Source organism: Scardinius erythrophthalmus (genome assembly GCF_964197995.2).
Source record: "Scardinius erythrophthalmus genome assembly, chromosome: 5".
NCBI classification, from domain to species: domain Eukaryota; kingdom Metazoa; phylum Chordata; class Actinopteri; order Cypriniformes; family Leuciscidae; genus Scardinius; species Scardinius erythrophthalmus.
The window spans coordinates 12,049,241-12,121,329 of NC_138225.1; the positions used below are offsets into that span (position 1 = coordinate 12,049,241).

Genomic DNA, 72,089 nt, shown 5'->3' on the forward strand with positions numbered 1-72,089 from the left:
TTAGCATTATCATTAATGTTATAGAAAAAGAGGCCATTCTGATCATGATACTCTCAATAAACTAAAAGCAGTTTAAGCTGTCGAGACACACGTAGCTTTCTCTATCTTTAATATAACAATGGATTTTGTTACTGTAAGTTTTGACAGTTCGGGGGGCAAAACAAAAATGTTTTAAAAATGTTTTTTTGGTTATGTGAACATTATGGGAACATTCTATTGAATCATTTTGCAAACATAATGTCAACGTTACTTTTGAATCTTCTCTAAACATTCTGAAACAAGTAGTAACATTTAAAAAAAGGTGAACATCCATCTAAACGTTTCACTAAAAAGTGTTCCATGAGTGTATAACATTACTGGAAGAATGTTGGATCATAACTTTGAGAGAAACTTGCCACAAAGTTAGTTAATGTTCTGAGAATGATCCCTGTTAGTTGGAATTGTAGGGAGAAAAAAAATCTGAGAATGACCTAATGGCAAATGTATTCATATATAAATAAAAATTTAAGAAAAAGCTCAACAGGTATGAAATATCACCCAAAGTGAATACAAACAATTTACATACAGTTGCACATAATGTATAGCATGGCCTACAACCATACATTTGTTTATGCTGCAATTTAGAGCAAATTCTCTGCAATCTAACCTCACATCAGCAGATCCTCATTGTAGTATAGATTGTGTAGCATTTACCTGCTTTACATCGTCGCTTAAAATTGCTCTGCACACACTCAAGCATGTACAGTATAAACACTCAAAACCTCACAACCAGCGTGAGTAGGCATAGAACATTATGAATGTTATCTTTCTAATCCAGACAGGGTTTAGAGAACTGCAACACCTCAGCAACGCTTCCAGTAACACACCTGCTGGCTGGCAAACAAAGGAAATCTCAATGCATGAGGATAAAACATTCAAACGCTACAGTTGATGTTGTGAACAGGCTCCAAAGTCACTGAGCTATGACATCCGCTGGGTTGGCACATGCTTCAAGTAGCATGTCATTTTTAGAAATGTGATGCTTCTTTGTTTCCGTTGGATGCATCTCAGAGAACAATAGACGAACATTTCAGTTTATGTCTATGAAACTAATCATTGATTTGTTAGTGTATATGACTTCATGACCAAAGGCAATTGTTGAGGTAATTCATGCTTATATCTATGGTTTTAGAGCTATGCTTCCCACATATATGCATTGTATTGTTATTAAATATACAGGTTTGTTATTACACCATTGCACAATTTCCTATTGAAAATTTCTGGAAAACTTGATTCTGATTGGTAACAGATAATTACATATATATAACAAGATTCCTAACATTTGCCGAATATCGTTAACTGAGACTGCCGCTCTTGTTTCATACAAATGCAACTGGTGCCATCTTGTATCTAAGTTACTTATAGTAGTGAAAATGACCTCTGAGAACAGTATAATACTGTTATGTTGTTGAAGTGTTTGTCTTTTTTCTTAATGGATAAGAAAATCAATATTTCATGTCCACATATTCATTTATTTACATTGTGAACGAATATACAGAGCCTCTAAGGAAACATGGTGATGGGAAAATATGGGAGGAAAAATTATATTTCACTGCTTTTGCTTGCAAAACTTCTCTTGAAGTGTTCCCTGCAATTCGCTTTCAAATACGCTCTCGCAAAATTATTGTGTTCTACCCGAAACATTGTGTTATAGTTATAGCATAGTTGTTCCTCCCACCCTATAATATTTAAGTCAGGAAAGGTTTGCGAACACAAAGCTTCCTAGGGGGAACGCAAAAGTTTTATGAGCGAACGCAAAGTTTCTCAGGGAACACAAAAGTTTTACAAGAGAACACAAAAGCAGTGATATATTTAAAAAAATAAAAAAATAATTCATCCCCCCATCATCCCTTTAGGGCTCCATACGAACATAACACTAAACAATACTCATATTGCATTCGTCTAGCTCAAACAGGTTCGATTCTCATGGGAATGCATGACCTGATAAAATGTGTAGCTCACCATGAATACAATGTTACATGAATACAAGTTGCTTAAATCCACAAATGTAATAAAAGTTAAACTACGGGAAAGTGTAGGTCAGCAAGGGGATTGTGGTTGTGTATAGTAGCCTACCCTATGTGCTCAGATATAGACCTACATACTGTACAGTTTCCCTTCCCTTCTCGGACAGGTGCGTATACAGTGAGGAAAATAAGTATTTGAACACCCTGCTATTTTGCAAGTTCTCCCACTTAGAAATCATGGAGGGGTCTGAAATTGTCATCGTAGGTGCATGTCCACTGTGAGAGACATAATCTAAAAAAAAAAATCCAGAAATCACAATGTATGATTTTTTAACTATTTATTTGTATGATACAGCTGCAAATAAGTATTTGAACACCTGAGAAAATCAATGTTAATATTTGGTACAGTAGCCTTTGTTTGCAATTACAGAGGTCAGACGTTTCCTGTAGTTTTTCACCAGGTTTGCACACACTGCAGGAGGGATTTTGGCCCAGATCTTCTCTAGATCAGTCAGGTTTCTGGGCTGTCGCTGAGAAACACGGAGTTTGAGCTCCCTCCAAAGATTCTATATTGGGTTTAGGTCTGGAGACTGGCTAGGTCACGCCAGAACCTTGATATGCTTCTTACAGAGCCACTCCTTGGTTATCCTGGCTGTGTGCTTCGGGTCATTGTCATGTTGGAAGACCCAGCCTCGACCCATCTTCAATGCTCTAACTGAGGGAAGGAGGTTGTTCCCCAAAATCTCGCAATACATGGCCCCGGTCATCCTCTCCTTAATACAGTGCAGTCGACCCTGTCCCATGTGCAGAAAAACACCCCCAAAACATGATGCTACCACCCCCATGCTTCACAGTAGGGATGGTGTTCTTGGGATGGTACTCATCATTCTTCTTCCTCCAAACACGTTTAGTGGAATTATGACCAAAAAGTTCTATTTTGGTCTCATCTGACCGCATGACTTTCTCCCATGACTCCTCTGGATCATCCAAATGGTCATTGGCAAACTTAAGACGGGCCTTGACATGTGCTGGTTTAAGCAGGGGAACCTTCCGTGCCATGCATGATTTCAAACCATGACGTCTTAGTGTATTACCAACAGTAACCTTGGAAACGGTGGTCCCAGCTCTTTTCAGGTCATTGACCAGCTCCTCCCGTGTAGTTCTGGGCTGATTTCTCACCTTTCTTAGGATCATTGAGACCCCACGAGGTGAGATCTTGCATGGAGCCCCAGTCCGAGGGAGATTGACAGTCATGTTTAGCTTCTTCCATTTTCTAATGATTGCTCCAACAGTACACCTTTTTTCACCAAGCTGCTTGGCAATTTCCCCGTAGCCCTTTCCAGCCTTGTGGAGGTGTACAATTTTGTCTCTAGTGTCTTTGGACAGCTCTTTGGTCTTGGCCATGTTAGTAGTTGGATTCTTACTGATTGTATGGGTCGGACAGGTGTCTTTATGCAGCTAACGACCTCAAACAGGTGCATCTAATTTAGGATAATAAATGGAGTGGAGGTGGACATTTTAAAGGCAGACTAACAGGTCTTTGAGGGTCAGAATTCCAGCTGATAGACAGGTGTTCAAATACTTATTTGCAGCTGTATCATACAAATAAATAGTTAAAAAATCATATGTTGTGATTTCTGGATTTTTTTTTTTTTTGATTATGTCTCTCACAGTGGACATGCACCTACGATGATAATTTCAGACCCCTCCATGATTTCCAAGTGGGAGAACTTGCAAAATAGCAGGGTGTTCAAATACTTATTTTCCTCACTGTATGTGTGTATGTTAATATCCAGAGGTTTGTGGCCTCAGCAGCTTTGAATCGAAAGCACCAGAGTCTGTCAGAGAGGATTACACTGCTGCCAACAACATCACCAATGCAAAGAGGATTTAGGAATGATTTCCTAACTCTACCAGCACACTGACTTAATTTATTTGAGCTTTTCCAACAAATCGAATATATATATATATATATATATATATATATATATATATATATATATATATATATACATATACATATATATATATATATATATATATATATATATATATATATAACATTAATCAAATGCCGAAAGTAAAAGACTTTTAATTTTGAAAATGGCAAAACAGTTGAAACCAAATATATGGTTACTAACAGACAACATGAAATCAGAAATTACATTATTTACTTTCTTAATGCATATTGCTGGTCTTCGTGAACTTGAATAATCAATACATGTAGTCAGGGTGCGATTTGTGAAAAAAACAGAGGGGGGGATGTTTTGAAACATTTTTATTCATAAAAATAAACCATGAGAACATGAACTTCATTCACTGCATTTGCTGCTCTGGGGCCGTATTCACAAAGCATTTTATCTTACCACTAGGAGTACTCCTAAATCGCACTAAAAGATTTTAGCTAGGAGTTTTCTCTTAAAAGTTATTCACAACGCCTTTCAGACCTACTCTTAGTAAAGAAAAATGACAACTCCTAAACTAAGAGTGAGTCTTCGTTGCTATGGATGACGTCATTACTCATGCACGAGCCTGACTGAAGTGACCACCTTGATTGGCTGATGATTGTAACGCGGGAATGATTCCAAACACCTCCCCTACGATGATGAGTGACAGGTGACAGGTCTGAGAATGCGTGCGCTACACAAGTAGTGCGAAGGACGGAAGATGATGAATAACTGAATAAATAGCCTAAATGAATAAAGAGTAAGGCAAAACAAATAGCCTAGTAGCCTAATGAAACATATGGATTGATGCAATATCTTTGCAACATTATTGAATTAATCTGTCACTATATGTCTCTGCCTACGTTTGCAAAGAGAAGAACATTTTAATTTGATTCACAATGAAACGTTACAATTAGTTTACATGCAATGAGTAGCCTAGTTTTGGTTGTTGTTGGTGGCGTTATTGCATCCCTAGTTATGCCTACAATGCAGAATTTTTCCCTCGTGATTGGACGCTCCTGTAGCCGCCGCTACGCATTTCAAAACATCGCAACGTGAAATGCCACAAAAAGCGGTTTGTGAATAGGTCTTAGTGAGTTAGGAGTCCTCTCGACTTCTTTTAAGCTGTCCCAGACTTAGGTGCTACTTTTAGGGCTAAAATGCTTCGTGAATTACTCTTAGTGAAAAAAATTAGGAGTCCTAAAGTTACGAGTGACACGCCCATTATTTTTAGGAGTTGCTCCTAAATTCGCCAGTTAGGAGCTACTTTTAGCCTTAAAATTCTTTGTGAATACGGCCCCTGGACCCTTTTCATTGTTCCCAGCTAGCTAGCTAGAGTTTTCGCGCTGAAAAATTAGGCTACATAAATATTTAGGCTACTTGGTGACATTCTGAAAAGCCGTACATGGATCAAAGCTAATGGACAGGATCAGATAAATCAGAGTTTAGATTCTCTGCCCGAGCTGAACTTGACCCGACCCGGGCCGGGCCCTTGATCCAGCACTTGTGTTACAAAATGCAACACGTCACGTGTCATGTTCAGCGTCTCCTCCACTCGCACGCATCACACCGGGCCCGGGATAATAAACTTTAAAAATATTTATTTTGTTTAAAAAATATTCTATATTCTAAAACCTTGTTGAATTAGAGTTGTAGCCTACTAGGCCTACTCCTCCTAGGCCATCCAAAGTTCATCCAAAGTTCATTCATGTTTATTTTCTGTGTTCATCATTGTCCACGTTTTTTTTTTTTTTTTTTTACATTTCTTCATTCGGATCCATTTGCGATCCATTTCATTCTGAATAAACAAACAAGACAGTTACCATGATTTGTCCTTGTTGCATTATTAATTAAGATAATAATTAATAAATGCACGCACAATTATCCGTGAACTTGATAAATGTTGCAGATATGTTTTACTATGCACAAACAAATGCCTTTCAACTTGTGTGTAAAATTCAGAAGCAGTAAATGAATGTGCAGAAATTTGTACAGAGATTCTGTAGGCCTACTATGTGTTGTAGCCTAGCCATTAAATAATAAATTTAATAAATAAATAACTAAATAAATTTAGTTGCATATTTGTTAAAATATTATGTTTTTTTTTTGTTTTTTTTTCATCTATGTTGATTATGAAAAGTGAACAGCACGAAGATAGGATGTGCAGTATATCGGGAGACTTGGAGTGGGTCAGACATGATTTTGACCACTTCATTAATTTTTGTTTTGTAGAAAGCCTTTCTTTAAAGTGAATTTCGTTTTGTATAAATTGTATCTTAATTTTAATACATTTTTCATCAACGAATTGCATGTATTTAAGAAGCAAATATAGCAGACATAGGCTATAGGCTAATCATGGAGGCGCCCGCGCGCCCCGGTCACTTGCACTGCGCATCTCATCATAAATTAACCGAAACTCAGTGTATGCCTCACACAGAGAATATTAAGAAATATATCTAAAGAAAGCTTGAAATGTCTTTAAACGAAACAATTTAAAACGAAAAGAAATAGGCAACACTCTGATGTAATTCATGCATTTCTCCATATATGTGCATTCACTACGGAGATGGCGATCGTCAACTTCATCTTTGCTTCATCTCAACTTCCCTGGCGCCACCTGGTTATAACGGCCCACGTATTAAAAAAAATGTGTGTAAAACTTCTCTCTCTGGACGGGTTTAAATCGGGCTCGGGCTCATGATTACAGTTAACGTGTCGGGCAGGGCCGACAAAGTCAATTCGCCTCATTCGGGCTTCGCGTCTACCGCGCCGCAGGACCTCTAGACGCGCGTAAACGCGTCTTTACATTGAAATCACTCGCGCCAGAAACTCAAGAGTGAGTGAGTAATCAAAAAACCTTTGCGTTTAGTCTCAATTGATTAAAACACCGTATGTGTAACTTCGGCCATTCTCAGTGGTGTGACTGGGACACTAACCCTGCTTGTCATCAAACAGATAATCAGATTGTGATTTTTATTCCCGCTTCAGTAATATGCTGAATATACGGCGTAAAAAAAGACCTGCAGCCGTCTCGCAAGTGTTGATAGGCTATTACTCGTGAGGTGTAACCAATCATATAGCGCCGTGGGCGCGAAATTGAGCAAGTCTTCAGAGTGGTGATAGAGGCTGCGCGGAGCCAGTCAAAGTAGCGCATTTTAAAATAAAATGGAGTGTAATCAAACCACGGATCCGTGATAAGTTTTGTGATCCGCCTCGCCACTAGTGTAGTAGCACTGATCACTTTGAGGGGGGGGATAAATTTATCCCCACTGGGGATAAAAATAATTAAGCAGAGGCAGGGATACATTGACCAGAAAGGGGGAAATCCCACGCATCCCCCCCGGCAAATCGCACCCTGCATGTAGTTACCTGTCACAGTTATGACTAGTTTCTTTGTGTTTTGGTTTGGTTCTGTTCGGTTTCTGTTTCCTATCATTGTATGTTGACCTGTGTGTGCCAGTTAATCACTAATTAAGTTCACCTGTTGTTCATTTAGTTCCCTCATTTACCTCTGACTTTTTATGCGTTTTGGATGTTCTTTTACATGACAACAGCGTTTTGGGTGCATGAATACGCAAGTTTTTGAAAACTGTCTCCGTGTAAACAAAACAAAAAACGTGAATCTGTGAAAACGATGACATCAAGCTCATGCGTACTGCGTGTTTAATCTATAGTATTTCATCGCCATCTACTGGCCTGGCAGCAGAATAGAGCGTTTTTAGTCGTTTTCGCGGATCCGTGTGAACGGGGATCGTTTTGACAATGTAGCCTACGTGGAAAACTCAAAGGAAAAACTTCACAGTTTTAAGCATATCGTTGACGTGTAAACGTACTATAAGTCCTCCGTTTGTTTTGTTCAGTTGTCCGTTCTCCGTCGCGTGAGTAGAGGTTGTTTTGTTTCATTGTGTTTTCAGCCTGTTATAGCCTACTGCTGCAATTTTATACTTTTTTCATCTTCATTGCTAAATTGTTTAATATGCTGTTAAACCGAATTCTAAAATGCTCTCGACAGTACAAATCAAAATACAAGAACTTGGAAAGGTATAAATACAACAGCATCATTTTAATCACATTTTCTCTACGCAGAGCATCTGCAGTGTTCTGTGACTGTGACCCTTTACTTTTACGCAAATCCTTTTCCATTCCTACATTTTGACTCATTCCATGAGTGCTCTTAAGTAAACTACTGACCAAAGACCAGGTGAGAGGGAGAAATATGAATGTCAGGCAGCTCTCGGTTGTTTTTTGAAAAGACTATTATGGCTACCACTGCATTTTGTGAGCAATTTAAATTATTCTTTTGAATGGTCCTCCATGCGCCCTATGTGGTGGTTTGACTTTTAAAATTACATTTATTTGAAATTAGCAATATGTTTTAACACCACTATGCGCATACATGTGATAAAGATGTTGCATGTTTACATGGAAGGATATTCCCCCTTCCATAAAGCGCTTTGAGTACCCAGAAAAGCGCTATTTAAATGTGACATTATTATTATTTGATTTTGAGCATGTCTTTGTAAGTGTGTGTGTGTGTGTGTGTGTGTGAGAGAGAGAGTACACTGAGGGTGGTTTAGGGCTGTTCTTTCGGCAGCAGCCACAAGCTTTTGTACAGTGAATGTAATGGAGTGGAAAATGCACTCGGCTGCTCTTTATTCGACACAACTACATCACCAGCGGGAACTCTCCACTTTCATCTGTTTCTCTGATACACACATGAACTTCACCACCTGCCCACAGATGAATGCACTGACAACCAATGCATTGATATGTCTGCAGCACATACATATCATCATCAAGATACATGAGCAAACTCACACAAAGAATACTGATCAGCACACTGACATTTGGCCTCATTATTCACCAGCTCAATATGTAAACCTAAACATATTATAGAACACTACTGTTCAAAAGTTTGGAGTTACGATTAGTTTTTGAAAGACTCATAAGGCTGCATTTATTTGATGAAAAATACAAGAAAAACAGTGAAATATTATAACAATTTAAAATAACCATTTTCTATGTCAATATATTTTAAAATAGAATTTATTCCTGTGATGGCAAAGCTTATTTTCAGCATCATAATTCATTATAATAAGCTGATATGGTGCACAAGGGAAAATATTAGTTAAAAACATGTGCTGCTTAATATTCTTGTGGAAATCTTTTTTTTTTTCAAGATGATGAATAGAAATTTCAGAAGAACAGAATTTATTTGAAAACTTTAGTAACATTATAAATGTCTTTAATGCACTTTTAATCAATTGAATGCATCTTTGCTGAGTGAAAGTATTAATTTCTTTAAAAGAAAAAAATATTTTTAATGATAGTGTACATCTTTTAGAATATGCTGATGTGATTTAATTAATTTTAATCAGTTTTGATGCATTTAAATAAAAATCCCATCCAAGTAACATCTTTAAATAAATGATGCCAGTAAACTTCGTTATTTTAGCCAGTACATGTACTGTATGTATGAACAAAGATAGAGTCTTGTTTGAGCCGAAATAATAATTAAAAGTAGGCTACTAATTAAGTACAGTAAATACAGTATTTATATAAACATTCTCTATATGTTTATTTGTCTTAACTGTGATTTGTCTTAACTTATCAGTGATATTTGTTTTGAGTAGCCTATTATTTGAGTAAAAAGGCTTAAATGAACGTAATAGATCTATATATTATATAGGCCTACATAGCCACAGATATATGGACAAACTCATTATCTGTGTGTGTGTGTGTGTGTGTATGTGTATTCATGCACATATTTTGTATTGTGTTTTTAATCAGAGGCTACATCACAAGGTTTTTCCACTATGCTGTGATTTATCATGATCAGAGATATCAAAAGATGACTTAACGGGAAGCAGGAACGTCCTTCATCACGCCGCTCCCCCTCTGTGTTTTTGTCAGACCCTGTCTCCTTTTTTCCCATCCGCTCCAAAATGAATACCCCCCTACCCTTCCATTTAAACACACTCACACTTAGATGTAAAACGCTCTCTGCGAGTGGCCAGTCGGCAGATTACATGTTGAGCAGGGGCAATTTGCTGACAGACAAGCCTGAACATTTCAATCATCTCTAGGAAGACGGGTGACAATACTTCACACGCACTCGCGCACCTGACCCTCTTACCATCCTCCTTCAATGAGCCTCAAAATTGAACCTGCACAAATTTGTCTCGTCTTTTCTTACTACAAATGATGGCATTCAAATGGGGATGGTGTTGTCTGATCTTTGAAACCTTTCATTTAAGTTCAGGCTGTCTCTCTCTTTCTCTCACAGATAGGATTTCATTTTGATCATCACATTGAAAACATCAGGGTGGAGAGTGAGATGAATCTGGTTTCAAATGAGGCGGCCACAGCGTCTCACTGCACCTTTTATTTTTGAGAGGTGTTCTGGGATCATGCTGTGCAGGCCGTCGAAACATTTACTCTTCGTTTTACTTTTACATTTTCATTTTAGTTTAAGAGGATAGCAATAAACCTTCAACCTGCTTCCAAAAGGGTACCAAAAAGATTTACCATTACATTTAAATACCTATTCTATTTACATTTGATCAAATTCATGTTTCATAATTCAACAACTGTAATGTTTTGTTTAAATGGATTATAAGGTTTGATCTAATTTGTTTACGGTCAGCAGGGAAAAAAAACATGTTAAATGCTAATAATAAAAAGCAAAAGTTCAAATATCCAAACAAATAGGCTATTATATATTATATATGATTATAATTATTTTATTGATGTCAAAAGCTGTGTATCTAAACAAACTTCCACCTGATCCAAAAGTTAGGCTGGTAAATGAAACTGCTGGTTTTGTTTGTGCCATAACAAGTTCGTTTGTTAATAATTGTGTATAATATATGTCATCTTAATACATATCAAATACACATTTATATTTTAATAATTGAAATAAATGAGACATGTTTACATAAAATGAATCCAATTTTCACTATTAACTAAATATCAACTACGACTTTTGCCTCAAACTTCTAATTACTGATTATTAATAGTTAGTAAGGTAGTTGTTAAGGTATTGGGTAGAGTTAAGAGATGTACAGAGTGGGCCATTTATATGGATACACCGTAATAACATGGGAATGGTTGGTGATATTAAAGTCCTGTTTGTGGCACATTAGTATATGTGAGGGGGCAAACTCCTCAAGATAGGTGGTGACCATGGTGGCCATTTAGAAGTCGGCCATCTTGGATACAACTTTTGTTTTTTCAATAGGAAGAGGGCCATGTGACACATCAAACTTATTGGTAATGTCACAAGAAAAACAATGGTGTGCTTGGTTTCAACGTAACTTTATTCGTGCATGAGTTATTTACAAGTTTCTGACCACTTATAAAATGTGTTCAATGTGCTGCCAATTGTGTTGGATTGTCAATGCAACCCTGTTCTCCCACTCTTCACACACTGATAGCAACACCGCAGGAGAAATGCCAGCACAGGCATCCAGTATCCGTAGTTTCAGGTGCTGCACATCTCGTAGGCTATCTTCACACCATAGTAGACAATTGCCTTCAGATGACCCCAAAGATAAAAGTCTAAGGGGGTCAGATCAGGAGACCTTGGGGGCCATTCAGTGTGTGAAGAGTGGGAGAACAGGGTTGCATTGACAATCCAACACAATGGGCAGCACATTGAACACATTTTATAAGTGGTCAGAAACTTGTAAATAACTCATGAACGAATAAAGTTACGTTGAAACCAAGCACACCATTGTTTTTCTTGTGACATTACCAATAAGTTTGATGTGTCACATGGCCCTCTTCCTATTGAAAAAAACAAAAGTTGTATCCAAGATGGCCGACTTCTAAATGGCCACCATGGTCACCACCCATCTTGAGGAGTTTGCCCCCTCACATATACTAATGTGCCACAAACAGGACTTTAATATCACCAACCATTCCTATGTTATTACGGTGTATCCATATAAATGGCCCACCCTGTAGAATATGGTCATGCAGAATAAGGCATTAATGTGTGCTTTATAAGTACTAATAAACAGTACAACAAAGCATTTATGCCCACAGAACTGCCACTCACTATTTTCTCTTTCAGACTATTCTCAGTAAACCCTAGATGTATACTGTATGTGTTCACTCACTCACTCACTCACTCCACCAAAGCAAGCATAAAAATAATACTGCATAAGCAAGCATAAAAATAATACTGCAAATCATGCAAGATGAATAAAACCACAGCAAGCCACAATAAATTCTAGTTGTTTAATTAGGACTACAGTAAGCATCTTTATACATGAAATGCATGTATGCTGCCAGTGGACATAACTGAAGCGGTCGGTCCATTGATATACAGTATATAGGCATAATATATTCATAACAAATATATTCTCAACTATATTAGTAATCATTATTCACATTCAGCAAGTACAGTAATATTATTTCAAAGCAGGAATATTACGTAAGCCACCCAGAAGAAAGCACCTTTCAATTACTAGTAGTACACCAAATACATTTATTGTAATACAATATCAAGAAAAATGATTTCCATGTATCAAAAAGGAAAATAAAACAACACTGTAATACAATGGAATACATTTCCATGGAATGTTCATGAACTTGCTGAGAGTAAGGACAAATTAAACGCTGGGGGACAAAAACGTTTGTGACAAGTGATAACGTACAGCAATATCCACAGTTGACTATCAATAAATAAGGATTTGGTAGCTTTCCTTATGCCAGGAAAGGTCTGTCAGCAAAACTGAGCAGATATGGGGCATATGGTGGCACAAGGGTGGGCATGAGGTGAAACAGACCCGTCCCTGCTTGTCTGAAGCGGAAATAAGGACTGATTTAATTCAAGCGATCTGCACAACTGCTTGCCATCTGCACCACTATACCAAATGATTTCAATTTGAAAGAAAATTAGCCTTTTAAAGGGCCAGTCCACCCTTTTGAGTTTCATTACGTCTAGCCTCACACTACAGCTATCTCGTATAAAAAGCATTGTTTAAGTCTGTAGTGCATAGTTTCTTTTAGGAAACCAAGTAAGGGGTCCTCACTGAGGTCAAATGGAACATGTAGCAAACCCAGATTACATTACCTGAACTAAATAGACCCATGTTTAAAAATCCACACAAATCAAAAAAACAAGATGCCTTGCAGCCCAAAAACTTGCCTGAAAGGAAAGAAAAAAGAAAAAGTACATCAATACCGCTCTCTGTTGTAAACAACTGCTGAAATAACATTACTAGCGCAAAATGATTTTAAAATGATTTAAAATGCAGCACATTTTCTGGCTTTTGTTGTGAGCGTTTGCAGCATATTCTCTCTCAATATCACCAAAAACGTATTTTCTGGATGGTGGCTTGTTCACAGCCTCTGTGAAATGTGTTGATAAATGTCTCTGTGATATGCTGCAAAGCAAGTATAAAGGCATCATCAGTACACGTCTAACAACTTGATTCTTATCCAAGATAAATCGATATTTAAAATTTTTTGTTGTTTTTCCTAGTTTACAACCCACACATATGGACTGCCCAGAATTCTTCCCTTTACTATTAATGCAAACATCATATAACCTTATGATCATATAACGTAATATTATGAGGTTATCCGGACATCATGTCTTGCTGACTTTCAAAACCTCAAACAACAAACAAACGCAGCTTTTTCATATGTACGCAGCATTCTGATGATACATTTATTGGGTTGGAACGTGATGGAGGAATCTCTCATGGGCAATGCCTACAGTGACAGTCCCTGGATGTGTTGATGGGAAATATGAAGAAATAGATTTGTTTGGGGATGACAAAGATAAAGCTATATACTGTACCAAAGAATAGCTCAGAGAAAGAAGATGAGCTTCAGTTGTTGATGAAAACTTTTCACAACTTGATATAAGGCATACTGTATGAAAGAGACCAAATAGAGTCGTTGTGAAGGCGGCATATAGTGTAGCACACAACATGCAGCTGCATATACAGAATCAAATATATACAGTAAATATGTAAAAATATACAGAACTCTTTCTGGCCAGAGCTACATAAGCTTAAATTCAAATTTACACTCAGTGGACAACAGTGTGTAGTAGTGGACAACAGAGTGTAGTTCTGGACAGTACTACATACTATACAAATACAGCAGATGTGATGAATCACTGTTTACTGATAGGATAACGTTCAAAAATACAAATATAGTCTAGTTTCCAGACAGGAAGTCAGGCTTTTGGGGGGAAAAAATAATAAAAAAGTTGAATTGTATATATATTACGCCAACATTTTGTAATTAAGGTACCAGCGTGGAAAATACTTTGCCTGATAAAGTTAGAGGTTCCAGCAAACAGTTGGTTTGACCCAAGAAGTTGGTATTCCTACAGGAGTAATGCTTTAACCTTAAATCCATAACATTCAGTAACATATCATTGTATATGACTCGAGCATAAACAGTGTCATTTTAAAGCCTCAAAACATACATGGCCAGATTTTCCTACACCTTCATTAAGGTTAAAGTGACATTGTATCAAAATACGAGAGGTAAAATATGGGACTGACATATCTGGTAAATTAAGATAACCGATTTGGGAATTGTTTGTGAGTTTGGTACATCTCTTGGGAATAACTTGGTGTTAACTTGCTTGGTGGACGCAATGACAGAAGCAGATAAAATGTCCCTTTAAGATCCAAGTTGGAATATCATAAAATGGCACTCTCAACATTCTACCCAAGAGGAACACAGTTAGACTTTTGAGGAAGTATAGTGTGTACAAACTCACTCCATCGGTTCCAGTGGGTAGCTGAGTTAGAGTAGGAGCCACAACGTGGAGAAAAGCTTTGATGTTTGAAAGCTCTATAACTTCCTTCAGATTTTCCAACAGTGTCCAGAGAATCTGAACCCTTCAAAGACAGAAGCGCTGGACATGCAGGAGTTGTTGTTCAGAAGTTTTGGAGTTCAGGCAGGTTCTTGTAGAGGTCCAAGGAGTCTGGGTTTGAGAAAGCCCCTCGCTGAGTGACGTCCTTACCCGCGACCACCTGCTTTACTGCAACTTCAACCTTCTTTCCGCTAATAGTGTACTACAGGCGAAGGAAATCGAAAGTCAATCAGATGGAAAAGGTCCGAAAATAAAGCAGAGAAAGGACAAGTGAGAGTGGCTACAAAAAGAAGAAAAGTGCAAGTGTGCTTACCGGGATGTCTTTGGTTTCCAGGATCAATGCTGGGACATGTCGGGCAGAGAGAGCTACTCTGATAGCGCTGCGGATCTTCCCAACCAGCTCTTGACTGAAGGTCTTATTGGGTCCCATCTTTAAGAACAGAATCACCCTCTCTTCTCCGTCACTGTTGTACTGAGGGACACAAAGACTGTCGGACACTTCCTCGAAGGCTTCCACTGGAAGAAGAGAGGCCATAACAAGGGTCTTAAACACCGTCTAACTATGATGTTAGCACATTATATATGCGATAATTATTTTCATGTTATGGCTGCTGATAATCGATAAAAGGCAGATTTTTAAATTCTTAGTTGTGAATTTGGAATTATGGCTTTATTAAAACTCTTGTGTTTTTAAATATTAACTTTAAGTGAGCATTAGATGACAGCAAAGGTAATGTAAAAATAATTGAAATAAGCATACAAAAATTAAATATTTAATATCGACCAATATCATCTGACACATTACAAACACATTAATATACACTACTGTTTAAAAGTTTTTAAAGAAATTGACACTTGCAGCAAGAACGCAATCAAAAGTGATCAAATGTGATCAAATTATTTCCATTTCAAATAAATCCTGTTCTTTTCATCAAAGAAAAATGTTTCTTGAATGCCAAATCAGCATATTATAATTATTGAAGGATCATGTGACACTGTAGACTGGAGTAACGGCTGCTGAAAAATCAGCTTTGCCATCACAGATATAAATGACATTTTAAAATATATCAAAATACAAAACAGGCAATTTGTAATAATACTTCTTAATATAAAATTTTGACTATTTTTTAATCAAATAAATGCAACCTTGATAAGAAAAAGACATCTTTCAAAAACATAAAAGTAAATACTAGAATCAAACTTTTGAACGGTAGCATATATGAACTTATAACCATTATTTTGAAAAAAGGACTTGATGGATGTCAACATACTTCACGTACAATAATCTACTGAAGTTAAAGTGACTTGTGAATTTAGTCTAGTCCAAACCAGCTCAAATTAGTCTACTCATTTCAGGAAAAAGTGTGATGTTTATTTCTCACCAATGTTATAAATTTCTGAGCTCCCAAACCGAACACCATTAGGATTTAAAGTTCCGTCACTGAAAATACAAACAAAACAATAACGCTTTTTAGTACATAATTTAGGAGCATAACCAATCTCAGAGTATCACCGTACAACAACACAGCAATATTAAAAGAATCTAAGCAGAAACTAGAGAAGATTATCAAAATATGCAAAACAAAGTGAAACTTACCTTCTCCCCAGCATGACGACTCCTCCCGTTTTTGGATTTATCTTACAGTAATCGCCATGGGCCCAGAATCCTGAATGAGGAGTTACAGAGACAAAAATAAACACATAGAGAAGGATGAACAAATAGCTAGAGAAAGAAGCATCTACTGTATAGTGCATCTAAGCAGAGATTTCTGAGAACGCGAATTAAGCTGAACTGCCCTGATTGGCCTTTTCCTACTTCTCCAAACTGACAGCAATAAGGCTTCAAGTAGATTTTTCTTGTGCTAACAAAAGCTGTCAGGTTCTTTTTTCTCCCTTTCGCCCTCAGAAATCATTTAATCAATACAGCGGAAAAGCTGCAGCCTCTTCTGAACAAGCTTACGTGTCACGTTTGTTTCCTAAATCAAAGGGAAGACTTGTTTGTTTTCTAAATCAGTAAATCAGTCAGAAAACGCACTTCCCTGTGACCACTTCTCAACTCAAGAGCTTTGAAGGAAGGTAGCGGAGTGCATCTGTGAGCCTCTGTAGGCAATGACTGCTTGAAGCAATGCATTCTGGACTGATGCCTAAAACTGCTGTCTATGGAGGCTGCTCACTAGGTTTTGAAACAGATATAGAGTCATGTCATGTGAAGGGTTACCTGGGAAGGTGGAAAAGTAGGCTTTGTGGTATTTGCTGCCATTCTCGTCGTTCCAGAAATGAGTGGGCTGGCACGGGATGGGCTTCAAACACACCAGTTCGCCACTCTCGCCCCAAACAGGCTTACCTGAAAAACACACCAAACATAACAGGGTTATTGAAGCAACAAAGGCAGTGTTTTTACCATGGTTAAGTGGTAACGTTAGGCAAAACACAAAGTACGGTAGCTAAACGGGGTTTACTGTCTTTTAAAATCACAAATACATCTTAAGAGGTTTGTTGATTCAAGACAACAGAGATTAATCACAATTATTCTCCCAGTTGATGTAGTTCATTGGCATTATTGTAGGTGACATTGTTAACCCTCAGGGGTCTGAGATCACGCCGGCGTGATCTGCTCGATTTTTTTCCTTATGAGTTGATTGAGACCCGAAATTCTCTTTTGACTTTGATTTTACAAAACAAGTTTCATACATCAATCGATTCTGTTAAATGTGTATTATTTTTGTGTATACTCACAATAAAAACAAAGTGTTGTGCTTTTTGCCAAATAAAGAAAAATAAACACGAAGCGAGTTCTGCCTTCTCTCTGTCTGTGTAGTCCATTCTGAAACGCGTCTGAAAATGAACTGTAGCTTAGCGAATACTCAGTCAAACAGGCATTCAGACACACAGGCATGAAGCTTGAATTCTCTTCTTTTTAATGAAGTAATTTATATAAAAAACAAATATTCTCATCTTGTGAAATCTGTATTAAAAGAGAGCGATTCCAGTCGACCTCATTAGAGCTAATTCAAATGTAATGTGACTCCGCCCACGGAGAGCGCGTGCTATTCAAACGCAAATGGCTGAGGTAATCCACGCAATCCTGTGAACGCCCCTATCATCAGCACAAGAAAACCAAAACACCAGTTTATTCAGAACATTACTTGTTTACAACACAGCGCTGTGAGGAATAATGACGAATACGAGGAATACGAGCTGAGGAATAATAGTAAGTTTTTCCTTCTCTGGTTTCTGTTTATGAATGAATGAAGGCATAGATGCGCGCTGTTTACCACAGCTGGCAAAAAACAATATTACGTGACAGTTGACTTTCAAACATTCACAGATACCTCAAAACAGAAAGTACAAATCCTTTCTTTAAAACGAATTTCGTTTTGTATCAATTGTATCTTAATTTTAATAATTTTTTCATTAACAAATTTCCTGGATTTAAAGTAAATATAGGCTAGCAATCACAACATAAGGTGCTTGAACTGGAGATCATCAACCAGACCGTAGCCTACTCGCCTCACATGTCTAAAAAATGTGAAATATATTTACATTTACAGCTGGTTCTAAACAAAACCATCCAAAACAAAAAAACTATGTAGCCTAATAAATGTGCGTTTCTCCGGTGGTTCACTAGCCTACTGCGAAGATCGCGAGTCAATAGCCTATCGTATATATTTTTTTTTAATTATTTATTTATTGCACAAGTCATACATAAATTCATTCATTCATTCATTCATTATTACATGCATGAACGAATAAAAGAATAGAAAAAAAGGAACATGAAGAAGAAAATCTTATGATACCTGTCGCTTATTTGTGCACATCAGAAAAAATAAATAAAAAACAGCTACTTTATAAATGGATCAACCCCAATCCTCACCCCAAACACCAAATATTTTCAGTAATACCTATCTTTACACTTAATTATCATCATTTTAAGCGTGTGTAAGCGTATTTCATGAAAACAACGTTACAGTCAGGTGAAATATGAAAGACAACATTTTGTTTAGTAGATTTGGGTACAGTTTTTACTGTAGAATATACTGCCTCGTCAAATAAGCTTTTGTTTAGCAATTTCTATATATAAAATAGCCTACTATTTTTGTCAAAAATAAAGTCATCAACTAAGATGTTAGCTGTTCCAATGTTGGCTATATTCAAAGTAATGAATACAGATAAAATGTAGGCCTATAATCTTTTTTTTACAAAGAAAGAGTACACTTGAAATATTGTTGAAATTGTAATTATTGTTGTAATTGTAACCTTTTTAATAAAATAGCAAAACATATTTACAAGATAGATGTAAGCAAAATCTTAAATGGTCCTTGCATTGTGGCTCAGTCAGTTGTCACACCTGAGTGAATGGCTCATCATTATGCAGAGTGGGTGGTAATTCAGGTGAAAACCACTCCTCGTTCACGCCCCCCTCGCATATTGGCTTTCCAAGCAAAACCTGTTTTACATCAATTTAAATCAATGTATGGTTTTATGTGAACGATAAAGCAAGACTATTTTCACATAATTTTGAAGAAAAAACTATAGGCGATGATATCCTTTAGTCAAAAGTCTTATTGCCACATATTTAGTATGTGTTTTGTGGCCTTATTTCTGCAACTTTCATTTTTATTTTTTCCAATAACCACGCATAAACATTATTCTCTTAAAAATTCAAACATATACATGCATGTTGATCAGATATTTTGGTAGCCCTGTTTGTGCTATATAGAGTGAATTTACACCTTTGCCATTAACATGTTTATAAATAACTGAAAAAAGCACAAATGTCAGAGCATGTCAGAACACCTCCAGGGCCCAGAAAACAGCTCAGACTCCAGAGGGTTAATATATATTTGCTTTATACAGTATAATTTTTTTTACAATATATATTATTTACAGTATATAATATATCTACATTATCAACCGATTTCTATTTTAATATTTTAAAATGTAATTTATTCCTGTGATGACAAAGCTAAATTTTCAGCTGCCGTTCCTCAAGTCTTCAGGTAACATGATCCTTCAGAAATCCTTCTAGCATGCTGATTTGGTCCCGTGATATACATACATAACCACTTCATATGTGATTTCAAAGAAACTGAAGTTGAAACTGAAGTTGCAACAGTCTTTTCTTCCCTATTGTGATGTAAATATCCAAGTGTTATCCATGGTTTCTCGCACAAGAAAAAATGTAGGGCGGGACTTGATTTTGTCCATCAGGAATTGATTGGATAGTTGGATCGTTGTGGTTTGCTATTGGTGTGATTTCATGTGAGTGACAGGTTGTTCTGCCCTCAAACAGTAAATATACGTCATCAGAGAAGAGATTTCATTGCATGAGGGAGAGGAAATTATTTTGATTCAAGAAATAAATACAGCAATATTACATTAAAAATTTACTATTTTATGGTGACTTTAAAATAAATAAATAAATAAATAAATATACACACACACACACACACACACACACATATACATATATATATATATATATATACACACACATACATATATACATATACAGTATATACATATATACATACATATATACACACATATACACACATATATATATATTTATACATATATACACACACACATATATACATACATACATACACTTTAATGACTGTCTGTCATTAATAATAAATCAAAGAACTAAAGACGAAGAGAAAAATCACGCACTGCTCTTGACTGAATAACTTTTGTAACTTTAATAAGGATTAATCTATATTTAAATGATAATTTATGCAGTAAAGACTGAAGTATTTGGTAACTTTTTGGAGCAGATATTTAAAATATACTGTCTTTATGTTGTTTCTACATTAATTTGGAGATTAACGGTGAAATTATTACAGAATAAAAATATATTAAAAACTTTAATGTTAGGAGCGATTAATTACATATATTTGCGATACATTTTTTGTCGATTGACAGCACTAATATAAATATGCTCAACACACATATATACACTCATACATATATATATATATATATATATATATATATATATATATATATATATATGTCTTGAGCATATAAATGTCTTGAGCATAAAATCAGAGATAAACATGAGCTTTATCTCACCTTCACAGCTCCAGGACTCCACAGCCATGCCCAGATTTCGGGCCTGAATTTCTCCTCTGTAAACAGGCACCGTCATGTTCTGACCCATGAAGCATGAAATTATGTCTGTGCCACCTGAGGAAACACTAAAGATGTTAATATACAGTTTTAAAGGTGGTCAACATGTTCAAGGCAAGAAAATCTCATAGGTTTGGGGAGAAATTCTCGCAAAGACAGAGACAGATCTTCCATTGTTCCATAATATAGGAAAGACACTTCTAATCTAAAGCAAAGGGAACTGATGGGATGTTTTCATTAATGCAAACTTGTTGGCATAATTTTCTGGTAGCTTTGTTCTCCTGCCTTCATTTAGATCGCAGTGCCTATACTGCAGCCCTTCCTTATTGATTTGTTTTTCAGACATAAACAAAAGGAACAAGTTAAACAAAGGTGCACAAATATCTGTTTGGTCCAACAACCTCAGGTCTTTCTTTAAGAATGAAACTGGTCCACATGATGCTAAAAAAAGCTTGTTGTTTTGGTAGCCAAAAAAAGTGCTTGGAAGTAACTAAATAAAAGTAGCGACATTACAAAATAAAAATGTCCAGTAGCAAGCAATTCCCCCCCAAAAAAATAGTAGCAGTTGTCATCACATTATTTTGTGAATCATATGCCCAGTTAAGTACCATTAATTGCACAGAAAATCACTCTGGATCCTCCCATGATAAGCTGAACTCAAAGTTGAACTTAAAAACACTATGGCCAGATGTGGTTTAATGGCAGCCTGCTATAAACATGTTGTTTTTAACTAGCTCTCTCAGCAAAATTCTCCTCAAACTGTTGCTCCCCCATGACAGTAGTTGACCTGAAAGAGAAAACTGACTGAAGACAATGACAGTTCACAGTCACACTAATGCACAGTATAGAACACCTTGTGGCAATGATGAGAAGTGCAACGGGTACTTGTGTTATGAATTGCATGGACGCATTTTGAAACTCAATAACACACAAACGTACGCTTGTGTAGCTAGAAGCGTTTGCATTCTCGTATTTCTGTAGAGTAAGTTTAGGCCTATGTTAATGAGTCAGCCAACATAAAACCAAAATGTGAGCTGCTCAGATGCTCAGTCATTATAATGCCAGCACAGAGAAAAATGGAGAGAGAAAGAGAGAAAAAGATATTTGCAAATTGATATTGCAAGCCAAAAGAAAAAGCGAGACAATCAATATTTCAAAATAATGAGTTTTCATGAAGGAAAATGGAGAGGAGATGTCAAACAGACACCTCTGTAGATAAAAATAGGTCTCAGTAATTGACAAATGTAATGATTGTAAAGTCAGATTATAAAAGAGACAGAAAATGGGAGAGAAGTAAAAAAAAAAAAAAAAAAAAAAGACAGAGAAAGGTTGCTGGGACAATTCATGTTTGTGTGTTTATGTGTGTATGTGACAGATGGTGGGTGATATTGGGGGGTCTATTGGATTCAGGTGATTCTGGGTGGCTGAAAGTGCTAAAGTTTCCTGCCAGCTGCCACTCTGCACTCAGGAGTCTGGCTGGCACTGTGACAGGAGCAGCGGGAAACAAGCCCTGTCACATATGCTCTGCCTGACATTGGGGTCAAGGTCAAATCTGCCTCGGGTTGGCAGAAGTCAAATATCTAGGGGGAGGAAGGAGAAGCCCTGAACCTGGACAAAGCGAATATCGTCTCAATATTTCAGAGGCTATCTGAGATCAGGACCGAAGATGAGCATTGTGTATCGGAGCTGCTGTTTTCAAGCAGGCATCTTATGTAGCCTGACATTTCAAAAACCTCAGGAGTCAAGAAACGTCAGTCAAAGCCCTTTTCTGAAATATTATGAGGCTCATGTGCTCTGCAAACATGTCAATTCAATGAGATTGCTGTCATGGTATCAAATATGAGCCAAATGGCAAATCAAAAAGCCTTCATGGCATACATCTTCTGAATGCATCAAAATCTCTCTGTCACTTATTTAAGATAATAAGATTACATTGTCTATTATTTCAGATTCACATATTGGTCATCTTTTAACAAAAAATGTAAAACTTTGACTAAAATCTTACCAACATTTACCATGGAAACCGCTTCAACTTCTGTTCATTGATGTACAGTCATGTTTTATCGTAAATGAAAAGCAGCTAATGACCGATCAGCATCAAGGACTGGAAAGCAAAGACTAAAAATATCATGGCTGCAACTTCATGTCTAATGATTCGTGCAGGAACAAGCACTGCATACAAGAAGTTAAACAACAAACAGCTCTGAAAGGTTCAATCTGAATAACATGACTGTAGCAGGCTGCCGCTGACCTGCCATGAGAGCAAAGCTCATCTGGTGAAACCGCAGGGAAAAACTGGGCACAGGTGGTGTGTGAGAGAAACATGCTGTGAGACTCCAGTCACAAACACACACTCATGCACACAAAATCAGCAGTCCACCACAGCTGTTAACGCTGATGCTAATTTGTTTCCACAGGACCCTGCAGACATGAGATCACACTGTGAAACACACACAACCCATACTATTAAGAAGAGCTGGAGCGCTGATGATGGGAAGGAAAATGAAGAATGGGCTGATCAGGATAGGATATTGAAAGATGATATGTATTTTCAGTCATCTTTAGTCAGATGCATTTATATTGTGACTGTGCCTCAGATGCAATCAACTCTGTGTCTGTAAAGGTGTGAACCAAATGGCCCATACAGAGGTATGGCCCATAGAAACTGATTGCATTGCTCAGAGTAGATTGCAGTGTAGATCAATCTCCTGTGGGAGGTCCTAACAATTTTCTATTGTATGTAGCCCTTTTGTCTTCATGTATAAAGTTCTGTCACACAGACAGAACTTTGGGTTAAGATTCTTTGAAGGCCGACACGCTAATGACGCTGCTGAAGAACTGCTACACAACTACCTTCGTTAAATTCTTCTCCCCACAAGAACTCCGGTCAAGCTTATTTATTTTATGTATAAGAGAAATCGAATACATTGGCGGGCCACCCTGACGACGCTCGGCCAAATACAGCAAAATCTAACTATAGGATAGGATAGGACAGGAAGGAAGGAAGTAAAAAAGGAAAGAAAAACAAACAAAGTAAAATTAACACAGAAAAGGAAGAAAGGGAGGAAAGGGAAAGGTAAGGAAAGGGAAGGGGGAAGCAAGACAAACGCAGAAAAGGGAAGAAAAGTTAAGTAAGTAAGGAAGTAAGGAAGGAAGGAAGTAAGGAAGGAAGGAAGGAAGGAAGGAAGGAAGGGAGGGAGGGAGGGAAGGAAGGAAGGAAGGGAGGGAGGGAGGGAAGGAAGGAAGGGAGGGAGGGAGGAAGGAAGGGAGGGATTGAGGGAAGGAAGGAAGGAAGGGAGGAAGGGAGGAAGGGAGGGAGGAAGGGAGGGAGGGAGGGAAGAAGGGAGGAAGGAAGGGAGGAAGGAAGGGAGGAAGGGAGGGAGGGAGGAAGGGAGGGAGGGAGGGAGGGAGGGAGGGAGGGAGGGAAGAAGGGAGGGAGGAAAGGAAGGAAGGAAGGAAGGAAGGAAGGAAGGAAGGAAGGAAGGAAGGAAAAAGAAAGAAAGGGTGAAAAGCAAGAAAGGAAAAGAAAAGAAAAGAAACACAGGAAATGGAAGGGAAGGGGGAAGGAAAGGGAAAAAAGCCAGGTAATTGAAGGAATGAAGGGGAAAATGCAATCCAATGCAATGAAATGAAATAAAAGAGGGAAAGAAACGAGAGCCCACCTGATATGGATCCCAGCAACACATTGTTCTTAATACAGCTGTACACATACTCGTAGCTCTGAGGCTTCAGTGGAGATCCTGTAGACAGGAGTGTGTGAAGCGTCTGCAGGTTGTGTGTGTTTGCTGCAAATGGACAAACAAAATGTATTAGTGAAAAGAATAAACAATTACAATTTTGCATTTACTGAAATACTACACATTGCAAGGCATCAAAAGAAGATTTTCATTCCGTAACTACTAACAGTAGATATATAGAATAACCATACATATATCTATGCAACCTCATAAACATTTTTAATTATATTAAAATTGAAAAAGTAAAGATTTCTGAAATCATAAAGTCCTGAAGTATAATTTGTTTAGATGGATTTTAGTCTGGAGGCAGATGGGTATGGCTCACAGTGATCAGAATTATGAACCACATTAAACTATGCCGAAATGTATGCAGGCGACATGCCAGGCCACCCGTCTGGGGTCCTGTGTAGAGAGGGTCTCTCGCCCCGGTTATCAGAGCCAGTGCCACACCCCACAGGCTAACAGGTGTCGCTCTGAAATGTCAAGCAGCCAAAGGGAGCAGCAGAGGGCCAGGAAGCACGTCTCTGACCTCCAACACACACAGTCCTCTGAACCACACACATGCAAAACAAATAAATCCCCCAACTCCTCAAACACACCAAGAGCTTCATCTTTAAAGACGCCATAAATTGGCATTCAAAAAGCATTTAACTTCCGTAATGTAGCAAACCTCTTTTTCACAGCACAAGTTATTTAATTCAACATTGATTTAAACGTCATATTAATTTAATTTATATGAAATTAGTGTAATATTAATTTAATATTAATTTACATTTTTATTAAAATAATTGAACATTAAATTTAATTTAACTTGCACAGCAACAGTTGTGTCTAAGGGGTCAAGGTTTGGCTGGTTAGCATGGGCGTAACTAAATCTTTTTCCACTGATAGACATTCATAAGTAGCCGTGTATCCTGACAAAACAGGGTCGATTTTCAATTCAAGTTTTCGAGCTTCATTTAATTTTCAAGTTGTTGTTGTTGTTTTAAATCGCTCTCATGACAGACATTACGGATAAACCCTGTCTTCCACTGTAATTTGCATTTTAATTCACTTTCAGTTTGTCTCATTATTATTGAATATTCACAAGCACACACACGATTTAGTGAATGAACCAGTAGCATCTAGAGACTGCTGGGAAAGTGAGGAACAGCCTCACAGGCAAGACAAAAAAAAATGATGTGTCAAAAAAACATAACTTTGCATTAGGCATTGCCATGTAAATGTAGCCTAATAGACCTGCCATTGATTATTATATCATTCAAATGTATCAAACAACATTATTGCAGGGCCGGCCCGAGGCATAAGCGAACTAAGCGGCTGCTTGGGGCCCCCTCGCCACCAGGGGGCCCCCAAGCGAGTTTTTTTTTTTTTTTTTTACATATTAGGCCTAATTAAATTAAACAAGTGACATAAATTAATGAATGGATTAATAATTCAAGACAAGAAAATTCTGATTTCATGATCAATATACCTGCCTACAACTGCTGCTGTGTCTGCCAGTGTTTGAGTCATATGCGCATAACCTCGCGTGCATAGAAAATTCGTGCGCAAAGTCACGGTAGCCTAATGTTAAGCCATTTCACACAAATTTGATTTGATCAATGATTTATCCTTTAAATTTAATGATATTCAGAACAGAACAAGAATAAAAAAATAACTATAAACAAGCCAAAACGAAATAATTTAAAGCGAAAGTGAAAGCGGATCTCTCTCATTAGAATCAAAATGTTTCAACATTCGCGATGGATTTGGATGGTAAACTATTATTTATTATAGGCTTCTTTGTACTTCACCCACGTTCCAATATCGAGGGAAAAAAATCATTCTCTTCACATGCGCAAAAATGTGCTTGGAAACATCACAGTGGAGCGGTGCTTATATACGCAGCACTGAATGGTACGAATTGTAGGCTACTACTGACTATTTAAAAAGAGCAGTGTAATTTTTATATGTTAGTTTGACTATTTTATTATTATTTTTTATTACGGCTATAACGAACAGGCTGCGATGTCAAGATTGCAGTGCTGGAATAGCCTATGTTGTGTGTGTGTGTGTGTGTGTGTGTGTGTGTGTGTGAGGCGCGGACGCGATCGAACAGTGGAATCATGTTCATATAAGACATCATTCAAACTGCAAAGGGTTGCAAAACGTTGGAGGATATTTTGCAAATAATTTTTTTTAATATGTTTTTTGACAGTTTGTTTTCAGAAGTTTCAAAGAGTTAGTAAAAGAGTAAAGAAAAAGTTAAAACATTTTTATTTAAGTATCTATTTTTTATTAAGTAGGCTATTTATTTTGTATTAATACATAACCTCATTGTATTAATTTATAATGTAACATTATAGAGTGACATTGTGTCAATAATCGTCAAGCACAGGTGACTCCGCGTGGTGGGAGGGGGCCCCCAAATCAAATTCTGCTTAGGGCCCCCAAAAGGCTCGGGCCGGCACTGCATTATTGGCAAAAAACCTTGAAGTAATGTTTAAAGCTGCAGTCGGCAAGTCTGGCAGATTGGGTCGACTTAGCCAAAATTTTTAATGTTTACAACTCTCATGCCCCTCCCCCACTACCAGCGAGCACCCTCCCATCGAGTTCATGCTCGTCAGTGCGTGTGCACCAGATTTTCTGTGAACGCGTCCGTCTCTTCAGCATCGATCAACACCATGTACTCGGAGGTAGGCTGCCCTGGCTAATCTACCCATAGATAGCAATAACCGAGGAATTGGAAGCTTGTTAGTAGATTTTCTCTCCGCCATCACGCTTCGTGCAATCTTCAGGCGGTCGTGTGCATGTGATATTGTAACGTGCGCGTCACAGCAGGGGGGATCTGTGGCGTGTGCACGACCTGTGATTGACAGTCAGATCTCACACCCCCCTGCGCTGATTGGACACGATGATTCGGGAACGGTGGATTTTTGCAAAACAAATAACACGCTCCAGGTGGAGTTAGAAGCTCGGGTTTTTTTCTAAAAACCACCTTATTTATGTTGTTCTGTCGGATTATAGTATCGATTTCACTGAATATGATCAAAAATTTTTGCCGACGGCAGCTTTAACTGAGAAATATTACTACTACGTGTATTTTTTTTTTTGGTAATTTTTATATTAATATATTTTATATTTATATTAAACTTTACGTAAAGGGGAGTGTTCAACAACATATTAATTTTGCTGCGGTATCAAAATTGATATTAAGAAATATGAAAAAATAAAAAATAATAATAAAATAAAATGGTGTTGGTAATGACTACTGAAATATTGTAGTGACAACCTTATTTACTCATCCTTTACTTTACCAGGAAGGCCCCACTGAGAGGGAGTCCTGGAAGGAGAGTCCTATTGTGGGTATTGGAAAAAAAAGTGGAAAAAAACAATAACAATTGTTCTACCGCTCACCTGGTTTCAGATTTCTCTCCTCCAAAACAGACAGCCATTTTGCTCCAGTCCCAAAAATCGTGATTCTGTGAGCAAATAAAAAATAATGATGATGTTAACAATAGGGTATATTTTGAATGTATAAACTTAAGACAAAAAGGGCTTTCTTACAGTTTGCAAAACAAAACTGCAATTTAGGAGGTACAATAAGGAGCAACGTCCTTAAAGAACGTGAGATACGTGTACCGCTGGTTGGGAAATCACTGCACTAGGCCACATCTCAGACAAACATGAAAACCACAGCAATCTAGATCTTCCCGCTTTAGAACAAAGAGCAGAACACTCAGTGTCAATGAGGTGGAATTGATCTAAACGGCCTGTTGACCTACAGAGGCCTCGGTCAGCCATCTCTTGATGGAATCACTCACGGTCAGAAATCAGAGCTGGAGGTCATGGCAGTGTAATATCTGAAGAGCTCAGACAAGCTTAAATACTGTCAACATGGTTGTGTTAGTGTAATCTCCATTTTTCTAGCACAGAGTTTCGCTGTGTTTACAGCAGAATTACAGTAAAACAAACTTACTACTATACAGGTTGTATAATACATGAAACTGCCAGCCCATTCCTAAATGCAATCGAAGCACAACTGTAACTGCAAAAAATAAGCCTAACCAAAGTATTAGATTTAAAAAGGGGGTCTATGTACACTAATGTTCACAATGTACAGTTCCAAAAACTTCCAAAAAATGTCATTTAGAATTTGATTACACTTTATTTTAAGGTGACCGTTACATTGTACATACTCAAATAAGTACAAAGTGATATTAATGAACTACATGTACTTACTATAGAGTTACGGTTAGGGTTTGGTTTAGGGTTAGTTACTTGTACTTACTATAGTAATAACAGTAAATTATGCATAATTACCTTAAAATACAGTATTACCTAGAATTTTTCAGAAAACTGACGACACAACTGTGAGACCATTATCTATAAACCCACACATCTGCAAATCGGCAGTATTATATGGACAAGCGCGTATTGGACATTTGTTTTGTTAAATTCATTTTTTTTTATTCTCCTTTAGTGGTCCATGAAAGAAAGAAGGGCATACGAAATTAAAACAAAAGGGTGAGTAAACGTTGACTTAATTTTAATTTTGGGGTGAACTGTCCCTTTAAGTATACAGCAACTACTCCTTTTACATTCAAAGAGGTTATCCATTCAAAACAGAGGGACTTAATTTAAGGGTCTGAGAACGTGTGGAATTATGGTCAGGTAAAACTAACCTTTGTTTGTCTTAAAAACCATTATAAGCAGACTTAAGGGCAAAACCTGTACAAATAGTGTGCAAAATATCAGGCTGCACATAAATGTAATTAAGTATCCATCTAAACTCATTTGTCATTCTCTGTTTTTCTCTCTCTATAGTCTCTATAGAGACATTCCCTGTGTAGATAGGTGTCATGACAACGTCCTGCTTGCGTGTGATTGGTGGCAGCTGGCAAGGCCTGGTTAGTAATGGGTCATTTAGGATGTAGGAAGAGCATTCGATACAAAATGAAATAGAACGTGATTTCACAAGCAAGATATCAGTCAGGCGGGGGGAAAAAAGGGACAACTTGACAGTGCCAATCTAATGATATGACCAACCACTGATGCGTTCCTTCCTTTTAGGACATCACAAACCTCTGATTTTCTACATAGTCCATCCACTAAATTTATGACGGGATTGTTAATTTTTCTAAAATTCAAGCAGTCAAGCTCGTCTAATTATTCAGACAGTTCATTTCTTACAAGCCATGGCTACTTGAACATAATTTTGGCCCCATCTGCGCATGGAAAATTACAACTGGTAAATGAGTCAAGCATGCAAACTGGCTTTGTTGGAGTTTTGGCCTCAAGAAGAAGAAACTTAATATAAGCAAATATAATTTAGACTCCCAGCACAATATACGTGTGTAGACCAAATCTTAGCCTGGTACTAACAAGATACTTGGCTTATTGGTGAAAGATGCTATCACCAATGAAGCCTTGAGAAACGGCACTCAGAGGTGTCCAAACTCTGTCCTGCAGAGTTCCACTGGCCCGAAATGAGTAGTGATGCATACATTTTGTTATCTGGACTGTCAGTCTTGACTTTAAAACCAGCTCAATTCAGGTCCCGGACGAGCCCCCAATTGTGTAATGGCCCGGCCCAAGCTTAACGGTGCAGACCTCTACAACTCAAGTCCTGGAGGGCCGTGTCCAGCAGCCTTTAGTTCCAACCATAAACAAACACTTATCAAGGTGTACAAGCTTATCAAGGTGTACAGAATTACTTGCAAATTACAGTTATGTATGTTTAGAGTTTAAAGTCTGCAGGACACCGGCCTCCAGCACTGCATTGATGTATATTGGGGTGTCCAATGATGATCCTGGATAGCCAACTTTCAACAGAGTTTAGCTCTTGCCCCAATTAACACCTGAAACAGCTAATCAAGGTCTTTAAGATCACTAGGAACTTTCAGGTAGGTGTTTTTGTAGCTAAATTCTGCAGGAAAGTCCCTCCAGGAGCAGGATTGGACACCCCAGCTCTAGCCCTGAGAAAACAGACCTGAAAATTGTCCCCATACCCTCATTCACTATTCCCCACATTACTCCACTAATATAGATCCCTTGAAGGAGTGAATGAAAACCAGTGAGCGAATTCGGACACTGAGTGCGCCGGATGGGCTGTTGCTTTTGTATAGTTTGTGCTTGCTGTTTAATTAAAACTTAGCAAACTGGCAGCTCCAGTAGTAATGAAAATGTTTATCTTGAACTCTGTCATGGAAACTAGCATGTATAAGTAAGCAATAAGGTACGAGAGGCTGTGTTGTATCGTGAATAAGTCACGGCTGAATGGCGTTGTTAGGCACGACGCGAAGCGCAGTATGCCTAAATGCATATTTTATAAAAGCAAAATTATTGCTTTTATAAAACAGTTACCACACAATACAAATATTAAAGCCGATTAAAATATGTATCTAAGCAACTTTCATGAAGTAAAATCACTAAAAGCAATAAATAGTCTCTGACCATAAACAACAACAGAAGTTACATACATTATTTCGCCATTAGATGGCGGCAAAAACTGTCTTTATGAGTGAGTCGTCAGTAGTGAAGACTTTTACATTCAAAGGACTCAAACTTGTGAACACGGAAAAGCAAGACACAACTGACAAATGACTAGGGCACAGGAAAACCCCTTAACTGTTAAAAAGACGAGATATCGCAGCGGACATTCAAACGGATTCTTATGACTAACCTGAAGGAAAATGCTATGTCTACTGTAAATGCAGGTACACTCGCTTACTCGATCTCTCACAATACTTTACTCTCTAAGCTTCAATGAACAACATCAACGAGAATATAGCCTATGTTTACGTTGCTAAGATGGTTGCTAGGAGTGTTGTGTAGTGATACATAGAATCGTTGGGTGAAGCAGTCATAGCCATGTTTTATTTTGAATAAAAGACAGCTATTGACCAATCCGAATCAAGGATTGAACTAACCGTTTTATAAACCTTAATTAAACAATTTAATAATCAATTATAAAAGAATTTATACCTGATGATATTATTATGTACCCACATTGGACCAGCGGTTTGGAAAATGGATGGATGGATGATTCAGCAGCAGGAGCCATCTTCTGGCGGGACACGGGAATTCATTCGACACGACAATCGCATTGCATTATGGGTATTCTCTAGTTGTTGAGTTTACATCAGTTGTACACTCGTTATTGCGGTGCATTATGGGATTGAATGAGTGTACTCTATAACGTCCACTATGGTTTCGGACACCACTACAAATGACTGTCCCCACAAATAGTGCCATATATAACGGTATAGGGAGTGATTTCGGATACAGCCATGCTCTCTAGGATCACTATAAACTTCCAGGCATGTGTGTAGGAACTAAACTCTGAAGGAAGGTGATCTCCAGGATCAGGATTTGGCCCCTCTGATGTTGATCTTGACAGCAAGATAAAAGGGGTTACACCAGCGCAGTTAAGGAAACAAAAATAATAAATACAATAATTCGGAGAATGAGATATTTACATTATATCGACATTATTTAACTTGTGCAAGCATAGATAGGTAACTTCAGCAACCTAAGATTAGACTCAATGAATGTAACTCTCTGGATTGAATTTAAAACTGAATTGAAGAACTGTTTCTGGGTTAACATCAAACTATGGGGAAAGCATTGCTTCTATTGTCTTCAATTGACTTCAATACAATAAATATTTAGTATGTTCTGTCTTACGAAAGACCAAAAACAGGAGCTATTTATTTAACAGTGACAATATGGGACAAATAAAGAGTTGTCAAGCATGACCAAGTTTCACAATGGGCCTTTGTCCAGAACAGGTTTCCCTAACACATTAATCTTCATTTAAATGGACACCACATCTGCCCACTGATTGAATATTGATCATTTGTAAACATTAAACATAATTAATCTGAAGGGGGACCAGCAGAAGATAAAAGCTAATCCAGGATCAGTATATTTGTACAACTAAACATAGAGGGACAAAAGAGAGGACATGTTTTATTCATCATGTGGTGAACATCAGGGAGAGTTCTAGCTTGTCTGCAGAAGAGGGGTAGATGGGTTGATTCAGTCTGTTAATTTATTTGTATCACAAAGGCAAATGTCAACAAATTCAGACTGCGTAGAGTACACTACACAACTGATCACATACCTGGACTGAAGTGATGATCCCAGAATACATTCCCTCACAAACTTACTTCAAGCAACAGGAGAGGTGTTTCTTGTCAGTATAAAAAAAGACCATAGAGGAAGAGCTTGCGATTGTTTTTATACCGAATTGCAGAGAACAGGGAAAATAAGAAACAGAGTTAAAAAATAAAGATGAAATAGTGCATGGTGAGAGTGGGGAGGCATTTTGATGTTGCTCTATTTATTTATTTTTTGCTCCAGCTTCTCAATGCCTCGCTCTCTCTCAACTTTATTCGCTGTTGCTCATTACTACTCTCTCATCTGGATAGTGAACACAATTAAAGACTAGATGGCCAAAGTCTTAAAACGAAGTTGAAATCTGTCGTGCCACCTATAGTACGAAGTGCCAGTACGCGTCTCAGAAGTCTGCACACTACAAGGGTATGAATGGGTATTTACTACGATCTGCAAATTATTTGAAAAAGACTAAAAGATCAAAAGTATTAAGCTTGAGTCTTTTTTAGGTGTACCAAACTTTTGCTGTGTTACTAGCTTTGAAATACAAACGGAATAAAGTGTTTTATAGATCGGCCATATACCTACCTAAAAATGACCGGTCAATAAAACACTTTATTCTGCTCGTAAAGTGCTTCAATTTGAAGTTTAAAAGAATGGAAAACAAGACTGTCCTTGCTCTTTTTAAATAAAACATTACCATGTTTTACATACATGGTTACCATGTAAACATTCGGAGTCTAATAAAAAAGAAACAAACATTGGGTAGCACACAGATGGTGAATTACGAAATTTACAGTCGTAGAATGCGGACAGCCAAAGTATGCTTTGGGCTTAAAGGGATAGTTCACTTTGAAATAAAATTTTGGTATGTTTTAGCTTACCTCAAGGGCATCCTAGATGTAGGTGTCTTTGTTTCCGCAGTAGTTTCAATTTTGATATTTTTAGGTCAAACCGTTCTTGTCTGTCAGTCATATAATGCAGGTCTATGGTCACTGTCTCAAAGAGCATGCACAGAGAAGTCCAAATTAAACATTTCCCCATCGTAAGTACACATTGAAGGCCTAAGACACGAAACGAGCGGTTTGTGTGAGAAAACGAACAGTATTTATATCATTTTTTTCCTCTTGTACACTTTTCGGCGCTTGCGCAGACTAAAGCCAGAACACGCGCACACGTCACACACCAGGAAGCGCGCACACCCTCAGGTCACTTGGATGTGGTTGTGTAGAGGTAAAAATGATATAAATACTGTTAGTTTTCTCACACAAACCGCTCGTTTCGTGTCTTAGGCCTTCAATGTGTACTTACGATGGGGAATTGTATAATTTGGACGATGGGGAATTGTTTAATTTGGACTTCTCGGTGCATGCTCTTTGAGGGGGTGACCATAGACCTGCATTATATGACTGACAGACAAAAACGGTTTGACTTAAAAATATTAAAATTGAAACTACTGCGGAAACAAAGACACCTACATCTTGGATGCCCTTGAGGTAAGCTAAAACATACCAAAATTTTATTTCAAAGTGAACTATCCCTTTAGGATCTACAACATGCATTTACAAAATGGATGATGGTTCCTGGATGATGTTTCATGCTGACTTTAAATGACCAAGACTAACAGGTACAAGTTTTGTGGTTTTATCTAGACTGAACAACAGCATATCCTCTAATCTTCTTTTTATCATCACAGTGAACTCTAAATAAACCCTACACAGCCTAGAGGAATAACTTGCATAACAGACTCTCAGATACACACCAGAGCTGCCTTTCGAAATTAGGACAGGTCATTTAACACATTCATTTAAATAATAATATGAATTAAAAATAATGTGATAAAAAAAAAACACTATTTATGCCACCTGACCCATAAGTAAATTCCACATTAAGAAATATTCCTAAGATTAAAGCAATTCAAGCTTGAAGCTCAGCTGCTACTACAGGCAACACGCCTCGCCAAATCACATTTACCAAAAACAGACTGCACAGAATCAGATCACGCAGGACGCATTGTTGCATTCAGAACAGTAAGACAGAGTGCAACTGCATGGAACTGAACGCGGGGGCTTTGAGACATGCTTTTAAAGGTGAGAAATGGCCAAAGACAAACATTGTACACAGACCAACACTTAAAAAAAAAAAAAATAGTACAGAGTGAATGCAAGAATGCGTCATGCATGAACATTCAGACTGACTTCACTAACCGCAACTTTTTGCAATTAATTTCATTAAATCATGTACACTTGCGTTTAAAAGTCTGTAAGGAGTTTCCTCTGATCACCAAGGCTGCATTAATTTAAATTCATTTTTTTATTTTTTATTTCTTCATTTACTGTTTAAAAATACAGTAAACAGTAATATTTGAAATATAATTAAAAAAAAAATATTTTATTTTAATTTATTTTAAAATGTATTTTTTTCCTGTGATGGCAAAGCTGAATTTTCAGCATCATTACTCCAGTCTTCAGTCTCACATGATCCTTCAGAAATCATTCTAATATGATCAAGAAACATTTCTTATTCTCAATGTTGAAAACATTTATATTAATATTTTTGTGAAAACTATGGTAGACATTTTTTCAGGATTCTTTGACAAGTATAAAAGAGCAGCATTTATTTTATTTTATTTTGAATTGCAACATAATAAATGTACTTTTTTTAAACATAATTGTCTACAGTGTCACTTCCTTGCTGAATAAAAGTATTAATTTCATTTAAAAATCTTGTATTAAAAATTTTTATCAATTGACAGGCCTAATTAAAATATTTCAAAATGAATGTCTCTGAAGTAATTCAAGCAGCACACATGGGTCTGGTGAGTAATGAAAATGTGTGCATGTTTTTTGGCTTTCCCAAAAGCTGCTGCAAAAAAAATTTCTCTATTTTCTTGCTCTTGGGAAAAGGCGAGACAATGAAAGTTAAGAATAGAAGCTTTCACCAGCAGCCAAGAGAGACTGAAAATGAACACACGCACACGCGCATGTGCGCGCACACACACGCACAGTGATCCAAAGAAACTCCAGTGTCTGTTGCACTTCGATCCTTTCTGATCAATAACAGGTAAACTCTGAAAGGAACTCGATGCCACATTAGAGGTGGCCAATTAGACCGGTCTCTTTAAATCAGGTTGCCGTGGTGATGAGGTGGCATTTACACAAAGGGCAGAGCAGATGCTAGTGATAAGCGCTGCCACACCTCGGCCAATTACAGCACGAGCATGAGGAAAAAGACAGACTGAAGCTCCTGACTGTGACACCTTCATTAGAGTGTCTCTCTCTCTCTCTCTCTCTCTCACACACACACACACACACACACACACACACACACACACACACACACACACACAAACTTACCCCAAACGGTCTACGAGGTCCCAGAGCACATTGGCACTGGGAATAAGAGGAGAGCCGTCATACAGGACCACAGAAGCCCCAACGGCTAAAGAGGACATAAGCCAGTTCCACATCATCCAGCCCGTCTGCACATAAAAAAGAGACATGCTTTTAGATTGGGTCAGAGAATTTCTGTCTCGTATTTGACCAGGTTTCTGTAGATAAATATAACTACTCCACAAGGTTTAACAAACAGTGCTCAAAATGGTCCATTTCAATTCAAATATTACTCTGAATATCACACTGGACTAAATAAACATTCAAAATGACGTGTACATTCATTTTGCAGATGCACAGGAAAGAAAATACATTTTCCTTACAAAGACATCATGGAGTATGATGTTAAACTGATTTATTAGCAAATGTCCCTGTTGTTCCTGTGTACGATTCATAAGTGTACGTTATTCTAAAGAAGTTGGTTCACAATCTTTCATCAAAATGTAATAATGTTCTCTGCCTCTGAGATTACTTTTTTCACTGTAATAACCAAGGCTGTGGGGGTGGCACAAAATAATATTAATCATAGACTAATACAAAGAGATCTATAATACCTGTAGAAGTACACAACCTGCATGCTGCTAATCACCTGAGCTGTAAATGCCACTACTATTCAACATTTTGGGGTCAGTAAGAAAACTTTTTTTTTTTTAAACATACACATATACACACACACACACACACACACACACACACACACACACACACACACACACACACATATATATATATATACACACACACACACACATACATACATATACACACGGTATATTTAATTAGCAAGGACACATTCAATTGATTAAAAGCAACAGTAAAGAATTGTAAATTTAAAGAAATGCTGTTTTTGTAAACTTTCTTTTCATCAAAGAATCCTGAAAAAAGTATCAAGAGTTTCCACAAAAATATTAGTTTCTTTCGAGCCAAATCAGCAAATTAGAATGATTTTACTAGAGAAATGGCACTGAAAATTCACAGAAATTACATGCATTATAAAATTTTATAAAATAGAAAACAGTTATTTTAAATTGTAATAATCTTTCACAATATTACTGTTTTACCATATTTTTGATCATATAAACTGGCGAGCATTGAGGTTTCAAAAACATAAAAAGAATCTTACTGACCCCATTCTTTTGTTAGTGTATATGAAAAAGTATTCAATGTAGAGTACACGGCTACTTTTGAATAGACGTCATTGGAGAAAGATCCCGTTTTCCCCCATGACGGTGTAGTTACGGCATCTAAGGTCGCAGATACATACCGTAGTGTAATATATGATGACATCATTGTAGGTCATGTTGCCATGGAGAATGTGTTCTTTAAGATGTTGGATGAGAGTGCCCTGGGGAATGGAGAACAAAAGGGTCAGACTGGTAACTGGGCGTTGGACATGTTCATAGTTAACATGATGAACCACACCTGTGGTTACTCTGCTAGGACATCTGTGAGACTCTGAGGGGAAATGACTTCATACATTCACTAAAAATCACCTTGAGACAGGTTGGTGGAAAAATGGCTAAGAAAAATCTGTAATATTAGAGGAGGCATCACAAAAACATTAGTTGAGGATTGTGTTTGTATTTCTGGATGTCACGCTCTCCTCAAGTTCTTTCTCTTGTGCTGGTGTCATACGTTCAGATGGACTCTGGCTGGAAGGAAACGACCTAATTACCAAACTAAAGGATCAGCGACACTGCATGGATTTAAAAAAAGTTTAAAATGGACAAACAAAACATCACAAACCCTGTAGTGTGCGCCTAACCTGTATCCTAGTGAAAGCATTATGAGCATGTTCATTCATTCTCTAACTGCCATAACCCAACACAAGTACTGTTTTCATAAAAGCAACTGAATATTGATCATCCATAGAGCTAGAAGAGCAAAAGATACGGCTGCATGTGTACACGTGTATGATTGTGTGTTTTCATGCACACAACTCTCTGATTTTCTAACACGCAAGAGAGGCGTCAGACACAAACGCTGAAGGGAAAAGCTGTGAAAACGTGAAAATAAAAGAAACAGAGTGCCATACACACATACCATCCAAGCAAATATGACGTGTTTGTGAAGCACAAAACAAAAAAAGAGCTCAAGCACTGCTATTCAGATGACGTTTCTGTGGAACCTGTGTATTTGTGGGAATGTGTACAGGAACCAAGGTTGATTTACATCCATGTGGGTTGCTGTGTCCCTAATGTTGGGATTATACAGGAAATGCATTCAGAACGGATGGGAATGGTGCACATAATTGCTCGTCCCATCTGGCTTATAGTGTCGTAGAGGTTTTAAAATGGTCTCTTATTGCCATCTAGTGGTCTATGTTGCTGATTCAACAGATTTTGCTCGTGATGACCAACATGCATTAGGAAGGAAGTGTTTTTTTAACTCTTGTTTTTAATGTGATGTTGGCAGTAATGCACAGAAATCATGATGCAGTAGTTTAAGAAGCAGACACGTCATTAAAAAACATGAACTCTGGTTACCTCGTATAACTCATAACTTTATGTTTTCTGTCCGTGAGCTCCCTCTGTTGCTCTGACCGAAGTCATAGTGAGACGGGAGAGATCGCTCAAACCTCCTCAGATCGCGTAATTTTGTGGAAAATTAATAGAAATGCTAACTCTTTCAAATAAATGTGACGTAAACATATTTTATCAGTATTTTTCTAAGCCTCTGGACTTATAAAAGCCTAAATGGAGTTGTTTTGTGCATTCCTGTGATCACAAATAAATGGAAGCAGGTGCAATCGAATAGGTATGTGTTCTCTTTCTATGTAAAACGGTAAATACCAGTTTGATTCAGCATGATTGATATGCACTCCTGACACAAATGAATAAATTGCTGTCACTGTAACATTAATTTCCTCTAAACATTGGTCAAATATCGATGCTGGAATCTTAAGTTCATTTCAGTTATGCTCATTTTGCGATCTAGCTAGATTTCATTCAGCTGGTGAAACGGTGAGGTTGTGTGACGTCGTCCTATGGAGGTGTGTTTTAGGGTAGCGCTTTTCTGGTCCTTTTCTGGTCCGACAGTGGAAACGCAACTTGATTTTTGCCTCGGTGCTTGAGGTCCGAGGCTATTGGCCCCGACCGGGATGTTGTTAGCCCTGGCTTGCACTGGCCTGACAGTGGAAAAGCAGTTATTGATGCAATAAATTTCGTCCCCCAAATCAGTGTTATTTTAGTTTATTTATATAATAATATAGTATTTATTAATATATAAAATTAGCTTTTATTTTTATATTTTGTTTTAGTAATTCTGTTATATGCTTGACATTTTTATAGTATAAAAAAACAAACATTTATATTTAATTTGTTTTATTTCAGCTTTTTTTAATTAATGATAATGAGTTTTAATAGTTTTAGTTAACAATAACAACACTGCCCCAACCAAAGTTTTTACATGGTAAATTGATAATTCATCTGTTGATATTTGTATACCTGCTAAACAAATGTTACCATCTGTATGTTCTTTCTTTATATGTCATGTTCGGGGCATCGGAACAACGGAATGCTTCAAAATTAATCTGAAAATGGATGCCTCAAGTGGGTATTGCACAGTGCACAATATATCATTTTGGACTCTGCACAACACACACTCACCCCAGCAGAGTGCACCATGCACTTGGGAGCTCCTGTGGTGCCAGAGGAGTACATGATGAAGAGAGGATGAGAGAAGGGCAGCTGCTCAAACTCCAGCTGAGGGTCCTGATCCCCTTCTTTACCCGTGGCCAAAAAGTCCTCCAGGAACACACTGGGGAAAAAAAACAGTAAAGGAGACAGAGATTCAGGACTGACTCTATCCTAACCAGACAATATAAAACCCATATACCATATGGAACTTCATAGAGACATTTGGAATTGATCTAGTCTTCAGTTTAACAAGGGCTAGCAAACATTTGACATTTATTGATTTAGACAAAGTGATTTATAAGTGAGGAATTCCACAACACAAGTGATTCAGACACTAGAGCTAGAAGTTATTGTTTTTTAGTTCCATCTTAATTAAGATTCCATATCAATGTGTGAATTTGAAGTAGCAGTTATAATGCCATTACATAACAGTAAAGAAGTTCCATAGAATATAGCCAAATCACATTTATTTTTTTATATTAAATAACACAACAGATAATTATCAACAAATATTAGGCTTGACAGATGAAGATGAATTCCTCATTCCTCCAGTCTTCAGTGTCACATGATCCTTCAGAAATCATTCTAATATGCTGATTTGGTGCTCAGCAAACAGTTGTGCTGCTTAAAGGAGAACTCCGGTCAATTTTAACATTGAGCTCATTTTATTGTACATTTGGAGTGCTGTCAATACAGAGAACAACTACAAAAATCGGTGTTGCCTACACCGAGTTATTCTATTTTTAAAATTTGCACCCTGTTGACTTCAATGGGGCAAGTACTAAACCTGCTTTTAAGCTCTTAACATCCTTGATGTGTCATTACAAGTGCACAGAAAATGTGAGTGATTCCTTCTGAGTGAACACGAGTGAATCTGACTGCAGTAGATGTAAAAGATATGTATAAAAATGATGTTATTTAAGCCAGCGCAAATACCTGTTTACATCCTGTTTTTCGGTTGAAGTCCAAAGTAGTCGATTGCCGAGTTCACGCGCATAGGTTTAGTTACCTATGATCACGCGCGTGAACTCATGTGACACATCAAGGATGTTAAGAGCCTAAAAGCAGGTTTAGTACTTGCCCCATTGAAGTCAACAGGGTGCAAATTTTAAAAATAGAATAACTCGGTGTAGGCAACACCGATTTTTGTAGTTGTTCTCTGTATTGACAGCACTCCAAATGTACAATAAAATGAGCTCAAAGTTAAAATTGACCGGAGTTCTCCTTTAATATTTTTGTCGAAACCGATACATCTTTTCAGGATTCTTTGATGAATAGAAAGTTTTCTTTTGTACCATTATATAACGTCTTAACTTTCGATCAATGAAATGCATTCTTGCTGATTAAAAGTATTGATTTCCTTAAAAAAAAAAAAAAAACCTCACTGATGTTTGAACAGTAGTGTGCGTATGTAGGAAAGCTTAGTAATTTATACTACATTCATATTTATTAATACAAGTACATTATACCTGAAACTCCTAATCATAGCATGACTCGATCTATGTTTGATGACGTTGAGACATTACAAATGAACACATTTTGTGAAGTGAATTGAACTTGTATGTATAATACAATTGTTAGCACACATAGATGCACATACCTGTTGGGAATCTTAGAGAGGTCTGTTTCTTGTCGAGAGCGAACGTATGGAATGACCACAACCTTCTTCAGGTCAGGGAGACCTGAGAGAGTTGATGCGGGGACAATTATATGAGGCTCCATGAAATGCAAACATATCAACAGGACGACATGATGGGAAAAACCTAGCTGTGCGTGAGCTGAAATGTGTGCTTTATACCTTTAACAACGTTCTGGAGTTTCTCCATATGGTCGTGCTGCTTGCCGTTATACACAACAGCTGCTACTGAGAATAGCAACTTGGGCTGGATCTGAGAAATTCTGTCTAGCACTCCCTGAAGAGGAAAAGAGAGACATGAAAGACAGGTAAAACACAGGAGTAAAGATACACACACACACACACACAATATGTATACTTTATATATTAATATACTCAATATATATCACAAAAAACAATATGCTATATATATACTATATAGTCACTACTGTTCAAAAACTTTTGGGGTCAGTAAGATTTTTTTTCTTAACAAAATAGTATGTTTATTTAGCAAGGATGCATTCAATTGATCAAAAGTGACAGTAAAGACTTTTGCATTGTTACAAAAGATTTTCAAATCAATGCTGTTCTTTTAAACTTTCTATTTACAAAAGAATCCTGAAAAAAAATTCACACACAGATAATAATAAGAAACCTTTCCTGAGCACCAAATCAGAATATTAAAATGATTTCTGAAGGATCATGTGACACTGAAAATTCAGCTTTACCATCACAGGATAAAACAACATTTTATCATATTAAAGTAGAAAACATTTTAACTTGTGATAAAATGCCAAATTATCATCAAATAAATGCAGCCTTTGTGCGCATAAGAGACTTCTTTCAAAAACATTTTTTAAATCTTACTGACCCCAAACATTTGAACAGTAGTGTATAACCAATGTGATGGCAGCAATGTGATGTAGTACCCCATCTTAACCACAGGGGGCAGCAGTGTATGCACAGAGTTCATTTTAGCCATTAAGCAATGGAGAATCTATGTTGCTTTAGCTGCTAAAGGCAGTCCTATTAATGGAATAACCACAGCCCAGGGAGGGCTTTAGACCTACTTTAATCTCCTCATAGGAGATTGTATGTGAGAGAGAAACAGAGTGGCAGGAGCGAGAGGAATAGTGTGTGCATGTCTGACAGAGTGTTTGACATAGCTCACAGGTCAACACACACATTTGAAGACAGTGAGAATTGATGGTTAGATGGCCTACTTTTTTGTACGCGGGAGCCGGCACGTTGCAATAATATGGCCAATTCAATGTAACTATTTATATTTTATCACTTCCGCTTGTGGGATAAATAGAGTGCATTTAACAGAAATGACTACAAGACAGTGGAAGCTCATGACAACAACTGCACCAGTGTAAGTATGAAGGCACGTGGGCATTTGAAGGGAAAAATGGAGGCATTCTTTCTGCCGAAATCCAAATCTGAGGTTCCTACATCAGGTAACCGCTGACAGACGAAAAGGATTTCTCCTTGACACTGACTGGATACATCAGTATTCATTGAGAGCATTTCATTTCTCTATTTATTATTTATTAAAATGATCAACTTGGCACTTTAAATTTCAGACTGAAGCTGAAGAAGGTCAGCCAAATGATTTGCTGTATGAAATACTTTGCAACTGTTCAAAAGTTTATGGCCAGTAAGAGTATAAATTAACTCTTTCATTCAGCAAGGATGCAATAAATTGACAGTAAAGACATTTATAATGTTACAAAAAGAGATCCATTTCAAATAAATGCTGTTCTTTTGAACTTTCTATTCATCAAAAAAAAAAATCCTGAAAAAAGTATAACGGTTTCCACAAAAATATTAAGCAGCACAATTGGTTTCAACATTGATACTAATAAGAAATGTTTCTTCAAATCAGCATATTAGAATAATTGCCCTCACAGGAATAAATGTATTAATAATGCATATTAAAATAGAAAACTGGTATTTTAAATCATAATAATATTTCACAATATGACTATTTTAATCAAATAAATGCAGCCTTAGTGAGCATAAGAGATTTTTTTTTTATCTTACCAACCCCAAACTTTAGAACAGTGTGTACATAAAAAAAAAAGAATAAAGTGGCCATGCATGTGTGTTTGAAATCTGTCAACATTATAATTTCATACTTTCTGAACTTCCCTGGATCACTGTGAAAGTGAAATACCTTTCTGACCTGATCTAGCCTGTATAGTATGTTAGATGTTCTGATGATCCAGAGCTCACAGAACAAATTAAGTTGTTTCTACACACTAACTGCATACTTCATACAATTAAAGTAGTAGTATACAATAGTAGTAGTAGTAGTATACTATACAACCACTATGCATGTAAAGCTCTTACATTGACACCAAAATCTGGAGAGGTTGAACTCCAGATGGCACCTATACTTGCTGCAGCGAGCATGGCCTCAACAGCATGAATCCCATTGGGCAGATATCCTGAGGTAAAGAGAGTGAGAATATATCAGACAAAATTACATTAGAAACAGTAATGCATCACCTGAATTGTGCAAGAATAACTCTTAAGAGATGCAAGTTAATTTAGCGAGCACTCAGCAGGCACAATATATTAAATGATCTTCAGAAATACTGTGCTTTTACTGGCAAAAGAGAAGAGACGATAACTGAGAATATTACACATGGGGGAAAATGATAAATACAGCACCTAAAAAGTAATGCTTACATATAGTCGCAGTTTTACTAAAAAAGGAAGTGTATTTCAATAAACTTTCAAAATACTTGACCAAAGTGAATTGTGGAGGCAATAATATTTAAGTTGAGCATCCAATCTGGAGCCGAAAGGAGTAAAGTTTAGCAGAAAAAGTTGTGGTTGCTTGGCTAGGTTATAATCAAGATTTACTGAAAAAAAAAAAAAAAAAGATAAGAAAATAGCTTGAATTATACATTTAAAATATAGCTGAAGCAAAGACACATAAATGTTACAATTAAATTAACTATAAATTAAATATATATATATTAATTTTTTACTTTGATAAGAAATCACCTTCCCGAAATACTTGGTTTAAATGCAAATTATATTGTGTATTGAACAAAATAGAGAGAGTAAAGATAGAAAGATACAGAATAGAAACAGTGTCCATTAGCTAAATGATACTGCGGCAATAAGGCCAGGCCTCATCAGCAAAGTGGCCATTTATTCACTCCTACTCATACACACACACACACGCTGTAAATCAAGGAACAGACAAGGACATTTTAGTTGAGAGAAACACACTTTACACATGAACACACAGAACCGCACACCCTAACAGTATCAATATACTCAGCCTTTGTAAACTTCTACGGATTTACCTCACACAACACACACTTGCTCAGAAAAGACACACCTCTATGAACACACAGTTATGTTTGCATCCACGTAGACCTACTTATAAAAACAGTAATGTAAACACACGCACACATACCCTTTCCTAAACTGTCATTTCCACTTCTGTTTTTAAACATAGCTAATAATAATAATTATCGTGATTACAGACAAACTGTATTGAACTGAATGCACTTTATTGTCCTGCTAAGGGAAGATTGTGTTTGTTTGTGTGTATATAAATATTTAGATCTGGTGACTGTGCAGGCCATGGGAGATGTTCAACTTACTTTCATGTTCATCAAACCATTCTGTCAGAAGTCTTGCTGTGTGTATTGGTGCATTATCATGCTGATACACAGCATAAACTTCAGGGTACAATGTTTGAACCATGGTCCACTGGGTGCACATGGCGCTCCAGAATGGTTCAGTAGTTCTTGGCAGTGAAATTGCACCCATCAAGCACAGTAGGGAATGCCATGATGTTGCAGCCCAAACATCACTGATGTTGATGTGATGTGGGAAAGAGTGAAGGAGGACTCAGAGAATATTATATGTTTCACATTGTCCACAGCCCAATATTTGCACTGTTGGCACCACTGAAACCGGCATTTGGCATTGGGACGAGTGACCAAAGGTTCGGCTATAGCAGCCAGATCTTGAATATTGACTATGTGAAGCTCCCGAAATTCAGTTTTGGTGGAAACAGGGGAGAGGTGCAGCTGGTGCACATTTAATTCTGCAGTGAGTTGGGCAGCTGTGGTTTTATGATTTTTGAATACAATCAGAATTAGTACCTTGACATCCCTTTCAGACAGCTTCCTCTTGCTTCGACAGTTACTCCTGCTTAATGCGGTTTGTCCTACGTGGTGATGTGCCGACATCACCCTGAATACCACAGCTCTCCATCACAAAGACTTGCTGTCCTGGTCACAGATGAGCCAGTGAGACGCACTGTACAGCTTTATGTACAGCAGTGCTATTGCTCTGCTAATTCAACCTTCACACTCTGCTCTTACTTATTGAATGTAAAATCAGTGAAGATTGGCCACCAGGCCAAAACATATATAGGTATGAAACCTCCAACACTATATTGGCCAGTGTTTAAATTTCACTGTCCAACCCATGTATATGTGTGTGTTAGTTGTTCTTTTTAATAGTCAACTTATTTTTGGATCATCAGTCATCAACCGTGGTAAACACTGGTCATAGTTACTTTTTAATTAGTCTTCCCATTAACGCCATAATATTGTTCATTCAGACCGATATGCGCACACGCATGAAAACAAAAGGTGGGATTTATTGCACAAACCAATCATTTCCAATCATATCACAGAGGCATTGCCTCTTCTCACATTCATTCTCAATTACCCCTCATCAAACCCAGCACCCGCTTTAGGGGGTCTGTTAAAAGTCAATGGGCTCAGGGGAGGCAAGAGAGACGCGGTGTCCCACTGTAACTTTACCTAAGGGTGTCGCTGTTGGACAACGTTACTTTAGAAAAACAAGTCATTTATACACTTTAAATGTCTAGTTAAAATCTAGTTTATAGTTCATGATACTTTTACTTTTCAGAATGTCCTCAAAAGATTATTTTATCAGATTTAGCCTTCTGTGGATTTTCAAATCATCTCCAAAGAACAGCATAATGTATCTGCATGTCATGCAGTCATGTGACTCATGTGACTGTCTTGATTGTCTCATCTTGGAGCACAACTGTAAAAAATTCTGTACCATCTTGCTCGTTCCCATCTATTACTCTATAGGGACTAGTATGAATAAATCTATGTGTGTAAATCACTGAAATGGCCTCCTCCCATTTACAGCCAATGATCAGCACTGCAGATAATGAACCCAGAATGACATCAGCGATTACACAATCTATTTTTCCCCCTCTCACATCACCCACATAAAGACACCATTACTCACACACGCGGTCACAGTGGAGGGCAGAGACGAATCGGGCATCTGAGCTTCTGACCAACCTCCAGCTTCAGCTTGGAAATGTCTGAATGCACTTAAGTTTTAAATCTGAAAAGACTAATTACCCCCGCTACGGTAGAACTGCACTACACTTATTCTCCAATCAATAGCCATGAATGGCCCTGGCTGAACCCCAAATCTAAGACAGAAAAGGGGAGTTTGTGATTTTAGGAGCGACTGTCTGGCTCCCAATGTTGGAACACTTATAAAGACAAACGAGGACAGAAAGAATAAGCAAAGAAAGAGGGCAGGAAAAACAGGTTAGAGCGCTCAAGCCTGATGCAATATAAAACAGTGTGATAGATTTGCTTGTATTTGGCCAAGTATTGGCTTGTATTTCCTCATCCCACTACTGTCATCTGGGTGTCAAATGGGTGACTGAGAAAGCACAACACAAATACAGAGACACATTGAAATAGAAAAAGAAGGTGACACTCACCTACGACCCTGTCTCCAGTTTTGATGCCCATCTTCCTCATGGCAGCAGCGAAGAGAGCGACATCACGCCTCAGCTCTCCGAAAGTCACCTTGACGATCTCCTCATTCGCCTCAGCTACATACACACAAAAATCACTTTAAGAAACAAATCTCAATCATACCAAAAAGACATGACAGCAACAACACACAAAAAAATGTTAATAATAATAATAAACACTATCATTTAAAAGGTTAGGGTCAGTAAGATTTTTTAAATGTTTTTGAAGAAGTCTCTTTTGCTCACAAAGGCTGCACTTATTTGATCAAAAATACAGTAATATTGTGAAGTATTATTACAATTTAAAATAACCATTTTCTATTTTAATGCATTTTAAAATTTAATTTATTCCTGTGATGACAAAGCTGAATTTCAGCAGACGTTACCTTTCAGTGTCACATGATCCTTCAGAAATCATTCTAATAAGTTGATTTGATGCTTTATTATTATAAAATGATATTGTAAAATGATTGTTGTTTATTATTATCATTAATAAATCAACATTAGGCTTACATTATCAGTAAATAGCAACACACTAACTTTAATGAGCAGCAAGAGAATTCTTTGCCATCCGTAACTGTGGTGTAACTGATATAATCGCAGTCAACACGTTCATTTTTTCCATTACTGTGTGTAATTAGTAAATCAATTGAAATAATGCCTGGATCCGAAATTCCATACTTTACTATACAGTAGGCAAAAAAAAAACATTATCTGACAAGAGAAGTATGTTCGAATAGTAGGCAAAAAGTACCTGGATGACTGACTACTTCCAGCCACTACTTCTGCAGTGTGCATACGATGGACACTTTACTATCCCATGAGGCCACAAGAGAGGATTTATGAATGCCAGTGACGCTGGTAGGTCACATGATAATGACAACATGGCGAATGTAGTTCGTCCGAATTTCATTCATACTACGTTTAACATACTTTTTTCGCAGCCATGAAGTTATTACTTATTCAAAATAAGTACCTACTTAAAAGAAGAGCGATTTTGGACGCAGCCAAAAGTGTTAAATTTAATCAGAATCCTTTCAGGTAAATTATCCCCCCCGTTTCACGAAGACAAACCAATGACGCAGGTACATAGATGGCACTTTGGTAATTACATCCGCTCAGTCCTGGACCGCATCAGGACATCAATCACAATATAAAAGCACAACTATGCGCAACCCGCCCCGCGCCCCTACATGGACACTAAAACCACAAATCAAATTACAGACAGCATAATTCATTTAGTGTTACATTAGCCAGAGGTCTGCAATGACAGATTCTATCAATACAGATAAAACACACATGCACACAGTGCTGTTGCTATTTTAAAGCAGCCATTTGTGTATAAGGTCAAACGGACAATGGCTCAAGGAGATCAGCAGAGATACAGAGTCGTGTTTTGAATCAGGAGATATTTGTGTGGCATCTGGTCATGGAGATATAGTTAATGAAATGTGTAATGAACTACATAACAAAAAAAACAAAAAACTGCTTTGTCAACCAGGGTTTACGGTCAACGTCACAAGTTGTTGTAGCCTAGGTCTTAGATAAATAGTATTGCTTGAGGGTGCAGTTTGAGAGCGTGGAGTGAGTCACGGTCATCAGTTTTTATATCACCTGAATTACTGCCACCGCATTCAGGTCTACTGAATCTGATTATGTCATTATGACTTCAGTGGTGATGTCCAGGTGTCATTCAGTGAAACTACTGAATATAATGTTCACAGCTGCAAATAATGCAGAACTGAAATTTTTATTGAAAGTAAATAAATAGTATAGACATATATTCAGTTACTCTATAAAACCCTCAGCATAATGAAGCCTCAGATTTTCCTCACTGCATTCACCAACTAAGGGACAGTGTACAGTTTATTATCACAAAATAAACCAAAACTGAAGGATCGGGATCAACCTAAAAAGGTGTATTTTGCAATAGTCAGCAGCTTTCTGTGCTTATCCAGCATGATTACAGTACACTACACTACTATTCAAAAGCGATGGGGTTGGCAATTTTTTTTTTATAAAGAAGTCTCTTTTGCTCAGCAATGGCTGCATTTATTTGATCAAAATACAGTAAAAATATAGTAATATTGTGAAATATTAAAAGAACTTGAATAAATGTTTTCTATTTTAATACATTTAAAATGCAATTTATTCCTGTAATGCAAAGCTGAATTTTCAGCATCATTACTCCAGTCTTTAGTGTCACATGATCCTTCAGAAATCAGTCTAATATGCTGATTTGGTGCTCAAGTAACATTTCGTATTATTATCAATGTTGAAAACAGTTGTGCTGCTTAATGTTTTTTTTTTGGAATCTTTTATACATATTTTTTTTTTCAGGATCCTGTGATGAATAGAAAGTTCACACGAACAACATTTATTTAATAGAACAGGGTATTGGATATCGGGTATCTTGCAGGGTATCTTTAAAAAAAATCTAATTTAAGGATTTTTAAGACCTTTTTAAGACCTTTTTAAGACGTAAGAACAAATTTAGAGTTCAAAAACAGGTTTTGACAAAAACAAAAAGTTGTATAAAATGAGAAATCTTTTTAAGAAAAGGGATGAGTGAATTTTAAATTATTACAATTATAACCATTACAGCACAAATATAACCATTACTCTGGTAACCCCTGTATACAAAGCAGTTGTGGTTATTTAGAACAGTACAGCATTAGCAATCACCATTCGCTTGGCATAAATCTGCAGTATTCATTGATTGTGAACTGCTCTGAAACCATGAGCCTGAAGAATGCACAAAAGCATCATGTACTTACTTAGAAATGTGCAGTGCTCACATTTATTTAAATAAATCATTGCCTTTTGAAGTTTAATAATCACATTTAGACATATTGCGACTCCTGTTTTTCCTTCCCCAAAATTTAAGACCTCTTGAAATGATAATTAAGACTTCTTATACCAAGTAAAATATTTAAGACTTTTTATGGCCTTAAATTTGATCACTAAAAACCTGAAAAGACTTTTAAGACTTTTTAAGACTCTTTAAGGACCCTGATAGAAATATTTTCTTATGTTTTACTGTATCCTTGCTGGGGGAAAAAGCATTCATTAAAAAAATATTACTGACCCAAACTTTTGAACATTGAACAGTAGTTTAAGTTTATAACTGGACATGAAATATTCATTTGAGATGCGAGAAGACAAAGCGTGATACGGGAGACGTGAAACTAGCAAAGTGCAGAAAATGTGCTTCCCAGGGACATAGTCAATCATACAATTTGTGTAAAATAAAAATAAAAAAAACGGTTTGGCCACAGAATGCCGATTATGTAATTCATGTAAATTGTAATAAACTTGGGCAGTTCAGAGATTAGTTTTCATACTTGCAGCATAGAGAGCCACTTTGTCCTGGTCTTTGTGTTTGAGAAGGTTCTCTGCATAATTCAGTCTGCTGCCTTTAAACCACTCAGGTGCATCCGATATCCTTTTAGAAACATCAACCACCTGAAACAGAGAGTGAGCAGAGTCACACGTCACCCTGTTTAATAGAGCGCATTTTTCTTATTGCAAGCAACTATTTGTCATTTTGAGACAGTAATATTTTAGTATTTTTATATACTTATTAAAGTTCCCCCTATTATGCTTTTTCCAATATTACCTTTCACGCAGTGTGTAATATAGCTGTTTGTGAAAGTAAAATGTCTGAAAAGTTTTAAAGATCAAAGTGCTCAACAAATAAAGTTATTGTCTCCTAAAAGAAAGAATTGATTCTGAACCGCCGAAATGAGTCATCAGCAATTCCAGCCTCACTTCCTGAACATACCTATGTAACAATGTAACAAATTTGCATAATGCCAGTCTATGGTCTACTTTGAACCGCCCTAAAACACTGTAGTTAGTTATAGCTGAGGCCTGGAAGAGGATTTGAGAATTTGGTTTGTGTTGTTGACATGTTGAGAAGACTCAAAATCTTTTGATGAGGACTTGCGCTGGAATTGATACGGGGGGGAAAAACGACGGCATCGTTACTGTTCGTATCACTGTGTTTCATGTGCTGAGGAAGCCTCCGGAGCTGAAATTCAGATATGGTAATAAGAGTTTAGTTTACGACACATGCTATTCAGAGCAGAATAGCACTCAGAAAGAAGGGGGTTAGAAAGGCTAAATCTTCAACTAATTATTTTCAGACTCTTTAAGAAATAAGGTGATGTGCAATGTATATTATGAGAGATTAAATTATTTTTTTTACCTTGGATGCATGTAAACCTGTTGTAGGAAACCTCCAAAACTAAATTAGGAACCTTTAAAAATGACATAATAGGGGCACTTTAATATTTTGAAATTTCAGTTTTCATTTTAATGTTCGTTTTAGTAATTTTATGAAGTGATTTTGGCATTTTTAATAGTTTTTTATATTTCTATTCAACTTTATTTTTACTTATTTATATTTTATTTTATTTCAGCTTTATTTCAATGAATAAAAAATGGCTTTAATAAGTGGTTTTAATAACACTGGTTTGAGAGAAGACTACAGGTTAACTACCTTAGCAAACTTGTTGCAACATCTTGGCTACCACCCTAGTATCGTGATGTAGGCACACACACACCCTTCCCAATTTCAGAAAATGTAAAAATCTAGATAGTTTCAAGGAATAGTTCACCCAAAAAAATCCCACAATTTACTCATAATACAACGTACGGCTGTTGCTGTAAACCAGTGATTATAGTTTATAAAGTTTTAATATGGATTTTTCTTGTAAAAGACATTGCTTCCCTACAGGAGGCATTTATTAACCTAATGGAGCCGTATGGATTACTTTTATGATGGATGGATGCGCTTTTTGGAGCTTCTGGCACTATTCAGTGCCATTACAAAGCTGGGAAGAGCCAGGATATTATTTAATATAACTCCGATTGTGTTTGGCTGAAAGAAAAAAAATCATATACACATAGGATGGCTTGAAGGCAAGTAAATTATGGGATAATTTTTTGAGTGAACTATTTCTTTAACTATACAAACCTGTCGCAATCCATGTTGTCATACAATCGAATAATAAAAAAAACTTTGAGTCAGCAAATAATCAACAGAGAGCATGCAGTAAAAATAAAATGGTTGAGAAGGTTGTAGATCGAAAGCCTTATATAGACTGGTATTTTATTATGTTTTATCACATGAGACTCCTTAAGTAAAATTACATCTCTCTAAGACGGAAAAGCCCTAACACACCTTCTCAACCAGAGATAAGGTATGAGCTTTAAATATTCTCAGCAGTAGTTCAGACAGTAGTACTAAATGGTAATAAATTCATAAATGTTTACTAGTTAGGATTAATCTATGATTCATATGTGACTAATGAATTTGACAATAATCTGTCATTTATTGCACGAATACCTCCACATAAATAAAATAATAAATATAAAGGTTCACAATATTTGTCAACCTAAATAACACTCATTAAACAACAAGAAATGACAAACAAAAAAAACGTAGTATTAAATGGTAATAAATTCATAAATGTTTACTAGTTAGGATTAATCTATGATTCATATGTGACTAATGAATTTGACAATCATCTATGTCATTTATTGCACGTATACCTACACATAAATAAGATAATAAATATAAAGGTTCACAATATTTGTCAACCTAAATAACACTCATTAAACAACAAGAAATGCAAGAAACAAGAAAACTTTTAAATACCTGTATATTTAAATCCGTTGATTAATACTGTATATATAAAGAAGGCCAAAAGGTTGAAAAAATAAACCAACCTCCTCATACATCTTTGAGCAGGCGATCCCACAGAATGACCAAACCTTCGCCCAGAACTCCGGATAACTGTCCACGGACCACTGATACAGGTCATTATAGTTAGCTTCAACATAAAAGAGACATTGAAGGCACCATTAGACACAATACATGCCATTATTTAATTTAGTTTAGCGATGATAGAAATCAGGACTTGGTCCATGCAATATTCAGATTTGTGGTAAACTGGCAATTCCTAAATCATCACATTTGGCCCCCTACTTTTTGATTTGTTATTTTTTAATATTTATTTCTATCAATTTTGCAAATTTTAATTGTCCAGTATTATTTGAATAGTAACACATAAGTAAAATATAGGGGTCAAAATATAATCATTTAAGAATTAACTATTGAAAAAAAAAAAATGTTGACTACTAATCTGAATATTGCATGTTCTCTTTAAGTAGGTATAGACTTTAAAAGGGATAGCCTATGTCCATGCAATATTCAGATTAGTAGTCAACCGTTGTGGGTTTTTACATTGGTAATTCTTAAATTACTAGCAAATATTTCAAAAATGTAATATCAATTCCAGTTTAACTGGTATCAGTTGAAGACACAAGTACGGATAACCTACTATATCAGAGAGGTACTACTAGTGGGTGCAACATTTACTGAAACATTTTTTATCTTACTTGTAAAAAAAAAATTCATTTGCCTATAAATACATACTAATCAAAGTGTATTGTTGCTATCTAAACCACAGATGTCCATCCCATAGCAGCAAATTAGTAAGTACTAGGAAGTCAGGCAAATCTGAATATGAACTGTATCTTATGAATAGTAACTAAAAAATATACTATAGTATAATACGAGTACTAGTAACATAGAAATAGATCCAGTAGTAGTTAGCTTTAAAGAATAAATGTTAAAGCAGTTTGTCATAGATGCAAATTATGTCATACGTGCTGAGTGAGATGCATGTACATGACGAAAACATATGGTGTGACAGCCAGTTAGAGCTATTCCAAGTCTGATCTGAAATACTGGTTTTACAACTCTTAATGTCTATGCATTCAATGCACTGAGACGCAGCAGAATGGCATGTATGAAAGACCAGTAATATGTGGCCAGACATCCGTTGTTAAGCAATTGAAAGAGTTAAATACACAAAATGGATCCTGGAGAAAATGTAGAGGGCCAAAAATTGTATCTGAAAGCATGGTTAACCTACCTGTGTTTAAACCATGACAAAGATATAAACCATGACAATCCCAGGATGAGCTATTAATGAGATTAACTCTATACCATAGTACTATGTTTTGTTTTCCTGTAGAACAGGGGTGTGTTGTTAGCTGAAATACTCGTCTGCCTTCATTCTAGCCCAGCCTGTCTCTACTCACCCAGATTCAACCCGAAGTCCCGGTTCACTAGAGTCCGGAATCGGTCCATCTGTGTGTTTCGTTTAGAGTCCGGGTACCAGAGCACCTTTGACTCCATAATCTCCTCGCTGTTGGCCTCCGTGTCTTTAGACATGATCGGATGACACGCGCCGGTATGTCGTGAATAACCTGTAAAGACTGAAAGAAATGCACTACGGGATTTGGACGAGCCGATCCGGTGATCGTGTATTGGTGCAGGTCAGACACATGGGTCATTTCCGAGCGTCAGCCGCACATAATGAACCAGGAGGAGCGGAAGCCCCGCCTACCGCGCAACCGCACACCACCCTGTAATCTCCACATGTTCTTCCGCTGCTCCCTGATCGATATAATGTCATTCTATATAGATCAGGGTTTTTTACACAGCTATATGATTCAGGAACAGTTGAGTGTTTATGTATTAATAAATATTTTATTAAGATTGCATATTTTATTAAAACTAGCATTTGCATTTGTAAGGGGTATCTGTTTCATATCAGATAGTGATGAGAAGGAAGTCCGACTGATTTCTGCTAATCGGTTCTTTGGAACAGTTCATTTCTGAGAACAGGTTTATTATTCGACGTCATGACACGATAACGTCATGTCTTCGTCCGTGACATCCCGTTGTGATATATGATGTTAAACGTTTAAATAAACCATTATGAGCACATAATATCTACATAGCGTTTCATTCCTTTTCTATCACTTCAAAGGGCAATAATAGTGTTGTCATTTAAAGGGATACTTCACCTCTGGAAAGATGAATGTGTATTTAAAATAGGTCATTTATGTAGAAGAAATGTGAAGAAATTTTTTAATTTGGAGCTTTCTAGACTGAGAAAAGCCAGAAAATGTATTTTTGGCTTATGTGGATGAAAGACAACAACTCCCAGAATGCACTTGCTTCGCTGCCCTAGGAGGCCACGCCTACCGTTTAGAGAGCGCAGTTGAAAACAACAAGGTTAGGCTACCAGTGAGTCTCCGTGACGAGTCTGCCTGGGATTTCGAGATCGCCTAAAATGTCCGGGATTCGGCTTTTGCGTTCTACAGTCGCCATTCATTATGTTTACTGTGGCGAGCAGGACGAGGCTGACGGCCGCGGGAGAATGGCGCGAGGCCGGTGGAGTCATTACTGAGACGCGCCGGTCTCGTATCTCTCACGGAGGAGCAGGAATTCTCTTAGCAATGTTAAAACGCACATCAACCGATCACTTGTTTAGCGTTCATGTAAACACTACATTCAGACTCACTAATCGGAATGAATTCAGTTAGATTGAAACAAGAGGTGTGCATGTAAACAATGAATGGCGACCGCAGAAAGCAAAAGCCGAATCCCGGACATTTTGAACGATCTCGCCCGCCGGACAAGTCCGGGAAAAGGAGGATGGTAACTCCTACTACTCAGCTTTCTCCTACTACTCAGCTTTCTTCACAGAACAAGAGCCTGCAAGCTTTGCTTCCAAAGAAAGAGGGCTGACACTGTGTGTACATTCTGTGAGTGAGATCCCTCCCTCTATGGGCGGGCTGAAAACATGCGGGACAGCCCCTCCTACTGGCTGTAGTCTTTAGCCTCTGGCCAGAAAATCCTCAGATGACGCAAAATGACGATTTTTGCGTCATCGGAGGATTTTTTCCAGACAAAAAATACATAAATCTTTCCTCTCAGGGGGATATGAGGGTGGAAAGCATGGTAATTCGAAAATACTACAGGTTTTCTACTAATACAAAGCTTAATGCTAAATCCTGAAGTATCCCTTTAAGTTGTCCCAGTTCACTTTGTCGCAGTCATGATCTCGCTCATTTAAAACATAATGTCATTTAAACGTAATGTGAATATAAATAAAAAAGTAAATATGCATTTATAATAAAAAGATACTTTGATCAAAAGTTCAATCGGTTCAATGAGTCAGTGACTCGAGAACCGTTCGGGCGGATTCATTCAGCCCCTTTTGCAAATGAATCGTTTATAGCTGTTTTTGTGAACCGATTCATCTGTTTGATTGAAAAGAGTCCACTCCAACAAAATAAATAAATAAATTATCGGTAGGGGCATACATCGGCTTTCCTTTATTGAACTTTAGGCTATAAGGCGATGAAGTGCTGTCAACTGAAAAGGGTCATAAAAAACAATGGAGCTCATATATAAGTCTTCAGTCAGTTATTTAAACATCAGACTTTACCGTGATTAAACTATATTTAACAATACATATAGCATTAAAGATATAGTTTCAATTTTAGAATTCTGACTGCCTCTAACGTGTTTCAATATCTGGTTAATATAAAATACTTGCACTTGACCACTGACATCTAAACGATCTTGCATAAAGCTGTTAGGTTTTGGCGGAGGAATATCGGACTGCTCCGCAATTAGCATTTCTTTTATTCCATTGGCTCCTAAAGCTGGCCTCACATCAGCCGAGACAGCAGCACGAGAGAGAGCAACATGGACAAACGGAGAAGCGAACCAATCAGAAGTCACGCAGCCGTTCCGCCAATTCGGCCCACTGAAGCGCCCAGCCAATAGAAGAAGGGATCATGCAGAGGTGTGCCCAATCCAGAGCCTGCAGCCTGCCTGCAACATGATCTGATGGGGAAGGGAAAAATGTGAAAGGTGTGTCTGTACTATATTTTCCATACATTTTGTTTGGATGTTATGCAGTCTATTTATTTATTTTAAACATTTTTGCACCAAAGGAAGGCATTATAGTATATAAAGAGCTGCTGAATTACTTTTGCAGGGTCAGTGATTGTCAAGGCTAATTTCATCAATATTTGTATAACATTTGGGAAATAGGAGTTGCTCCACAGATTGACAATGTAAACTTGTTTGTTTGTGCTGAAACTTAAAGAAATCATGGAATGTGCTATCTATCTATCTATCTATCTATCTATCTATCTATCTATCTATCTATCTATCTATCTATCTATCTATCTATCTATCTATCTATCTATCTATCTATCTATCTATCTATCTATCTATCTATCTATCTATCTATCTATCTATCTGTCTGTCTGTCTGTCTGTCTGTCTGTATTAGTAAGACTGAAGTGGAGTCCATATAGCGTTAAAAATGTGCTTTCATAAAAGCGATGGGAACGGGGTCATGTCTGCACCCTCTGGGCACAACCAATAAAAAAGCAACAATGCTCAACATTATATACAAGCCAAATATGGGTACCTTAAAGGCACAGTGCTCCTTTTGATCGTTACATGTTGCATAAATAAGCCTTTTAGACAGATTTGGATCAGCTCTCACAGGAATACAAGAGATGCATCTGGCGAAATACAATTTACAAGAAAATTTCAGAGTGTCTTTGACAATGTAAACTGAAAAAAAGATATGATTATTATTTTTTTAAGAAACCTTCACCTGAGTGACATTTTTAATGTACAGTATGTTAAATTGCATGAGGATGGCAAAATCAAATGCCAAGTACAGCTAACATCACAAGCTTTCACCTCTGGGTTATCAATGGGTTGCAATGCCAGCATTACATAATGTTTTTTCATTTGTGCATTTGATCTAGTGGACGGACTTCAGCACCACTGATAGTCTCATCAACTGTTTTTGCAAAGCAAACAGAACTCCTTAACGTCCGAACTGCACATGGACCTTTAGGATGCCTGCTTAAACTCATCCATTGGGTTGGCTGTGCCTGTGTGTCAGACCAGACATGATTTAACCCTCTCCACTTATTAGAGCTTTAGAGAGTTCATATTAGGCCATCTGAACAGACAAATGAAGCAATGTTCAAACAAGTGCCTGTTGTGTCACACATAACCACCTAAATCCAAATTAGGTGAAGTAACTTTTTCATAAAAATGTTACAAAAGCTCAAACTGCAGTGTGAGCAAATATAATATATTACACTTTTACTATTGGTCAGGTTGAGCCCTCAAAATTGTAATATCTTTATATATATATATTTAAAAAAAAAAGAGTTCCCAAGACTTGTTGGTCAAATTGTATATTACATTTATTAAACCATTTTTGGACCACCGTTTAATCTCAGAGAAAATCATTTAAGTTTCATAAACACAAAAATATGACAAATAATAAGACAGCAAGCAACATCGCAGGTGAACTACCCTGATAAAAATGATACAGTACAAAAGCAAACCTGATATAGAAATCTATGCATACTATGCAAAGATACCAGTTAATGTCTAGACTTCACAAAGATTCAGTGCTTTCTAATACAAATCAGTTAATGACGCAAAATCCTCAACACACAATGATTGGCACTGGCGCATTCAACTGGAGACAATGTGAGAGAGAACTGGGTCTTTGCAGTTATTGAGTCAGTGCATCTCCCTTATGTTTGATGTAACAAATAAAATACAGCTAACAATAAAACTTATTTTCCATGGTATATTACTGTGGCTTCTCATTCACAGATATGCAAAACAGACATGACTATTTTAAAATATAGGAGTGTTTGCTGAAACATGTATATTGTGTAATTATTCTTAGTTGTCCCCAGTACTTTTACAATAATGCTGGTACATTGCAATTAAACGCATGTTTGCTATTTGCAGATTCCTTAAAAGCTGGTGCTTATTTTGCATGATTTATAAACCGGGTAACATCCTTCATATTTTCATACAGTAAAAAAGGGCCTCATAATGGTGCATGCACTGATTTCCAGTAGGCTTGAGTTTCACTACAGTAGTCATTGGCAGGTCTAAAATCAGTGAAGTGCAGGATGAGTCATCAATATGTTTTGCCTAGGAAGAGAAAGACTTTGTTTCTGTTAAAAGTGAATTTTGTCAATGTTTAAAAAGAGTTGAGATGGCCACAAAACTCTCACCTTGAATTCATGACGACTTTAAAATAACAGACTGGAGACAAATATAATAATATAAAAATGATAATTTAGTATCAGAAATTAACACGTACACAAAAAAAGAAAAGATAACATTGATTAGAAAAATAAACAATTTTACAATGATGCAAAACAACATAAAATGTTCCCAGCTTTTAAAATCACACTACTGCTCAAAAGTTTGGGGTCGTTAAGATTTATTTGACCAAAAATAGTAAAAAAAAAAAAAAGACAATGTAATTTTAAAATGTAATTTATTCCTGTGATGGCAAAGCTAACTTTTCTCCAGTCTTCAGTGTCACATGATCCTTCAGAAATCATTCTAATATGCTGATTTGGTGCTCAGGAAATATTCTATATTATTATTAATGTTGAGAATAAAAGTATACATTTCTTACAAACCCACCAAACTTTTGAACCGGAGTAGATTAGCTTTAAATATAGCAGTGCTAATTGTGTATTAAAAATAAATAAAACAATTCATGGCATATTATGGAATGAAAATATACTGATCATTAAGAAAATTTAATTAAAATGTAAAAACGTATTAAAAAAAGTAAAATTACAGTATTTTCATCTATGAAACAGTGGTTCAAATTATAGTTAAAAACAAACATGCAAATTAGCTTTAGTTACAAAGGTTTACTGCAAGAGCAGGAAGGAATGAGGGTGAATGAGAGGTAACAGAGAAGATAGAACCCGGGTTCAATTAGTCGCCAGGCATTTCTTTTTCAATGCCACTGTGGATGAAACCATAGAGGCCACTTTCTTAAAAATGATTTACTAAGCAGCACTAATATGTAGTGGGATTAACACACTATTCAATCGATCCCTTTCTAGAAGTGTATTAAAATGGTACATACAAGTGATAAAATGATCTCAGGCTGAGAACAAAGTGCATGACCAGGTTTCTCCCTGTACGTGAGAACATCTCTCTCTCTTAGCTGAAGTTGGACAGAGATACTGGTGTAGATTGCAGCACCGTTATTTTGCTGCCAGGAACACTGGTCAGATATCCTCATGAATCTGATGACTAGCTGCTTTCTGAAAGCGATTTCCACATACATCTCGATCCCTGATAGTGCCGATCGGTCCTGAACTCAGAGTAACCTCTGGTGACCTCAAGAAGAGACAAAGGAGAGATGAAAAAATGCAGTGATACTGACTATTCTTCACACTTTGAGTGTTTCTAAATCAACTCTGATTTGCATTGCCTTCCTGATTTATAAATAACACACACACACACTTACAGAAAGCGCCCAAACAAAGCTTATGTAAAAGGCGTAACACTGCGCAATGGAATAACACACTCAACTCAAAGCTTGAACACACACACAGATCCACAGCATACAAAAAAAGTCCTGATATTTACTCAAAAAATGGGCGGCTACAGTAGAAATGGACACTAATGATACATTCTACGACAACAGGGCGAACGTAATGGACTAATTTCGGAGAATTTATCACATTTCCATACAATTCTTGCCTTACTACGTTGGGACATCCTGAGAAAAAGGGGACAAAAAAAACAAAAAAAACTTTTTTTCTTCTCATACCATCCCACAAACCCCAGCTCTAACCCTTAGCCTGGGGCCAAAATCTTCATTGGTCACTGGAGCGCTCCAGGTTTTCAATCACTCTGCTCAAGCGGATGTTGAGGAGGCGGATCTGGGTATCGAGCTGGTCGATCTTCTCCTCCAGAGTTCCAGATCCGCTCCCTTTCCGCCAGTACGCACCCACCGGTCCCGTCATGAAGTACACAGCCATGATGAAGCACAGCGGCAGCACCGCCTTCTCTGGGTCGCCCTCAAATTTCTGCAGAATGTACAGGCACGAGAGGGCGAAAAGTGCTACGCGGGCCAGCCAGAAGAAACGGCCGAACACCGCGTGAAGGATGTAAAAGAAGCCACTCAGGAACAAGGACAGGAACCAGTAAGCCACCAGCAAGGCCGCCACCAGGAGGAGCGCGCGAGCAGGAGAACTGGACACGGACGATGGGCTGAAGTAGTGGGTCAGGTTAGAGGCTGAGGAGAGAGAAGAGAGAGAAATTCAGGACATGACGTTTGCATCATACACAAACAGTGACGATATGACATAAGTGTGATCCAGACTCACAGTCAATGCCCATAACATCGAGCAGATCCACCCAGAGTTTCCACAAAGTGTCCAAAAATGAATCGACTCCATGAACAAACCTCTCTGTAGTTTTTGAGAAGAACTGCAAAAAAGATAGTTTTTTTTTTAAATAAAGAAAGAATGCAAAAGATGCAATGATCTATTAATTATGATATGCATTTAATATCATTAACACAAGTACGGGTCACAGAAGAAAATCACTCGAATAAAAAAAACAACTATCTATACATATAGATTTATTTTAGATTAAAATAATTTTATTTTAGATTAGATTTTTGTTTCACTCATTAAGATTTCTCACACTGTGACATGATTTTTATGAGTAAATAAGCATATCCCACTTTCTTCTGTCTCAAGGGACGATCATGTGTGACATTTTAGTTTTTTTGTAATTATTATTATTATCAGTAATGATTAATTAAAAGTTATCTCTAGTTTAGCTCATTTGCATCTGTAGTCCCTGGGCATGTAAGGTTGTTACATAAAATTACAGTACTCCATTACAATCCAGAGAAAAGAAGATAATAATAATAATAATAATATCACATCACAATATCAAAAAAACAATCCAAATTAATGATCACATGATTGATTATTACATTTAAAATATTACTCTAATAAAATATTAATAACAATGAAATTTAAAAGCAGTACAACAACATGATGTATAACTACTTCACATATTTTTGATATTAATTTATAAAAAAATATATATATTACATCTGTAATATATCAATTTGCTAAGAATGACGTCTTTTACATTTTAGTAAATGGAATAAAGGGTGAAATGTGCTTAATTGTCATGAAGATTATGTGACAATGCAAAATTGCGAAAAAAATTCTAATGGTCCTAAATAAAGGCTTTGTTTTCTTATTTTCTCTCGAACTTTTAGAAAGAATAAATAAAAGTTGAAACCTTTAACTATCCATTATCTATCATTGCATTTCTAATTATTGGCCATTTAGTAATGCACAACTACTAAATCCTGTATCTGCAAATAAGAACAAAACTTTACAAGTTGAACTATAATAAATATATTAACAGGACAGTCATTCATGCCACATTTGCCAATACAAACATTATAACACTGTAGACAGCATTCTCAACAGCTTGTAATTGTCAATTCAAATTGTAAATAATGATAATTACATTTTTATTTCCAATATATAATTAAAATAAATAAAATGGAATGAAATTTAATAACAGACATTTTACTTGATAATTTTAAAAGACAAGTAATAAATTATAATTATTATTAGGAACTATATAACATTGGACAATCCATTATTAATTCAGTTATAATTATTATGAAGCGTTACAAGCTAGTGCCCTTTATAAACAGAACGATGCACTTGAACAGAATGCCCTAGCTCTAGGTAGGTAGGTCACTAGGTTTTGAGACACGGCCACTGACAGCTGGTGATCTCGGTATGCTCACCTGCAAAAAAACAAAACAAAACTATGCACTTGCATGACAATATCGCGTGATCTTATATGTACCTTGTACAGCGCCCTAATGTTCTCCTCTCCGAAGATATTGCTGAGGGTTTGGTAGAAGCCGCTGGCCGCCCTCCTGAAGCTGTTCTGGCTACTAGACTCCTTCCTGCTCCGCGCCGTCTCGGTCAGCAGGACGAGGGCCAAAAACATGCCCAAAACCACGGCTAATTTCGCTCCTTTCATTCTCAAAGATGACCTGACAAACGGTGATGTGCAATGGAGAAAATGCTGGAAAATGCAGCGGTCAGACAGAGATAATAGATTGAATATAGTGGTATGGTGTGCCGGAAGAAGATGCGGCTGCTAAAGAATAGTGAAGAACTGCAACCGGAAGCAGCGTCGGAAAAAGGCGCTTTTTTTTTTTTTAAATAAAGGTTTTAAAATTGACACGCTTTTGTAATATTATTATTATTATTATTGCAATTTAAACCACTGTTTTTTTTTTGTTTTGTTTTTTTGGTAAAGCTTCTACCCAGAATAAATGTTACAGAATACAATTAAAAGCTTCATAAAACCAAGAATGCAAAAAAGGATACGGTTTTTCAAAATAATGTTTACATTGGATAAGTAACATAAGATGATTCTAAAAAAAGTTTTCATTTTTCAAGGGTCCCACTTAAACCCCGGATTTTCAGACAAGGCTTAAGCCCTTTCTGTGAAACCAAACTATTTTAAATTGTAAATAATACTTAATATTGTTTTTACTGTATTTGTGATCAAATAAATGCAGCCTTTGTGAGCATACTTCTTTAAAAAACTAATTTACCTACATTACCAACCCCAAACTTTTGAACAGTACAGTATTTTAATATTGCAACTTATAAATATTATAATATTACAAATATACACTATTATTATAAGTATACTGTATGTATACAGTGTTCAGCTCTTGCGTATACAATGACTTAATCAAAATGGTTATTTAAAGACATATATGGTTTATTAACAAAATAAAACATATATCTGACATCCTTAAAGTAATATTTCACAGAAAAATTTAAATTATGTCATGATTTACATAATTGTTCCAAACAAGGATGACCTTGTTTCCCAGCATCCCCTGGGATTGTCATACATGTTTGACATGAGGGCGAGTAAATCATGACAGAATTGACATATTTCTGTACTATTGATTACAAAGTTTACATAGTTATTTTGAACATTCTTAAAAAAATCAGATTTTATAAACAGGCACTTTAGTGTTTCTGTCCTCAGTTGGGTTTGAAGTATTTCAGTATGTTGTTGCACTGGCTGCCTTTAGCAGCGTTCTTCTTGTCTTTGGTATTGGAGGTTTTATGCGAGTGTTTGGACGGGATTTTGAGGACCGTTTTCTGCTGTTTCCACTCTGTCAGTAACTCCCTTTGCACATCAGCAGGAAGTTGTGAGAATACATAAGGGTCCACATTTGGAGGGATATCTGACTGAGGTGTCTGAGTGGTGGGTGGGATATCATGACTTTCCGTGTTTTTGATGAGCCCAGAATGTAATTCCATGGTGGACTGAGCAGATGACAAGGTCTTGTCGAGTTCATGGTTATGAGAAGCAGAATTTCTGCAATAATTCAAAGCTGGCTCACAGCGTTCAGGTGTTCTTGGTTGGTTAAAAGCCAACGTGGAACGATCCGCTGGGTCGTCTTCAAAAGATGTGTCAGCAGATCCGTAAATGAGCTCTTTATTTTGAAAACTGGTAATCAGCTCCATCTGAATGTGCTCAGGAAGGAGTTTGAATACTTCCGGATCGACACTTGGAGGCAGCTTGGAACGCAATGTCTCCTCTGCAACGTTGCTCATACAAGACTCTCTAATGTTCATGTTTGTAACTCGTGATTGCTCAAAAACAGGCTGCATGGGAGATATGGGGTTGACTGAAGTTGGCTGTGTTTCTGATTCTTGGGTTGGAAATATTGACATGTGTTCTATTGGTTTAATGCTGTTCCATGTTTTACCTTCTTTATGTAAAACATCTGCCTGAGTAAACTGGGAATTTGCTCCAGACTCACAGAGATCAGGTTCCACCTAGTGACAATTCAAAAGACAGATTCTGTTAACTTTTACTGTTTTCAAGTTATTGTTGACTTAAATCAGCATATAAAAAGTTTAATATACAACTGTCAGTTAGAAAGCAGTTATATATATATATATATATATATATATATATATATATATATATATATATATATATATATATATATATATATATATATATATATATATTAGGGCTGTCAAAAGATTAATCGTGATTAATCGCATCCAAAATAAAAGTTTGTGTTTACATAATATATGTGTGTGTACTCTGTATAATTATTTTGTATATATAAATACACACACATGCATGTATATATTTAAGAAATATTTGCATACATATACTGTATATATTTATATATAATTTATATATATATAAATATAATTTTTTTATATATAAATTACACATTTTTCTTAAATATATACAAGCATGTGTGTGTATTTATATATACAAATTTAATTATACACAGTACACACACATATATTATTTAAACACAAACTTTTATTTTGGATGCGATTAATCGCGATTAATCTTTTGACAGCCCTAATATATATATATATATGTGTGTGTGTGTGCTTTTTTTAAATAAATAAAATATATAAATGCACTACTGTTCATAAGTTTGAGGTAAGCTATTAAATGAATCTAAAGTGGCAGTAAATATTTAAAATGTTAAAAAACTATTTCATTTCAAATAAATGATTTAGCAGTACAATGAAATTATTTAGCAGTACAATAACTTTGTAATATTGATAATAATAAGCACCAAATCAGCATATTATCATATAATGATTTCCGAAATGTCATGTGATACTGAAGACTGGAGTAATGGCTGCTGAAAATTCAGTTATTTTAAATTGTTATATTATTTCACAATATTTTGTTTTTTACAGTATTTTTTACAGCCTTGGTGAGCATAAAAAACTTTCAAAAACATTCAAACAATCTTATATTTTATATAAATATATATAAAATAAAAGGTGAGCAGAATTATTAAAAAATTAGTCCCTAGTAAGCTTTTATCAAAGTTATTAAGATCTCTAAAAGTTCAGAGATGGCTTTGGAAAAACAGAAAGCCTTGGCATAAGTTTGGTTGAGAAATGAAGAAAGGCTTTGTTGTATTTTATAGTTAAAAATGCATATATTTATTGTGTTTTATCAGAACTAATAACTCTAAAATGAGGGAAATCACATGTACTGACCTGCCGTTGAGATGTCATTTGTGTTGTTGTAGGAGATTTGTGTGTGAAGAAAGAGGCGATGGAGCTCTTGCTGGAGCTTTTAGCCTGCAGGTTACTAAAACACACATTCAGCAGAGTCAGATGGAACGGTTCACGAGTGTCCACCATTTTATGAAAGAGCTTCACTGACAGTGACAGTAACTGGGGCACAGCCTCACTGTTTCCTAAGATAGAGAAAGGTGAATATGAACAACAACAGCACAGCACAATCATCTCTCAATAATTTGTGTACATACAGTAAAGGCATTATACAGTAAAAGCCTGCAAAAGAGCAGAATGTACCGCATGTGATCTTGAGCCCGGTTTGGTTGGGTATCGGACACTGTCGGCTCTCTCGACTGAACCAGCGATTAGTGACCGTGTATCGGCGAATCGTTAGTCTGAATGTGTGTGGCTGTCTGCCGTCTTTGTGCATCCTGCAGAACATTTAAACAGAGAAACAAACTACAGACATGCCAAACAAAAGTCTATTGTGTTTTACTTTACTCTGATATTGTAAAATGTAGTTTTTACCTCTCAGTCAGGCTGGTGAGTAGTTCCTCAGTTTTTTTCACAACTTCCTCTAGTGTTGAAATTTTCTTGAACGAGTCCTCGTCGCTGAGAGACTGAAATATATCATTTATTTTACATGATTTTATCTTTCGTGTTGCATCATTCTTGCATTGTTTGAGGATCAGAGCTTGTAAAAATTGTTATGCTTCACTGTATATACTATCGTTCATAGGTAGATTTCCTTTAAAGAAATTAATACTTTTATTCACCATGGATGCATTAAATTAATCAAAAGACACAGTAAAGACATTTATATTGATAATGTTGCAAAAAAAATTATTTAAAAAATATGCTGTTATTTTGACATTTTTATTCATTCAAGAATCCTGAAAGAAACGTATCACAGTTTCCACAAAAATATTAAGCAGCACAACTGTTTTTAAAATGATAATAAGAAAAGTAATAACAAATTTTGATCAGCAAATTATCATATTAGAATGATTTCTGAGGGATCATGTGACACTGAAGCCTGGAGTAATGATGCTGAAAATGTAGCTTTGAAATCAAAGGAATAAATTACATTTAAAATATATTGAAATAGGAAACAGTTATTTTGAATTGTAATATTTCAAAATATAATTGTTTCTACTGTATTTTTTGAGTAAGCTAGAGTGATAAAGAAGCTCAAAAGTTCAAGTAAGAACTCTAGCTTACTCTTGACACTGGCAATATGGTATTGCAATTATTGTTGGGCCATGTGACACATCAAACTTATTGGTAATGTCACAAGAAAAACAATGGTGTGCTTGGTTTCAACGTAACTTTATTCGTTCATGAGTTATTTACAAGTTTCTGACCACTTATAAAATGTGTTCAATGTGCTGCCCATTGTGTTGGATTGTCAATGCAACCCTGTTCTCCCACTCTTCACACACTGATAGCAACACCGCAGGAGAAATGCCAGCACAGGCATCCAGTATCCGTAGTTTCAGGTGCTGCACATCTCGTATCTTCACACCATACATAGACAATTGCCTTCAGATGACCCCAAAGATAAAAGTCTAAGGGGGTCAGATCGGGAGACCTTGGGGGCCATTCAGTGTGTGAAGAGTGGGAGAACAGGGTTGCATTGACAATCCAACACAATGGGCAGCACATTGAACACATTTTATAAGTGGTCAGAAACTTGTAAATAACTCATGAACCATTGTTTTTCTTGTGACATTACCAATAAGTTTGATGTGTCACATGGCCCTCTTCCTATTGAAAAAACAAAAGTTGTATCCAAGATGGCCGACTTCTAAATGGCCACCATGGTCACCACCCATCTTGAGGAGTTTGCCCCCTCACATATGCTAATGTGCCACAAACAGGACTTTAATATCACCAACCATTCCCATGTTATTACGGTGTATCCATATAAATGGCCCACCCTGTATAATAAATTGAGGATAAAAGTTTCTGCCTAAATGACTACATGTAAAATGTAATGTAATTTATAAACAAAACACCGATAACACCCTCAAAAGATAAAATTGCAAGATCAAGACTACGCCTGAAGGATCTACAATAACAATGGAGAATACCTGAGGAGGACCCGCAGACGTGACTGGAGACTCATCAATGCCACAGGCGAGGTTTTGAATTCTTTTAGCGGTCACTTCACCAAACTCCTTCACCAGGTCAGGCAGAGGAAATAACTGTAGATCTCTCACACTGACCAGACCCAGAGCCTTTAGCTTCTCACGTGTCTTGTAACCAATCCCTGTAAACACAGCCAATGTTTACAGAATATAAACAGTATATATGGCATGAGATGGGTGAGCTTACTGTATGTGTCATCTTACCAGGCACTCTGATAAGTCCTGTGAGGCTGCTCATGAGCTCAGCAGTGCTGTACGGCAGGAGGGTGGTTTGCTGGTTGGGTTTAAAGGTGCCGGACACCAGCTTGGCCAAGAGTTTGTTGCTAGCGATGCCTGCGCAGCCTGTTAGTCCCAGCATGCTGAAGATGGCTTGTCTCATCTCAGCTGCTATCACAGAGCCTACAGCCAGTCGGGCGTTCTCCTCGTCAACTGCCACACCTGATGATGAGCATGAGGATTTATAATGACTGGAAATCTCTAGCAATTCTCCCATTGAACAAGAAAAAGGGCATGCTGAATTCCCCCAATTCCTTAACTGCCACTTATGGGGTCTGAAACAACTAACTTTGAATTACAAGTCTAGATTTGTAACCAATGCCCTGCAACCACTGGTTTTAAAACTGTCAGTACTTGGTTGAAGTGGCGCTCCGACTCACATTCATGTTTATATATGTGTCCACTGAAGGAGAGATCTGAAATACGGGTCTCCTTCAGTCTTCTCTCCACCATTTCTGTAACGTCCATGTAGTTTTCGTCAAAGCCCAGCCTCTCCACTAGGGGGCAGTATGACATCAGCAAATCTTGGGCAGATAAAGTCATTGAAAAGATATTTAACTTAGCATTATGCAAATATACACTTCAGTTCAAAATATATATAGATTTTTATGCTTTTGACAGAAATCTCTTTTGCTCACCAAGGTAGGATTTACAGTATTTAATCAAAACTACTAGCCTAGAAATCTAGACGCATGTAAATGTATTTTGCAGCCAGGGTAGTCTAGCAACTCTCCGTTGACTTTCGGAGCTGTAAAAACCTAAATTGGGTCAGGCCAATCACATCGTGTATAGAGTAGGCGGGGCGGGCTTAACATATTGACGACAGCGTTGCGACGGTTCCCTGCTACTTGAAACCAAAGAAGAGTTGCTGCTTCTGGCGAACAGTCTTTCGAATCGGCTTTGGCCGCGACTCTGGAGGACTTGGAGTTAAGTTTTTCTTTGAGAAAAGAGCAAAAAACGGCACTTAAGTCATTCTTAAAAAATGAAGATGTGTTCGTAGTTTGCCGGCCAGATTCAAAAGTTGAATCTATCAACTAACTAACGTTAGCTCCGCTGTTGGGAAAACGCTCTGGTTGGTTGAAGCGCTGTCCTATTGCGTGCAGAGTGAATTTGAAAGACAGCCGTTTATCCCGCCCCTCGGATTGAGCCGTGTCTATGGTGAGTTGCCAGACCTAACATCTTGATGTAGGTCTGGCTTGCCAGGCTACAGAACTACAGTAAAAACAGTAATACTGTGAAATACTTTCGATTTTAATATATTTAAAATATAATTTGTTCCTGTGATGGAAAAGCAGAATTTTAGCATCATTATTACTCCAGTCTTCAGTGTCACATGATCCTTCAGAAATAATTTTAATTTGCTGATTTGGTGAATTGGTTTAATTTGCTGATTTAAGAAACCTTTCTAATTATCAATGAAATAGAAATCTTTTGTAACATTATAAATGTCTTTACAGTGATTTTTGAACAATTTAGTGCGTCCTTGCTGAATAAAAGTATTTATTTCTCTTAAAAAAACCTTACTGACCCCAAACTTTTGAATTGTAGTATATAAAATATGCATTGTTTATATATATATATATATATATATATATATATATATATATATATATATATATATATATATATATATAACAATCTAGTTATAGTATATAGTATATTCATTGTTATTATAATTATATATAATACATATATTTCATATACAAATATATACACTTTACAAACGCATAATAAAATATGTAAAAGAAAATAAAGTATGATCTGACCAGTGACTTTGTAGGATATCTCTCTGTAATTGGTGAGATCTTCTCCTTTGACTAGCACCAGCTGTGGGCATTTCTCCACTGCATCAGTCACTGACATCAGCTTGGTCACGCCGTGTTCTCTCGCCACATAGTTACATGTCACAATAATGTATTTCTGCTGTATGCCTAAGAGACCAAAGATGTAGACAGAGGCAAGTATTGCATTACATAATGTCAGAAGGATAGGAATGAGGTTAGAGTATTTTGATGAATTTGTAGTCAGTTTACTTATTTCTTTATTACTTGACTGTGCACATTTGTATATTTATGATTGCATTTGTTTTGCAGAACCATTCATGTGTTTTTGTCTGTATTATCTCAGTAACTGCACTGAGACATATTTGTTGTATATTTAGGCAAGTTAATTTTTTTTTTTTAAGTTTATACTCTGGTGTTTTACCAAGAGGTTTGGTTCGGAGGGCTGGATTTCGGATCATCTCAACTTGTGCATAGAAGCAGTCCAGGTCAAAATGCAGAATCACTTTTTGAGGTATGGATGAAACTCTGTTAGTGATACTTCCTTCTGAAATGATAAATCACATAAGGACAGTTAGACGCAGTCTATTCAAATTAAAGTCTTTATAGCAAACTAAAGCTGTCATGAGACATATGCTGTGCATTTAAACTAAGCAAACATGTGTGCGTGAGTAAATAATGTCCATAATATACACTTATACACTGAAGTTCACATAGTTGTCCAGCTGAACCCACCTGTCTCCAGCATGTCTGACTCTAAGCTGCGATCCCAGTCATTATTGTCTCCCTCTTCATCCGTATCCATCTTTACTATAACGCAAGAGACAGATATGCGTGTATACGCACAAACAAAGTAAAACAACACTTTTAATCAACAACAGCAAAACATGTCATCACCGATATCAAAACATAAACCCACTGCTCACGGGCAACATTTGCTGCCATTTTACTGCCACCTATAGGTCTGGAGCAAAATACACAATAATACTACATTATACAAAATATTAATAATAATTTCGTTTAATTGGACAGTAACCCCGTGGTATTACCTTTTATTAGAGAGCTTTTTTTTCTTAAAGGAAATTATATAAAGTGATTCAGAAAGATTATATAAATCATAAAATAAACATTTAATCGGTTCAATATGTTTTAAAACGTATAATTAATTAAAAACACCATGGGTATTTAAGCGTATTTAAAACTTTAAAATATTAAAGTTTACTTTATTTTTTAATAATTTTTTCAAATAATCTCAAATTTGTATTTTGAAGGCTTTTATTTTGAAAATGGATGGCCGTTTAGTCACTGTTTTCAAAAATAAAGTCGTGACTGCTTTTGGAAGTTCTGTTTATATCACTAAACCATTTATTTGTGGAGTCCAAATACACTCTTACTCATGGTTTAGGAAAAAAACACATATTTATGATGGCAGGGTCTAAGTGACTGTCAATTATTTTGCTTTACGTTGTGAGAAAGGAGGAAACAGTGACACTTCCTCAGCGGACTGGTGCGTCATACGGCTGAAGAGAAGCCGCTAGTTACTCTGCATTGATTTCTGTTCTGTCTTTTGAGTCATGTCGTTTCGGAAAGCGGTCAGTCTCGCGTGCGGGTTCGCCGGTGGGTCGGCGGTGCTGGTGTGCGCGGCGGTCGCGGCAGATAATCACGGGTACTTCGGAGAGCGATGCCGAATCAGAAAGACTCTGGCTGCCGTGCACGCCGCCCAGCCTTCAGTATTGCCCACTGCGAACGGATGGGATTATAATTGGGACAAGTAAGAAATAGAGGGTTATTTATTTCCGATTGATTACTATTGTATTTA

At 36.8% G+C, this 72,089-nt stretch overlaps 4 protein-coding genes across 6 annotated transcripts in view; 1 reads left to right on the forward strand and 3 right to left on the reverse strand.

Annotated features, from left to right (window-relative positions):
* Positions 1 to 12,182: 12,182 nt before the first annotated feature.
* aacs (acetoacetyl-CoA synthetase) lies at positions 12,183 to 54,689 on the reverse strand. The gene is made up of 18 exons (XM_081364547.1): positions 54,335 to 54,689; positions 52,955 to 53,058; positions 50,563 to 50,683; positions 47,183 to 47,296; positions 43,777 to 43,874; positions 41,605 to 41,719; positions 41,407 to 41,488; positions 39,777 to 39,927; positions 37,433 to 37,513; positions 36,133 to 36,257; positions 28,073 to 28,137; positions 24,599 to 24,721; positions 20,880 to 20,993; positions 17,020 to 17,145; positions 16,399 to 16,468; positions 16,184 to 16,242; positions 15,115 to 15,317; positions 12,183 to 15,003 (listed from the first exon to the last, which is right to left on the reverse strand). Exons 1-18 carry the CDS (start codon positions 54,465 to 54,467, stop codon positions 14,866 to 14,868), a joined length of 2,022 nt encoding a protein of 673 aa, XP_081220673.1. The 5' UTR covers positions 54,468 to 54,689; the 3' UTR covers positions 12,183 to 14,865.
* Positions 54,690 to 58,312: 3,623 nt separating this feature from the next.
* On the reverse strand, positions 58,313 to 63,153 carry bri3bp (bri3 binding protein). 2 transcript variants are annotated; one of them, XM_081364709.1, is made up of 4 exons: positions 62,819 to 63,107; positions 61,297 to 61,399; positions 60,738 to 61,205; positions 58,319 to 60,301 (listed from the first exon to the last, which is right to left on the reverse strand). In XM_081364709.1, exons 1-3 carry the CDS (start codon positions 62,996 to 62,998, stop codon positions 60,784 to 60,786), a joined length of 705 nt encoding a protein of 234 aa, XP_081220835.1. In that variant the 5' UTR covers positions 62,999 to 63,107; the 3' UTR covers positions 58,319 to 60,301; positions 60,738 to 60,783. The 2 variants fall into 2 exon arrangements, with proteins under 2 accessions (XP_081220834.1, XP_081220835.1); XM_081364708.1 differs by having other exon boundaries at positions 58,313 to 61,205; positions 62,819 to 63,153.
* Positions 63,154 to 63,731: 578 nt separating this feature from the next.
* poli (polymerase (DNA directed) iota) lies at positions 63,732 to 71,200 on the reverse strand. Its single transcript, XM_081365272.1, has 10 exons — positions 71,006 to 71,200; positions 70,695 to 70,817; positions 70,256 to 70,420; positions 68,870 to 69,013; positions 68,418 to 68,651; positions 68,157 to 68,335; positions 66,592 to 66,683; positions 66,361 to 66,494; positions 66,040 to 66,242; positions 63,732 to 64,830 (listed from the first exon to the last, which is right to left on the reverse strand). The coding sequence occupies exons 1-10, from the start codon at positions 71,073 to 71,075 to the stop codon at positions 64,027 to 64,029; spliced, it is 2,148 nt and encodes a 715-aa protein (XP_081221398.1). The 5' UTR covers positions 71,076 to 71,200; the 3' UTR covers positions 63,732 to 64,026.
* A 370-nt stretch (positions 71,201 to 71,570) lies between these two features.
* The window catches only part of pgam5 (PGAM family member 5, serine/threonine protein phosphatase, mitochondrial), a 5,780-nt gene continuing 5,261 nt past the window's right edge, over positions 71,571 to 72,089 (forward strand). The window contains exon 1 of one of the 2 annotated variants that reach the window (XM_081365274.1): positions 71,571 to 72,041. In XM_081365274.1, the coding sequence (XP_081221400.1) occupies positions 71,845 to 72,041 (197 nt within the window). In that variant the 5' untranslated portion in view covers positions 71,571 to 71,844. The remainder of the gene's footprint in view (positions 72,042 to 72,089) is intronic. The other variant, XM_081365273.1, reaches the window with a different exon arrangement.

Excerpts from the sequence above, each read along its gene's own strand:
- poli (XM_081365272.1), bottom strand. The coding sequence starts at position 71,075 with ATGGATACGGATGAAGAGGGAGACAATAATGACTGGGATCGCAGCTTA. Across the intron at positions 70,421-70,694 it reads CCTCCGAACCAAACCTCTTG|GCATACAGCAGAAATACATT; the intron begins GTAAAACACCAG and ends TTGGTCTCTTAG. Across the intron at positions 68,652-68,869 it reads ACACATATATAAACATGAAT|GTGTGGCAGTTGACGAGGAG; the intron begins GTGAGTCGGAGC and ends GCTCATCATCAG.
- aacs (XM_081364547.1), bottom strand. The coding sequence starts at position 54,467 with ATGTCTAAAGACACGGAGGCCAACAGCGAGGAGATTATGGAGTCAAAG. Across the intron at positions 16,469-17,019 it reads CTACTTTTCCACCTTCCCAG|GATTCTGGGCCCATGGCGAT; the intron begins GTAACCCTTCAC and ends CTCCTCATTCAG. Across the intron at positions 15,318-16,183 it reads CTCAGAAATTTATAACATTG|TGGAAGCCTTCGAGGAAGTG; the intron begins GTGAGAAATAAA and ends CTCTTCTTCCAG.
- bri3bp (XM_081364708.1), bottom strand. The coding sequence starts at position 62,998 with ATGAAAGGAGCGAAATTAGCCGTGGTTTTGGGCATGTTTTTGGCCCTC. Across the intron at positions 61,400-62,818 it reads ACATTAGGGCGCTGTACAAG|TTCTTCTCAAAAACTACAGA; the intron begins GTACATATAAGA and ends TCTTTTTTGCAG. Across the intron at positions 61,206-61,296 it reads CGATGTTATGGGCATTGACT|CCTCTAACCTGACCCACTAC; the intron begins GTGAGTCTGGAT and ends CTCTCTCCTCAG.